Source organism: Paroedura picta, chromosome 3 (genome assembly GCF_049243985.1).
Source record: "Paroedura picta isolate Pp20150507F chromosome 3, Ppicta_v3.0, whole genome shotgun sequence".
Lineage (NCBI taxonomy): Eukaryota > Metazoa > Chordata > Lepidosauria > Squamata > Gekkonidae > Paroedura > Paroedura picta.
This window is the reverse complement of record NC_135371.1, coordinates 68,239,677-68,306,423: the sequence shown is the minus strand read 5'-3', so window position 1 is coordinate 68,306,423 and position 66,747 is coordinate 68,239,677. Positions and strand designations below refer to the sequence as shown.

Sequence of the window (66,747 nt, the reverse complement as noted above, 5' to 3'; positions counted from 1 at the left end):
TCTCACTATTCATGCTAACCTTGTTCAACTCTTGTATCCATATTCCTCACAATTTATTTTAATTGGGATAATGTGACTGTAAGGTAATGGTAATGGAATGGAATTTTAAGTTTAACCCCCTGTTCTTGGGATGAGATAATTGCCAGCAATTCCCTTACAGGAATGTTTCACACTTGTATGGTGACAGATGGGGCAAACAGCAAATGGTGAGGTGGGAGCCTTTGATCACTGACAGAGTTTTATTTCTCCCATGTTTTTGTGAACTAAAACTGAACTCCAGCGGATTGATTGGCTGTCTTGGCAAATAATTATCATATGGCTGTATTTGGATGTGTGACACAGTTTACTAATTTAACAGAATTAATTTTTTGCTATATATTCCCTCTGTCATGTAGGGTGGGGGTCATCAACCCCCGGCCCGCAGCCCGGTAGCGGTCTGCGAAGGCCACAGTACAAGGCCGCCGGCAGCCGTGCCTCCCCCCCCCCCAGCGAGAAGCTCAGGGAAGAGGCAGGCCCGGCATGCCGGTGACGCAAACGCACACACGCAGTTGCCGTGCATGCGCGTTGCGCCCCCTGGTGGCAAAAATGCACACGTGCAGTTACCATATGTGCGCGTTAGCAAAAACGTGCATGCGCAGCAACTACGCATGCACATTTACGCGCATCTGCCGTGCGCCGTCTGGGGTGTTGTCTCTCCCCTCGCCCCGGAGGCGGTCCCTGACCAAAGAAAGGTTGGGGACCGCTAATGCAGGGAGTTCTCAGTCTGAGGAAGAGTGCTTGCACTCGAAAGCTCACACCTTGAATAAATCTTTGTTGGTCTTAAAGGTGCTACTGGACTCTGATTTTATAGTAATAAATAGCAATAAGCTCTGTTAATAAAAAGCTGCCAACTGCAATTTTATGCATGCTTATTTGAGAACAAAACCTACTGGACTGAATGTACTTCCAAGTGAATAAGCATATGACTAGCTTGACAAGTCAAAAAGAGTCCAGGGCAGGAGGAACGCTTTCTAAAAGTGAAACCCAAGCAGAAGTACTATAGTCTAAGCATATTAACAGCAACTCTGCATTGGAATGTGCTGTAAAGAATCTCCACCAGCCTCTGTCAATATACCATTCAAAGAAATATGCTTCCTTTAAAAAACATCTTTGTAGGTTGTGTACTTTTGTTTATACTTTGCCTACTTTTATAATTTTTAAAGAAGCCCACCATCCCATAGAGCACTGACATACTAATATTACTACTGTACCATAAATACTCATGGTGCTAAGCAGCACAAAAAAATGAAAAAATCAAGCCTGTGCCCTGGGGTGGAGAGGAGGAGTACATGGAAAACAGTTCGGATTTCAGTGTGTGCATTAAAGCCATTTTATGCCTGGTACAAGTCATAATAAAATTTCTATTCTATTCTATTCTATTCTATTCAAGCCATTTAAAATAATGTATTTTTTAAAATGTGAAAGCCAAAGCTGTACCTTGTTTTAATACCAACCAAATAACCCTTGATAGTATGCAAACTTTCAAGCACTTTAGAATTCTTCAACAGGATGCAAGCAGAAAGTGAAGTGTCCAATGGAGAACAGTCAGTCCAATGGCAAAAGAGATTTGCGTGGCAGTCCTAAACATGTTCACTCAGAAATCGAATGAATGTGTGTGTGTGTGGGGGGGTTTACTCACTAGTAAGTGTGCTTAGGATTGCAGCCTTTGTGTACTACATCCGGAAGGAAAGAAATTACTTAATGGGTGACACACAAGATCCTTGATTGCAAAAAACAGCCAACCCTTGATTCCCCACATTTCTAGATAAAATGTTTTTGCTTTTAAAAGTAATAGATCTACATGGATTGTCATGGGTACTCCTTCTCAAAACCAGCATCATTTCAGTGTTCCTTATCTTTAATGTGAAAGTCCCACTACAACTGTTTCTCTTCCTCAGCAGGCCCAAAAGAGCTAGAAAATAATCGATGCCACAGATCAACAAAGATCTTCCTCATTTCCCCCTTATTCTAACAGACAGCCCAGCCCAGTCTCAGGCCCTTTCAGAGCAGCACATCGAAGGACCCCCAGAAAAGCGCAACCACGCAAACTCACACCCACTCACACTGGTTTCAGTTGCTTTCCAGTTCTCAAATTGGACAAGGGGCAGCTGGTTCTTGTATATTGTGAGCCACTTGTGACTTTCATGATTGGTCAATACATTCCATAAGAATCTATTGACCAAGCTTGTCAATCTTTCCCTATTTCCGTCTGTTTTCCCCTTGTTTTGCATTGGGCAAGCAGTCTTTGCCCCAGAAAAGAGCCTGTGCCCTTTATAAAGGAGCGGGTTAAGCCTTCTAACCTGAGTGTAGTGAGGACTTCAGCCAAGGCCCAGAAAGTCAAAAACTGGCTGAAGAGGATGCTGACAGCCTTGCAAACCCTGGATCAATTTCAGGAGAGGCTTTTACTTTAAAGAAGGCAAGGAACTGGGCTTGATGGGGTAGTGACCCTTTTGCCGTAACAGGCCAACCATCCCTAGCTGGCTGATTCAATTTGAGTTTATACAAACATATCCTTTTCTGAGTGGCATGGCTGGGATAGTAAATGTGGATTTTACTCACTCACCCCTTAGCTTTGTGCACCCAGGTGAAGTGTTTCATTTATTTATTTATTTTATTTATTTATCATACTTTTATACCGCCCTCCCCGGAGGCTCAGGGCGGTTTACATTATAACAGAGAACCATACATAAAACAGTCTGTAGAACATGTACACCAATAACCAACAATTGCAACCAAACACAACACAGTATAACAATAAACAATCATAACACAAACAGGTCCAGGGCTTGTTGATGGGATTCTGAGGGGGGTGGCTTATTGATTGAATTCTGAGGGGGGGGTGGGGGGGAGCAGGGGCCCTTGGTCGCTGTAGATTACATCTGGTCTCGGCCAAATGCCTGGTGGAGGAGCTCCTTTTTGCAGGCCCTGCGGAACTGTTTAAGCTCCGTCAGGGCCCTGATCTCCTCTGGGAGCTCGTTCCACCAGGTAGGGGCCAGAACAGAGAATGCTCTGGCCCTGGTCGAGACCAGACGGACTTCTTTAGGGCCAGGGATCCTTAGCTGATTGGAGGCAGTAGAGCGCAGAGCCCTTTGGGGGGCATAGGCGGGGAGGCGGTCCCTCAGGTACACTGGGCCCTGACCGCGTATGGCCTTGAAGGTAATTACCAGAACCTTTAGTCTGATCCGGAATTCAACTGGTAACCATTGCAGCTGATGGAGAATAGGCCGGATATGGGACCTCCACGGTGTTGCCGTGAGGATCCTGGCTGCTGCATTTTGAACTAGTTGTAGTTTCCGGGTCAGGGCTAAGGGCAGGCCTGCGTAGAGCGAGTTACAAAAGTCCAGTCTAGAGGTGACCGTCGCATGGATCACTGTGGCTAGGTGTTCCGGGGCCAGGTAGGGCGCTAGTAGTTTGGCTTGGCGGAGATGGTAGAATGCCAGCCGCGCTACCTTTGTGATCTGGGCCTCCATTGTCAGGGAGGCGTCCAGAATCACACCTAGGTTCCTGGCAGAGTGAGCCGTAGAGAGCTGCACGCCAGCCAGGGTAGGCAGGCGCGCTTCCTCGCATGGGCCCTTCCTACCTAGCCACAGGACCTCCGTCTTTGAAGGATTGAGCTTCAGACGACTCTGCTTGAGCCATCTCGTCACTGCTTCCAGGCAGCTGGCTAATGCTTCTGGGGGAGAGTCAGGGCGGCCATCCATCAGGAGGAAGAGCTGGGTGTCATCTGCATATTGATGGCAACCCAGCCCAAACATCCGTACCAGCTGTGCGAGAGGGCGCATGAAGATGTTGAATAGGATAGGAGAGAGGACCGCTCCTTGTGGGACTCCACAAGTAAGTTGCCGGCGGCCTGATGTTTTCTCTCCTATTGCAACCCTCTGTCCACGATCCTGGAGGAAGGAGATCAGCCATTGAAGGGCTGTCCCTTGTATTCCAGCATCGATGAGGCGGCGAGCTAGAAGCTCGTGATCGACTGTGTCGAACGCTGCTGAGAGGTCTAATAATATCAGCAGTGCCGACCCGCCTCGATCCAACTGGCGACGGAGGTCGTCCGTCAGGGCGACTAGCGCTGTCTCTACCCCATGGCCAGGCCGGAAGCCAGACTGGGATGGGTCTAGGACCGAAGCTTCTTCCAGGTATTCTGTCAGTTGGTTTGCGACTGCCCTTTCTATCATCTTGCCCAGAAACGCTAAGTGAGACACGGGCCTGTAGTTGTTAGGCTCTTGTGGGTTTAGAGATGTTTTTTTCAACAGTGGACGTACCACAGCCTCTTTCAAACCCTCCGGGAATTCTCCTGTTGTTAGAGATAGGTTTATTATCTCCTGGAGGGGGCCCATTATCTTTATGCCAGCTGTTTTCAAGAGCCAGGATGGGCAAGGATCTAGTGGGCATGTAGTTGGTCTTGTTGTCGCTAGAATCCTGTCCACTTCGGTCAGCGTGAGTTGTCTGAAGTTACTCATAGTTTTCTCCAAAGATGGCCAAGGGGCCTCTAGTTCACTTTTTGTATCTAAGGTTGGAGGGAGGTCGTGGCGGAGTGTCGAGATTTTGTCCGCAAAATGACTCGCAAATGCCTCGCAGCTGATGTCCAATTGGCTACTGTTTTGTTGCCCTTCAATCAGGGCAGTGAGGGATCGAACTACCTTAAACAATTGAGCTGGGCGTGAGTCTGCAGATGCGATAGTAGCCGAGTAAAAATTGCGTTTTACTGACTTCACCGCCATCTCATAGGCTTTCATCTGCATTCTATAAGATGTTCTCGAGGCTTCGTCACGAGTCTTCCTCCAAACTCGCTCTAGCCGTCTCAGTTCCCGTTTCTTGTCGCGAAGCTCCTCGGTGTACCAGGGAGCTCGCTTGAGACGGGGCCGGAGAGGGCGTCGGGGAGCTATCTCATCAATGGCAGTCAGCAGTCTGTTATGCCAGTCACTGACCAGGCCATTGAGAGAAGTGCCAGGAGGCATTGGTTCCCGCAGAGCATTCCGGAATCCTATTGGATCCATAAGTCTCCGTGGGCGAGCTAAAATTTGCTCGGCGCCCAACTGAGGAGGTGGTGGGAGCCTTAGCCGAGCCTTTAGAGCATAGTGGTCTGACCATGGCACGGCTGTTGTTGTGACCAGATCCACATCCAAACCTGCGCCGAAAATAAGATCCAGGGTGTGACCTGCTTGATGGGTGGGGCCAACAACAAATTGCGAGAGCCCTAGTGTTGCCATGGATGACACTAGGTCCTGTCCAGTTCTAGAGGACAGTAGCTCAGCATGGACGTTAAAGTCCCCCAGGACTAGTAGACTGGAGAACTGTAGCGTCCAGGCCGCCACCGCCTCTAGCAGGGCAGGCAGGGCATCTGGTGGTGCATTGGGCGCGCGGTACACTAGCCAGATGGCCACGCTCTCGGTTGATCCCCATCCGAGGCCAACACATTCAATGCCTGGTATTGACGGCGCAGGAAGGGTTCTAAAGGAGAAAGCCTCTCGGGTTAGGATTGCCACCCCTCCTCCCCGCCCCGCTGTCCGGGACTGGTGGAGGACAGAAAACCCAGCAGGGGCTAGATCTTTGAGGGCAACCGTTTCCCCGTCCCTGGTCCAGGTTTCTGTCACGCACGCCAGGTCCGCTCTTTGCTCTACAAAGTGGTTTTGCAGCGTAGAGGTTTTGTTGTTTATTGACCTGGCGTTGCACAGCACCAGTGTCAGAGGCGGGTTGTTTACCTTTGCCTCCACCCTAGTGTCACGAGGGATGGGGCGGAGTCTGGAGGGGGCTCGAGTATGGTTGATTTTCGGCCCCCTTGGTTTGATGTATCTCCGCCATCCGCTGTCCCTGCCTTTGCCCCTTATTATTGGGATCCCTGACCCTATCAAGGCCCCTGCTTTTTCTCCTTCCTCAGTTTTGCTAGGCATTATGAGCTCTATGGACACTGTTGGTTCAATTCTTAGTTCTATGGTTTGGCTGGGGTTGATTGTTGAACCCCGGTTCTGTCTTTGTGTGTGTGAGTTGTGTATCTGTGGGAGGTTGGCCCTGATCGCTAATTACAGCCTCTCAGGGCTTTCCGGTTCCACTTGTGTGCAGTTATGTGCTGGGTGTAGGGTGTGTGTCGTTGTGGGTGCCTGGAGGGGTGGTCCCGATCGCCTGTTGTGGCACCTCAGGGTTGCCCAGTCCAGGGGTGTATGGTGTATGAGTGGCCTGAGTGTTATTTCATGTTGGATTGTGGTTGGAAGTTGTGGATTGGGTGGTGGCTAGTTGGCAGTTAGGGTTGTTTGGTGAGTGGAGGGTAGTTGATAGGTTGGTTGGATTAATTGCTTTGGCTGGGTTCAAGTAACTTGATTTTTTGGAATTTAATTGTTTTGGGTAGGTTGGGGTAGAGTTTAGATTGTTGGGGTGGGGGTTGGTTTTTGGGGGGGTTCGGTATTGGGTTAGAATAGATTAATTGATAGTAGTTGATTGTATATGGTGGGTGGGTGGGCAGGTGTTAATTTAGTGTGAAATCAATCAGGATTAGTTGATTGTATTGGTTTGGGTAGATCTGTTGGTGTCAATTTGTTGTTTTGGCTGGGTGGGGGTGTTGGTTAATTTGGTTTGGTTGGGTAGATGGGTGGGATGGGAGGAGAAGTTAATTTAATTTGGAGTCTGTTCAGTGTGGGTTGGTAGTTTGTGAAGGGAACTCTTCTTATTTCTCTCCTGTCTCTCTCTTCCCTCTTTTTCCTTTTTTCCCTTCCCCCTTGTTTTTCTTTTCTTTCTCCCCCTCTCTCCTTGTTTTCTCCTTCTTTCCCCCCTCCCCTCTTTTTTTGGTCCTTCTTTCCCCTCTTCCCTTCCTTTTCCCTTCTTCCCCTCCCCTCCCCTCTCCCCCCTTTTTCCTTTCTTCCCCCCCCTCCCCTCTTTCCTGTGCATAACACAATGTTCCTGTCTAATTCTTTGCCGTTGCTGGTAGTTTGGCCGGTGTCTTCTTTTTCGCTCTCTCTGTCCTCTCCCCTTCTTTCCCCCCCCTCCGTTTTCTGTTTGCAGTTTCTTTTCTTTTCTTTTTTCCCCCCGCTTGATTATCTTCCCGCCCTACTTGTTCCCGCTCAATTTCTGACAGATTGTTTAATGCACCTTCCCCCTTCTTGGGTGGGGTTTTCGCTGTTTAAGATCCTCTCCCTCCCCCAACTAATTTGCTTCCCGCTCAATTATTCCCGCTCAATTTTCTTGACGTTTGTTTGGTATCCCTTCCCCCCTCTGGTGTGAGTAGCGTCCGTCTGTATCCCTCTCCCTCCCCCACGTAATTGAGACGCTATTCCTTCCCAAGACCCCCAGTCGTTCGTGGGCAGTCTGCCCCCCCCCTCTGGGCACAAATCAATTTAAATCATTTATAATTAAATAGTTAATCAGTTGAATTAATTAAGTTGTTGTCCGTTTGAGTCTTTTTCTTTCCACTTCACGAACCCCCCCCCCCCCGCCCTCCCAAGGTTCGGCACCTCTCTTTCCTTCTTTGTTCTGGCTATGCGGGTGTTCCTTTTCTTCTTTCCCTTTCCCTTCTCCTTACTTCAATATACCGGCCGGCTGCAGCGGGGCCCCACGGCGCTGTGCTCCCAGCGGGCTGCAGCAAGGTTCTGCGAAGGTGGGGAGGCTTTGGACGAAGGACGGTTTTTCTTGGCCGCGGCTGGGCGCGCAGGTGGATGGCAGCCGGGGCCGTGGGCGGCGGTTCAGCGTGATGGTGGTGAATCAAACAGCGCACGGGTGGTGGGCTCGGCGCAGCGGTGGTCAGCGCGGCAATGGTGGAGCGGTCGGAGCACGGGTGGTGGGCTTGGCGCAGCGGCAGTGGGGTGGCCCTGGCAGGAGTCGGCTCAGTGGATGTAGCGGTCGCAGCCGACCGGCCTGTTGTCGTAGGATGGGTCGGTGGCGGTCCCGCAGCGCTGGCCAGTTGTCCAGCTTTGTTCGGATGGTGCACGCAGGACCAGGTAGTGACGGTTGCTGTCTGGCTCTGTCTTGGGGGGCTGCAGAGGGACTCTTGCAATGGCAGCCTCCGTTTACCTTGCCCTTGAACAAAGCATGAGTTCAGTGGCACCTTTCAGGCCAACTAAGTTTCATTCAAGATTGATGCTTTCCTGAGGTTCTGTCCCCGCTCAGGAAAGCTTGCACATTGAATGGAACCACGTTGGTCTGAAAGGTGCCCCTGGACCCAACCTTTGTCCTATGGCTTCAGTCCAGGACAGCTAGCCCTTGGAAGTGACTTTGCACTTGCTAGCGCGGCTGATGCTTTTATCTGCATCAGGACACAAACGCCAATCCTTCCCTGCTTACGATGCAAAGTGGCATTAAAGAACCCGCCAGAGAGGGCAGGGCAAAGGCTGACGACCCTGTAGGCATCCCACTGAGGCCGACCCGCTCCCCAAAGAGCCTTCGAGCCTCATCCCTCCAACCCCATCTTTTCCACAGCTCTGCTCCACGCACTTTCCCACGGGACAGATTCTTTTGTGTGTGTGCCACTCAGAGGCGGCGCCCTGCCTTCGGCTCCAAGCCTCGAGGGCGCTGGTAGTAATTCAGTCAATTGCTTCGGGTCGTCAGTCGGGAAGCGGTGAGGTGTGGTGGCGGCGCCGGAGAGACACCCGGACCGTCGCGTTTCCATGGCAACAAGCCGGCGGTAGCAGCAAGGCGCTCGTGCCGCGCAGGTGGCCGCGCGGAGGCCCGCTAACTCCCTCCCTCCCTCCCCGGCGAGCAGCGGCTGGTACCGGTGTTGTGCTCTCCCGAGGCCGCGCAAAGCGGCAGCAGAGGGCTCGCGGCGGCATCCTGGGCACCACCCGGCATTGCAGCCGCGTCTTGGTAGCGGCCTTTCCCGTTCGCAGGCGCTGTGGCCACCAGGGAGGGCATGAGGCTACCGGGCCCAGCACAGCCAACGCCGCTTGCCTGCGAAGGGAATGCGACCGTGCCGCCCTTCCCAGCCGCGGAGTCGGTAGGAAGAATCATAGAATGATAGAATCACAGAATCATAGAGTTGGAAGGGGCCATACAGGCCATCTAGTCCAACCCCCTGCTCAACGCAGGATTAGCCCTAAACATCCTAAAGCATCTCCTTCACCTCATCCACCAACTCTTGCCTGTTGGTCAGTATTAAATCCAGTATGGCTGAACCTCTTGTGGGCTCATCTACCATTTGATAAATGAAATTGTCAGCCAGGCATGCACCCAACCATGAGACATGTGGTCAACCCCATCTGCAGGGATGAGGGTGGTGGTGGGGTTGCCTTTCTGAAAAAAATGTCCCCCTTGTAATAGAAACACAGCTCCCAGGTACAGAGATTGTCTGTGCCTTGGAATCCACCACCATGGGTGATGACCAGGATAGTGACTCTGGGACTTCTACACAAATAGATGGGCATTTCCATGGTTCTTGTGGGAGGGAAAACAGTTGGGTGTGTGTGATTTTTTCCCTTTATGCAGGAACTGAACCCCATGGAAGCAGGCTTTCCTTGCGGGGTGAGAAGTTTTAAAGAACATATTCTCCTGCCTCAAAAAACATTTCTTCTCCCCACAGAATACATTCCTGGAACTCGCCCTGAACAGCCACGTGCACCCTCTCATGCCTTTGAGCAGGCCATGCTGCGTTTTGAAGAAGACCGCAGCCAGATGGAGAGGGAGGGGACAAGGCTGAGGAGGGAGGAGGCTACTCAGGGAGGTGTTCATGTCATGCGGTGATTCCCTCAGGGGTACTGTGGACGCCATGAACAGACTCGGGGACATTTTGACTGGTTGGGGTTATGGAGGCCAGAGAGGCAAGGGAGAGCGCAAACGCACCACAAATCAATGTCAACCTGACCCCCCCTCTACCACACACCCCATCCACTCCTTCCTACAGCATGGCAACCCAAACCAGGCGGAGACCAGCCATGGGCAAGAGGAAAGGGACCCATATTCACCATCGTAGGTTCTTACACGTGACCATGCCCCTCACCCCCAATATATCGAAAAATACAGTTTGATGTTGTTTTGGAAGTTTACTCTTGTGTGCCTCATTTCAGTGTTTGTTTGGGGAGGGCATGCGATTTTGTGGTGTGCTATCAAGGTGTCATGGTGATGCCTGTGGTTGCGGGGGAGGGGGGGCAGGACCAGTGAAATGATAGTCCCTGCAGCATCCTCATAGATCATTGGGGGGGATTAAAAAAGGCAGGGAGAAGTTACAAAAACACATAGACAGGAGACTTCTTAGCGTAACCAATAACTGTTGAAATTTATTTTGCAATATGAATAATAACAAACAGTGGAATAGCCAACCCCCCTCTCACCCAAACAAACCATCAAGAGTAAGAACAAAATCAAGTCCCCTTCCCTTCACCTCCCTCCTCTTTACCTCGCTTCACTTTGCCCCCCCTTCACTTTGGCTGCCTTCCCTCCCTTCCGTTTAACCCCCTTCCCTTGAGCCTTACCCCCCTCCTGCTACCCCCCCGCAGTTCTTGTAGCTGCCTATCCATCCTCTTCATAATTCTAAGGGCCTTCCTCTGCCAAACAGCTCCCGCCTCCAGCTTCTCTTCAATCTGGTTGATGGCTGAGAGAAACAAAGGAATACAGGGTCAAAATCAGAAACTGCAAAAGAGTATGGTCACCACAATGGGGTTTTTAATTATGTAGTTGTTGGGCCACAGCAACGGTGGCAGCAAGCTTACATGATGTCTCACCCATCTCCTTGTGCCTCTCCAGGGCCCCCTCCAGCTTAGTTATCCTGGCCTGCAAGGTCTGTGCTGTATAGGGGTTTACAAAACAGAAAGGAGAAGTTAGTACAAGCTTCCTTTCTAACATTGGATTTCAATTCAACATGTCAATTGTCATAAATCACATGATGTCCCCTTACATGTTGCCACGGCTGAGGTGGATGGCTGCTCCTGCATCTCTGCTCCTTCCTTTGCGCTGGGCTGGGACAACATTTTAACTGGAGACAGCGTTGCTGGGGAGGGTGACAGAAGTGGGGGCATTTAGAGCGTTATTACCATTAAGGCAGCCTCTTAATACTCTTGGACTCTGTAGTCATGTATGCTGCTTCAGTTTTTTGCTCTTAAATTTCATAGAATCATAGAATCATAGAGTTGGAAGGGACCTCATGGGTCATCTAGTCCAACCCCCTGCACTATGCAGGATACTCACATCCCAATTGCTCATCTACTGTAACCTGCCACCCCTTTGCCTTCACAGAATCAGCCTCTCCGTCAGATGGCTATGCAGCCTCTATTAAAAATTTTTCCAAAGATGGAGAACCCACCACTTCCTGAGGAAGCTTGTTCCACTGAGAAACCGCTCTAACTGTCAGGAACTTCTTCCGGATGTTTAGATGGAATTTCTGTTGAATTAATTTCATCCCATTGGTGCTGGTCTGTCCCTCCAGGGCAAGAGAGAACAATTCTGCTCCATCCTCCATATGGTACCCTTTTAAATACTTGAAGATGGTTATCAGATCCCCTCTCAGTCGTTTCCTTTCTAGGCTAAACAGACCAAGCTCCCCCAACCATTCTTCATATGTCTTGGTCTCCATACCCTTCACCATCTTTGTTGCCCTCCTCTGGATACATTCCAGTTTGTCAACATCCCTCTTCAAGTGGGGTGACCAAAACTGAACACAATACTCCAAGTGAGGCCGAACCAGAGCAGATACATACATACAGTTTTATTACGGTCATAGACCAGCACAAGAAACATCCATTAAAACCAGGAATTAAAACATCTTAAAATATAACAATAGAAAATACAAAAGGTAGATAAACACAGCTGTCCAGATTCATTTAAAACAGACCATTCTATTACGAATTTTGATCGCTGCTGCGATCACCCCTATTTGAAATGACAGACCTGTTCAATTCTGTGCCCATCAATGATCCAGGAATGTCTCTTAGGTTTTTTTGCAAATGACATAATTTTGGTTTTCTGGTAATTTAGTTCTAAATGGTCCATTTTACAGTATAATATTAAGGCTTTCAGGGCTCTTTTGAGTCCAACAGCTGTTTGGGATAAAATTACTGCATCGTCTGCATAGAGCAGGGTTGAAAGATGTCTTCCAGCAATTTTTTGGGGGTGGAAATTAATGTTACAGAGGTGGCTTACCATATCATTAATATAGAAGTTAAAAAGAAGTGGGGCCAAGATGCATCCTTGTTTAACACCTTTTTGGGTTTTAATATCTCTGGAGAGATGACCTTCGGGGTTGCATCGTACTTTAAGGGAGGTTTCCTTATGCAGTGTGCGTATTAAGTAAAGGAGACGGCGATCAAGTGAGGAGTTCTCCATTTTTCCCCAAAGTTTGGTTCATGAGATGGAGTCAAAAGCAGCTTTAAAGTCTATAAAAGCAGCATAAAGGGGAGAAATATTGCAGGAGAGATGTTTTTCGATAAGATGGTGCAATACCAGGCATTGGTCGATAGTAGATCTGCCCTCTCTGAAACCCGCTTGCTCCTCTGCAAGGATGTTTTCCTGTTCTAGCCAGTCTCGAAGTTTGGATTGCAAAGGTCTTGCATATAATTTGCTGATAATATTGTGAAGGCTAATGGGTCTGTAATTTGCAGGATCATTTTTCTTCCCTTTTTTATATATTGGGACAATAATTGCAAGTCCCCAGTCCTTAGGAATAAGTCCGTAGGTATCAATGCAAGTAAAAAGCGAGGCCAAAATAGGAACCCAAAAGTCCAGGTTGTTTTTTATAGCCTCTGCAGGAATTAGGTATTCCCCTGGAGCTTTCCCTGATCTTAGCTGTGCTATTAGGCTCTTTATCTCTGCCTCAGTCACTGGTGCCCATGCTGGTAGATTTTCTATAGATTGATTAGGGCATCCTCTATCACCTGGAGAATCCATATAGAGTTCCTGAAAATGAGTCTCCCAGGCTTCAGGGGAGATGTGACACTCCATTATAGATGATCCCTTTCTTTGGGAGCATGATGTCAAACGCCAAAATGAGGCTGAATCTTTGGATTTAACAGCTTGAATAAGACGTGACCAGTTATTTTTCATGGCTTCCTTTTTCTTATAAGCTAGCAATTGCTTATACAGTCTTTTTTGATGGAGAAGATCCATTGCAGTTGTTGAAGTAGTATTAGATATGAATGCCTGGTAAGTAGAAACAAGAGCTTTCTTAGCAGTGACACAGTCCTTATCAAACCATGATCTCAAATAATAATGCTTCTGTCTTACAAATATACTGTCTTTGTAGGATAAATGCTGGTAGATTTCTTGGGTAAGAGCACTATAATTTTCCAGGAAAGCAGCTGGAGTTTTAGCTGTCATTAGAGTAGTTCGAAGGCATTGTAGACGATCTGTGTCCAGTAAGTCAGTTGTTGATTGATTTAGTTGAGGAGTCCACTTAGCACGAAAGTAGGATCTACCTGTTGGCATTAAGGTGGGCTGATAACAGGCCTTAATGTGAAGCCTTTGAGTAGGAACATTTATATTAAGCATGACTGGAAAATGGTCACTGACAAATTTAGGAATAACTTTTAAGTTCTTAACATATGGAAGAAGATCCCTAGATACAATCATGTAGTCTATAGTGCTCATTCTAGCCCCGGATAAATAGGTAAATTCAGCAGGATGGTCTCCCACTATGGCACCATTTAGTATATGGAGATTTAGTCTATGGGCCATTTGGGCTAAACAGAAACCTGAAAAGTTTGGAGTCTTATCATTGGAGCATCGTATGAGAAGAGTTCCGGTGTCGTCATGTGAAGGAGGTAAACATTTATTTTGTTTATAAAGAGTATAGTCATCTAGGCCCAGTCTGGCATTAAAATCCCCTCCCAAGATTATAGATGCATCTGAGTTTGATAGGATAAGATCAGCAATATACATTTCTAATTCTGCCCACATAGCTCTAATCAAGAGTTTCTGTTTCAAGGGGGTCAGATACACATTTATTATCAGGAGACTGTGGTTTTTAAATTTAATTTTCATTGCCATAGCATTATTCTTAAAGGAGGGAAGAGCCTTCAATTCAATATTAAGCTTGGTGGATGTTAAAATTCCCAGGCCTCCTTTTGCTCTTCCATATTTCCCCCCTGGTTCTGCTGCAACAGAGTGACTGAAATCCATTTATAATCAGGTCTTTTACAGTCCATGTTTCCTGCATCAATATGACATCATAGTTTGAAAGAAAGTTATTAAAACATGGATCCTTAATAGCTACTTTCCACCCTGCAATGTTCCAAGTTAGAAAAGTAATCCTATGCTGGTCTATTGATTGTCATTGGGCTGTGTTAAAATTTGGAGGCTGGGAGGGTATTTTTGATAGTTCTTCCTTCTCTTGTATGTCTGGTGATTTAGACTGAGTCTCTTGTGGTTCTAGCAGATTAACTTGAGCAAGCAAGGCAGCATAATCTGCAAAATGTGGGTCATTGGCAAGCAGAGAGCCCATCTCTTCAGCTGGGGTGGTATTCATTCTCTTGTTGGGAGAAGGAGTGTGTGGTAGTAATTTATTTTCTAGCTGATGAATCTCACTCAGAGTCAATAAAGGGTCTTGAGGGTTGGTAGCATCTGAAAGGGGTGTGTTTTGTTTGGTTGCCAAATTCATTTGAGAATTGGATTTTGGGGTTTTCACTTGCTCTTTGATGTTAATGCACACTCAAGGTCGGCTTCAGAGTCACTTTCGCTGTCGGTATTATGGAGTTCAAGGTGCTGTGCCACTGGCCCTCTTTGTGCTGTAATTGACTGGGGGGCTGATTGTCAGGAATCAGGCTGAGCCCAGCCTGTGGAGTCCCAGGTAAAAGCGCATCAAGAATCCAACAGTCGGTTGCAAATTCCAAAGCAGAGCTTTATTAGGCAAAGTCCACAGTTAGCTAAGCATGCCAAGATCTTCCTAAGCAAAGATCTTGATAATAACAAAGTACATGGGGAACAGGTAGGGCAGATATAGGGCCCACCAAATAAGGGAGGGGTGCCCAGAAGGTTTCGGCGGGAGAGCGGATAGAAATGACAAAAGGGGTCCTGTTCCCAGGCTGCCAGATGGCCAGGTGCCTTATCGGGAGGTTGGCACATTGTTGAGACTTAGCTGTCTCCGCAAGGACACTTACAGTAAGATTGATACAGTTGTTGGGGCTCCTCACCCGCTGGGAAAGGAAGGGAGGGAAGTTCTCAGAGGACAGGTTTATTGCTTTATGGCCTTGGGTTGCCCCGGCCGGATAAGGCATGAGAGTGTGAGAATATGCAGGCTCCGTGGAGGACAGGATGGCATGAACCAGGGGGGTCATGACACTGATAAGTTAGGACTTAAATAAGGTTGAATTTTGGCAACTTCTTCTGAAGTTGGGGTGTCTACCAGAAGTCTGGTTTTAAAATCTTCTAGTTTTTCCTTCAAGTTGGAGTACTCCATTATTTTGATATCCATGTTCTCCTTAGAGTAGTGTTTCATGTCATCGTTCGCAGGGCAGCTAGTAGGCTTAGTGCAATCAAGGGTTAAATTATTGCAGCTCTTGTCTGCAAGGCATTGTTTGCTTAACTCTTTCCCAGTAATAAGATCATGAATAGTCTGTTCAGAGTAAAGTGGTACCATCACCTCCCGTGATCTGGACACGATACTCTGTTTGATACAGCCCAAAATCCCATTTGCCTTTTTAGCCATTGAGTCACACTGCTGACTCATGTTCAATGTGTGGTCTACTAAGACTCCTAGATCCTTTTCGCACATGCTACTGCCAAGACAAGTCTCCCCCATCTTATTTTATGTTGGTATATTTGGTTTTTCCTGCCTAAATGCAGAATTTTACATTTGTCCTTATTGAACTTCATTTTATTCAGTTTAGCCCACTTCTCAAGATCATCCTGTATTCTGTTGCTGTCTTCAGTTGTGTTTGCTACCCCTCCCAGTTTAGTATCATCTGCAAATTTAATAAGTATCCCCTCTAATCCCTCATCCAAATCATTTATAAGTATGTTGAACAACACAGGCCCCAGGACAGGTCCTTGGGGTACTCCACTTGTCACTCTTTTCCAAGAAGATGCTGAATGATTAACAAGTACCCTCTGGGTACGATTTGTCAACCAGTTATTGATCCACCTGACAGAATTAGGACCCATACCGCATTTTACCAACTTGTCAACAAGAATATCATGTGGAACCTTATCAAAAGCTTTACTGAAATCCAGATAAACTATGTCCACAGCATTCCCCTGATCCAGCAAGGTAGTCACTCTCTCGAAAAAGAAATACGGTTGGTCTGACATGACTTGTTCTTGCAAAACCCATGCTGAGTCTTAGAAATCACAGCTCTCAGTTCCAGCTGCTCAAGTACCGAGTGTTTGATTATTTGTTCCAAAATTTTGCCAGCTACAGATGTCAAGCTGATGGGTCGATAATTACCCGGATCCTCCTTTTTCCCTTTCTTGAAGATGGGGACAACATTGGCCCGCCTCCAATCATCTGGCACCTCACCTGTTCTCCAAGAAGTGTCAGAAATAATGGATGACATCTGCAAGTTCTTTTAGTACCCTCGGATGCAATTCATCTGCCCAGAAGAATTTGTTTCATTTAAAGAAACTAGATGTTTGTGGACTGCTCCAACAGTGATCCTAGGCCACCATTCCCGTCCCCCATGTTGTGTTACATTTTTGCCACATTGATCACAAGAGAAGACTGAGGAGAAATAAGAGTTAAGCAGTTCAGCCCTCTCTTCATCATCTATTATAATTTCACTTTCTTCTCCTCATAGTGGTCCTACGGTTTCCCTATTCTTTTTCTTGCTTGAAATATAACTAACGAAGCCTTTTTTTTTGTTTAGCATTTCTTGCTAGCCTAAGCTCATATTGAGCTTTAGCTTTTCTAACACTCCCCCTAGAATTATTGGTTATTTGTTTATTCTCATCCTTGGTAATTAGGCCTTCCTTCCATTTCCTAAATGACTCTTTTTTATTCCTCAAATCTTTTGACAACTGCTTATGGAGCCAACTTGGCTTCCTTAGTCTCTTTCCATCTTTTCTTCTCAAGGGAATTGTTTGTTATTGAACCTTCAGTATTTCACTTTTAAGAAACTCCCAAACCTCTTGGACTCTCATCTCTTTAAGTCTTTCTGGCCATGGGACTCTATGCAACATACCTTTAAGTCTGTGAAAATCAGCTTTCCTGAAGTCCAGTCTATACGTACGACTACGTAAAGGTTTTCTCTTTCCCACAATTGAAAATTCCAAAAGCACATGGTCACTGCTACCAAATGTGCCCACTACTTCCACCTCATCTACCAGTTCTTCCCTACTGATGAGAATCAAGTCTAAAATAGCAGAGCCCCTGGTTCCCCTCTCTACTTTCTGGGAAATGAAGCTGTTGGCAAGACAAGTGAAGAATTTAACGGAGCTTGCGTTTTTGGCAGAGTTGGTCTTCCAACGGATATCTGGGTAATTGAAGTCACCCATGACCACTGTTTCCCCCTTTTTTGAAAATTGTGTACTTTGTTGTAGCAGTATCTCATTCAAGTCCTCTGACTGGCTTGGTGGTCTATAGCAGACCCCCAGAATAATACCACTCTCATTTCCTACTCCTTTTATATTTACCCTAATAAACTCAACTGAACTTTCATTCTCGGGTACCTGTATTTCTTCACAAGTATAAAGATTCCTACCATATATTGCTACACCTCCCCCCTTCTTTACTTGTTTGTCCCTTCTGAATAGATTGTACCCCTCAAGTTTAGTATTCCAATTGTGAGTATTATCCCACCAAGTTTCTGTGATTCCTATTAGGTCATAGCCCCCTTCCTCTATTATGACTACTAGTTCTTCCTGCTTGTTTCCCATATTCTGTGCATTAGTGTAGAGACATTGTAGTCCATCCTTTGTGTGCCTCATGGTTTTGGTTTTTGAACTTCCTTGTAAGCTAGTATTTCCCTGCTTATGTAACATTCCCTGTAGATTTGAGATCTTCTCATGTTCAGATCTTGCCATCACACCAAGTTCTGAATTTACGTCTCGCTCCCCCTTTGTCCATAGAGTTTTCATGGCAGAGAAACTGGAGTGGTTTGCCATTTCCTTCTCCAGCGGACCGCCTTCTGTCAGAGCTCTCTGCTATGATCTGTCCGTCTTGGGTGGCCCTGCATGGCATAACTCATAGCTTCACTGAGCTACGCAAGCCCCCTTGCCACGACAAGGCAGTGATCCTTGAAGGGTCGCCTTGCCTATTTAACTTGTATGCGGAGCACATCATGAGAAAGACGGGGTTAGATGAGTCACAAATTGGTATCAAGAGTTCAGGGAGAACTATCAACAACCTCAGATATTCAGATGATACCACTCCAATGGCAGAAAGTGAAGAGGAACTAAAGAGCCTGTTGATGCGGGTGAAGGAGGAGAGTGCAAAAGTTGGCTTGAAACTCAGCATTAAGAAAACGAAGATCATGGCATCCAGCCCTCTCAATTCCTGGCAAATAGATGGGGAAGAAATGGAGGTAGTGACAGATTTTATTTTCCTGGGCTCCAAGATCATTGCAGATGGGGACTGCAGCAAAGAAATTAAAAGACGCTTGCTCCTGGGGAGGAAAGCTATGGCAAATCTAGACAGCATCCTAAAAAGCAGAGACATCACCCTGCCAAAAGTGCGTTTAGTCAAGGCTATGGTCTTCCCAGTTGCAATGTATGGCTGCGAAAGTTGGACCATAAGGAAGGCCGAGTGTCAAAGAACTGAGGCTTTTGAACTCTGGTGCTGGAGAAGACTCTTGCGAGTCCCTTGGACTGCAAGGCGAACAAGCCAGTCAGTCCTAGAGGAGATCAGCCCTGCCTGCTCCTTAGAAGGCCAGATCCTGAAGATGAAACTCAAATACTTTGGCCACCTCATGAGAAGGAAGGACTCCCTGGAGAAGAGCCTAATGCTGGGAGCGATTGAGGGCAAAAGAAGAAGGGGACAACAGAGAATGAGGTGGCTGGATGGAGTAACTGAAGCAGTAGGTGCAAACTTAATTGGACTCCGGGGAATGGTAGAGGACAGGGAGGCCTGGAGGATCATTGTCCATGGGGTCGCGATGGGTCAGACACGACTTCGCACCTAACAACAACAACCCCCTTTGTGTCTAGTTAAAAGCCCTGTTCACCAGGTGTGCAAGGGTTCTCCCAAAAATACTTTTTCCATCCTTTGTGAGGTGCACACCATCTCCTGATAATAGCCCCTCATATTGACATTGTTGACCATAATCCAGAAATCCAAATTGTTCCCGTCGACACCATTGACGTAGCCAGTCATTTACTTGCATAATTTTTCTCTCTCTTCCTATGCCTCAGCCGCTTACAGGAAGGACTGACGAAAACACCACCTGTGCTCCCAGGTCCTTTGTCTTTTTCCCCAGATCCACAAAGTCATTTTTAATATTTTCCATGCTCTGCTGGGCAGTATTATTTGTTTTGATATAGATGCGAAGGAAGGGGTAATGATCTGTAGCAGGGGTCCTCAACCCCCGGTCCGCGGCCCGGTACTGGGCCGTGAAGGCCATAGTATCGGGCCGCCAGCGGCCGCACCTGCCTCCCCCCCCCCGCAGTGAGAGGGGGGAAAAGAGGCAGGCGCGGCCGCCGGCATGCCAGCGACGCAAACGCGCACGCATGGAGCTGCCGCACATGTGTGTTTGCGCCCCCTCCTGGCGAAAACACGCACGTGCGGCAGCTCTGCGCATGTGCGTTAGCGCCACCTAGTGGCGAAAACACGCATGCGCGACAACTGCGTGTGCGCGTTTACGTGCAGCTGTGGCGGCCGGGCTGCGGCTCTCTCCTACCCTTGGAGGCGGTCCCCAACTACAAGAAGTTTGGGGACCGCTAATCTGTAGGATTGATGAGCCTGTCTAGCTGTTCTGTCACATCCTTGATCCGTGCCCCAGGTAGGCAGCAGACCTCTCGAGACAACAAGTCTGGTCTACACACTTGGGCCTCTACGCCTCTTAGCAAGGAATCCCCAATAACCAGTACCTGTTTCTTCGTACCCTTGGGAGCAGAACTAAAACTCTTTCTTGTGGGGGACTGTGAAGTGTTTCCTGAGCTTTGTGGGGTCGGCGGGGGAGAAGACCTAGAACTCTCACCATGTTTTTTTATATTTCCTTTCATTATATTTAACTGTACAGATATTTGTATTATGTATTTTGGAGGCCTCTGGCTTTATAACAATCAATGTATAAATCTGTCACTGTATCTGTGGGTACTGTTTCTGAAGCATAAGACTTACAGACAGAAACAATGATGTGGCTTTGGTTTTTTTGCCATGGAGTCCTGCACTCATGGATTTGCAAGCAGCATCCATGTAGGGACACATACCTGGAGAAGGGGCTTTTAAATTAAAACAGGCTAAAGTCTGAAATGGGGTCATTATATCCTACTGGCAGAATGACCATTTCCTTTGTGGTATTACATTGCTTATAAAGTTCAATTGTGAAATCAAAGGGTGGCAACAACACCCAAGCTACCCAACAACAAATAAGGTATGCCAGCAGTACTGATCTCCCAATCCACCTCCTGTATTGAAGCAGGATCACTTAACCTTGCTTGCCTAGGGATCTTAAATTTGTTTGGCTCAAAATATAAGGAAGCAAACACTTACCCATATGTTTGTGGATCTCAAGGGGGGGCTTTTCAGATTTCTCCCAGATCTTCATCATCTGGGAGTGGAAGACTTTTCTCCCACTCTCTCTTGACATGCCACCTCACTGTTCCAGATTGTTAAGGAAGTCTAGCTTGATCCTTTTAAATTTCGTGTGCACCTGGTCCCAGGTGTGCATATACCCCCTTGCCTGCATTTTTCTCGCAAGGACCATGTAGGCCCCTTTTGTGTGGCCATGAGTGCTGGCCATCAGCTCCTCCGTGCTCTTGGAAGCAAAGACCAGCTCCATCTCTGCCTCTGCCTCTGCCTCTGCTTGCTGCCAGAAGGCACACTTCCTCAGCAGAGGCACCTTGCAGAATGACGATTGCCCAACGAAAAAATATTACTTTGTGTCCCCTCCCAAATTTTAAAAGTATCTAAGTAACTCTCCAATGGGATGAGCCATGAACGGGGGCTTCTTTCAGCCAGCAACATAGGGGGCACTATCCTTTCCCACCAGGTTTGAAGCTAATCAAGGAGCCCTAGGTGTAAACTGCACGGGGCTTTTATTCCAACCCCTGATCGATTCAGTCCCTGCCCTCTACACAGAATGCGATTTCCGTTTGGATTTGGGGCAATTTAAATTTTCCTTCTGCAGCAAGAAGGATTGATCCGGAGTGACCCTACCTTTATTGTGCTTTATCTTGGAGTGCTGAAAATCCTGAATATATTCAGAAAATCGCATTGTTTTGAATCTGGGCTCTCCTCCATGGTAGAGGACCCGTGATTGGCTACAGGTGGTCATGTGACAAGCCTGCCTTAAAGGAGAAGCCCCTAAGTTCTCTCAACTTCTGTCGGCCTTGGATTTTTTTGTGTGCCTTCTTCATTCCCACCCCCCCCCCCTTCAAGAAAAGAAAAGATTTTTTTCCTCCCTCCTCTGACTTCTTGGATCCTCTCCCCCCTTCAAGAAAACAAAGAAAGAGTCTCCATTTGTTCCCCCCCTCTTCTGAGCCTCCCTAGCCACGTGCAGAAGACTTTCCTGTTTCAATGGGGAGGGGTGGAAGAGGAAGACCCGAGTTCAAAGCGATCTGAATTCAACAGGATTGACAATGGAATAAAAAAAGTAAGCGCAGACTCTGCCCTAGTGTTTTTCCCCCACCACAAGCTGTCTCTTTTTAGGTACAAAATGCAGTTCTGGCCAAGACCATTTCCCCTCTTCGATATTTTATCAGTTTCCAAAGAGTACATCTCCCCCGTTTAAGCCCATACGATGAATGCTGCTGGAGGAAGATGAGCCCCCTTTAAATCTCACCATTTCGGCTGCGAGTGGCAGCCCATCATGCCTTGAGTCCAGAGAATCTTTAATTTAAAAGAGGCCTTGCAGTCAGCCAAAATATATGAGACAAAGGACGCGGCATTCCAGCATGTAAGAACGAGGAGAAATGTCATTTGAGAAACCAGTAGATTTTATTGAGGTTAAATGAACAACAGGAAGTAACAGGACTCAAAACTGTCCCCTATTCCTATACAGAAAAGTGGCGATTGCATCCCTCACTCTGCAGCCCTCTTCATAAATCCATTTTACCCTTGTTTTGGAGATGGATGCATCCTCCTGCAACAACACAGGTTCTGGCTCCTCCATGGGAAAGGGAATATGGTGACCCTTCTCTTCACAGATATTATGCAGAATCACACACGCAATTATGAGTGGGGTGACATTATCAGTGTGCACATGCAGCCTGGACATCAAACAATGAAAATGTTCTTTTACAACGTTTCATGCATGGGAGGGCCTCAAGTTGTAATAACTTTGCACATTGGTCCTGGGGCGCTTATAAGGGGTCACAAGCCATTTGCGCAGGGGGTATGTGCCATCCCCTAGAATCAGAGTGGGGACCCAAACACCCTCTATGGTCACTGTGGGGTTTCCTGGAACATATATCCCTTCATCCATCGCAAACCTTAGGTTGGATTCATAGAAGACAAGGGCATCATGCCTCCTTCCTTTCCAGCCCACCTCGGCATCAATAAACCTCCCAGAGTAGTCTACTGTACCCTGGAGAAGAACCAAGCAAAAATCCTTTCTGTTGCCATATTCCTTTATGCTGCCCTCTGGTGCTCTGATGGGTATGTGGGTCCCATCCACAGCAGAAAAGCAGTGCGGGAATCCAAGGCTCCCAAAACCATCCATGCTGTGTGTTGAAGAAGTGGAAGAGAAAGTGAATATAGAGAAGGGGGGAGAAATGAATATTCATTGCTGTAGTAATAAAAATGGAAAGAAAAATGGGGTTATCATTTTGAAGGGGTTGCGGTGCTACCTACCTCTCCAAGCCGGTCCACACCACCTTGCTGCAGAGCTCTGCCTCCATGGCAAAGCAGAACTCCTTCACTATCTCACCAACAGTGGAATCTCCCTAGCCAAACTGTTGGGGTACATTTCTGAAGTAGAGAGGGGTGGCAAGGTACCACAGGGCAGCCGCTTCATGCTTCTCCACAGGAATGGGGCTCCTCATGCCACTCCGCTGCTGCTCCATGTGAACCCGGAGAGTGTCCACGATTTCCATGAAGGTTGCCCTGGACATCCTGAATTTCATTATCCATTGGTCTTCACTCCAGTGGGGAAAAACAAAATTGTCCCACCAGTCCATGGTTCTTTCTTCCACCCAGAACTGCCTTGGAAAATGCAGGTCTGCAAGAGCTTGCTACCTCACCCTGGCTGTAAGGCAAGCCCTTTGTGATTTCTTGTGCATCAGTGCCCTTTTGGTTTGCGCATTTCTCCTGATGCTGATCATCCTTTCTCTGTATGCCAAAGTATGAGCCATCATCCTCAAAATGGTGGCATGAACACGTCCAGCAAGGATGAGCATCCATGTCACTGAGGAAACAATCAAGTTCTCCATTGCCACATTGCGCTGTAGACAAAGGCCAACAAAGCAGGCAAAGGATAATAAAGCATCAGGCGAAGGCTAACAAAGAGCCGATGGCATCCAGGTGTGCGTGTGGGTGCCTATAAGCAGGTAATATGTGGCCGTCACTGTCTTGGGCACGTTTTATCCAAAAAATGAATTTTTTAACTTCTACCTTTACTTTCTGAGGAGTTCCGGCAGTACTTTTCTCAGTACAAGAGGGCCTCAAGATGTACATGAGCAAAACATGGCAGTCAGTGTTGGAGCACTGATAGGTTTCTCATAGGCTAATCACATAACTAACTTTTCATATTATGATTGTTGTTAGGTGTGAAGTCGTGTCCGACCCACCGCGATCCCATGGACAATGATCCTCCAGGCCTTCCTGTCCTCTACCATTCCCCGGAGTCCATTTAAGTTTGCACCTACTACTTCAGTGAGTCCATCCAGCCACCTCATTCTCTGTCGTCCCCTTCTTCTTTTGCCCTCGATCGCTCCCAGCATTAGGCTCTTCTCCAGGGAGTCCTTCCTTCTCATGAGGTGGCCAAAGTATTTCAGTTTCATCTTCAGGATCTGGCCTTCTAAGGAGCAGTCAGGGCTGATCTCCTCTAGGACTGACCGGTTTGTTCGCCTTGCAGTCCAAGGGACTCACAAGAGTCTTCTCCAGCACCAGAGTTCAAAAGCCTCAATTCTTTGACGCTCAGCCTTCCTTATGGTCCAACTTTCACAGCCATACATTGCAACTGGGAATACCATAGCCTTGACTAAACGCACTTTTGTTGGCAGGGTGATGTCTCTGCTTTTTAGGATGCTGTCTAGATTTGCCATAGCTTTCCTACCCTGGAGCAAGCGTCTTTTAATTTCTTTGCTGCAGTCCCCATCTGCAGTGATCTTGGAGACCAGGAAATGTATGGATCCCAGGAAATTTATGAAAAATTAGTGTATTGATGATAATGAAACAGGATGAAGGAGAAACTGAGGGCCGTTCCGCATTCGTCCAAAATAGCACAATGGTTACAAATTGAAATCGCTACAGTTTTGCCATTATGCACAACGTCGTTGACAATCTGCAACACTCCTGAAACCGATCCACAAAAAGCGCTTCGTTGTAGCGCTTTCAGGAAAATCCCAAAAAGTGGATTCATCCTCCGGAAAGCGCTACACTCCTGCAACCAATCTGCAACACTAGCGGAAAAGTTCTGTGCGTTACCATTGTTGCGGTTTCTGCAAAGTCCATCCCCCTGGCTCTCTCCTCTGATCTTCCGGCGAAGCAATCGCCATTTTTTGTTCTCCGAGCGAGCGGAGATCAACGCACCGGCAAGCCTTCGTTTACCCAGCGAGGCTTCCCCGGCTGCAGTCCCTCTGTTTAAAGTCACCAAGCACAAGCAACACAGATGCCCATTTGCTGGTTTATTTTCCCTTTATTTTTCACACTATTTTCGGCCGAAAATCACGCCCGTGAGGGGGGGGGGTATTTTTTTTTTCACTCGGGGGAGCGTGGCAACAATGAAACGGCAGCTCAAACACCACCTGCTAGCTGGATGGGTCTCTCCGTTGCAACGAATCAACGCAGATTCGTTGCAACATTTGTGTGTGTTTTCTTTAAACCCCCTTAAAGGGAAAGGGGCTGTTTGGGAGCATGATAACGGCCGCCCATTAGCTGCTTGACAGGGGCAGGGCCACAGCTCAGCAATATCGCTTCCTGACTAGCGATTTTTGCCAAGACCAGAAACCTGTGGGAAACGATAGAAATGCAACTGGATTCCACTACAAAGGAAGGTATGCATAATGACGAATTCCACTATTTAAAATGGCGATTTTTCATTCCGCAAACAATTTGCAACATGGATCCCCGTGCGGAATGGCCCTGACTTAGTTGCAAAGCAAAACAAAATATGTGTTATAGCCTGCAATTGATTTTTCACTAAGGATGTCCTGGTTATCTTCCAGGGAGATAGGGTTGTTCTGCTGAGATGGATATGGAATAGTGCTAGTAAGTTTGTCTATATAGCACCTAATGAGCTACCTGATAAGAGAATCTTGGTGCCTCTTACCGATTTCATTGACCCCTATTCCTCGATTCTGTGGGCCATTCCGCACAAATTCAAAGTTGCACAAGGGTTGCAAATTGTAATCGCTATTAATATGCAATTACGCACAACGTCGCACACGATCTGCCACACTTCTGAAACAGTCCCGCAAAAAGCGATTCGTTGAAGCGCTTCTACGGAAATCGGCAAAAGTGGATTCACCCTCTGAAAAGCGCTACATTCTTGCAAGCAATCTGCAACAGTAGCAAAAACGACCTGTGCGTTAACATTGTTGCGGTTCCAACAAAGTCCCTCCCCCTGGCTCTCTTCTCCAAACTTCCGGCGAACTGTTCGCCTTTTTTTTTTTTCTCGGAGCGAGCGGAGAGCAACGAATAAGCGAGTAAGCGCCTGGCTTTTCAGCACGATCGCTTTCGGGAATTGTACCCAAAAAGCACAATAGTATTTGAAAAGCACAGTAGCACACACCGTCACGGCCCCAAAATATGCCCACAGCTTAAAACCCCATCCACCATCTGCCAGACCTTCGGTTATCGGAGTCACCATTCACAGAGCATTTTAAAAAAAATTTCTCTTTGCGTAGCAATGAATAATCGCTGACCGCAGTCTACAATCTTGTTCTGCCTTATGTTTTGCTTTGGGGGGTGCAATATATATAATGCCATATGATATAATGAGGGGCCGTTTCTGTGCATGTGGTTGTGCGTGTGGTTGTGCATGTGGTTGTGGTTGTGTGGTTGTGCGGACAACTTAGAACCCCTTCCACCATCGGCTAGACCTCCGTCCGGTAGAGTCACCGTTCACAGAGCATCTTTAAAAAATTATATCGCTGCGTATCAACACGTTATCGCCGATCGCATGTCATTTTCTTGTTTTGTAGAGTTTTGCTTTGGCAGGCCAATATGATTGGGGAACTGTTGTGTATTGTGGTAGTGGTTGCTCTGGGTGGACCACCGGCATGCACAGTTCAGTAAAATGGCTGCTGCCGCATGTCCATGCTGCTCTTCTCGCGTGTAAACGAATTTGCGCATGCGGGAAGTCAAACAATAAGACCAGCAAGCTGGCCACTAGAGACGGCTCCGGTTCCCATGCGAGAAGTTTTGTACGTGACATGTGACCTCATGTAGCCAATGTACGTTTCCCCGACTGCCCCCCCTCCAATCAGGAGCCAACTAGTCCTTTTGTCTTTGTGTGCGGGAAGGTATATGACCAGTGGCACCCTGCACCTCGCACCTCCATTTTGCTTAGCAACTTGCAAAGGCAGTATGGACTCTGCTTCCCAGGCGTCGTCCGTCCAGGCAATATGCAGGGGACCTACATGGAAGGATGCTGAGATACGGGACCTGATGGCAATCTTCGCCGAAGAAAAAATTCAGGACGCCTTTTGATCCTCGCATCGGGATCGGGAGGTGTTCGAACAGGTGGCCATCGGGAGGTGTTCGAACAGGTGGCCCAGAACCCTGGGCCACCACAGGACCGGCCTTGAGTGCCTGTCCAAAACAAAGACCATGAGGGCTGAATATATGAGGACCGTGGCCCACAACAAACAATCTGGCAATGCACGAGTGACCTGCCCCTATTTCAAGGTGCAGTGAGAAATCTATGGAGAAGGGGACGGAGATGGCTGGCCTAAACACGTGGGAAGGAGCCTCAAGGTCGTCCAGAGGCCGGCTGCTCTGGTGGAGGGACCAGCCGTTGCAGAAGACCCAGGAGAGGGCACCTCGTCGGGGAAGACCGTTCGGCCTCCTCCTCAGATCCAGCAACGTGGGGCGGACCTCATCACATTGGACCTGCTTGCCATCGTCCGTGGCGAGGAAACCAATGTGCTGCAGCAGACACCCCTTGCCTCCAGTAAGCACTTTTAGCTTTGTACAAATGTGAGTTCTTAGTGATCTAACGTTTAGGAATCGTTTTCGCATGTATTCGTTGCAATGCTTAATATGCTAGGCCGTATGTAGACTTTTTTGTTTGCTATGGTAGCTTTGATTTTAAAAGGTAATGTTTAACTAATCCCCCTGGAAGATTTGCAGCTTGCCTCAACTATAGGCCTTCTGCACTTCTTCTGGGTACTACTTTGGGAGCATGCTGTGTAGTTCAGGTTGTGTGCTTGCTCCTTTTTCACTATTGTCTGCTGTTGTCCACAGAAACTCAGCTGCCAGGCACAAAGCCCTGCGAGTCAACCGCTATTGGCGACCATGATAGCAATTCGGGGGCATCAACAAACCTTGGTTAGTATTTCTGAGAATAATTGGGTGCTGTGTAAACTGCTTTGTGCTTTTCTGTTTGTGCAGGAGGCAGTTTGTCTGCTAGGAGAAAGAAGAAGGTACCTCTATGTTGCTCATGGTGAGTGTGGAAGCTACCTGTACTACCCTTTGTTCTTAAAACCATTTTTCTTTTTGGTTTTACAGATTTCATCCCGGGAACACAGGAGGAGGAGTGTAGGGTGCCTGGATCTCCTGCCCATCGCAGGCTCCTAGAGATTTGAGAGGGTGAGCATGCATGAACTGTTCCTTTCTAGCCATAACAGCAGGACAATTATACAAACCACTAACTATGTGCTCACTAAGCATTGTTGGGAGTAATGCTGTAAAAAATAGGCAAAAAACACTAACCATGTGCTCACTAGGCAGTGTTGGGAGTATTGCTGTAAAAAATAGGCAAAAAACACTAACCATGTGCTCACTAGGCAGTGTTGGGAGTATTGCTGTAAAAAATAGGCAAAAAACACTAACCATGTGCTCACTAGGCAGTGTTGGGAGTATTGCTGTAAAAAATAGGCAAAAAACACTAACCATGTGCTCACTAGGCAGTGTTGGGAGTATTGCTGTAAAAAATAGGCAAAAAACACTAACCATGTGCTCACTAGGCAGTGTTGGGAGTATTGCTGTAAAAATAGGCAAAAAACACTAACCATGTGCTCACTAGGCAGTGTTGGGAGTATTGCTGTAAAAAATAGGCAAAAAACACTAACCATGTGCTCACTAGGCAGTGTTGGGAGTATTGCTGTAAAAAATAGGCAAAAAACACTAACCATGTGCTCACTAGGCAGTGTTGGGAGTATTGCTGTAAAAATAGGCAAAAAACACTAACCATGTGCTCACTAGGCAGTGTTGGGAGTATTGCTGTAAAAATAGACAAAAAACACTAACCATGTGCTCACTAGGCAGTGTTGGTTGTATCATTGACACTAATGGTTCAAATTCTCATTTTTTTCCACAGAGGCTCTTTCAGAGGAGGAGGAAGCCCCCTGAGTCCTGCCAGCCCACCCCCTGATGTCCCTAGAGGGGCACTCCCAGCAGAGGAGAGGCTGCAGAGGGAACGCACGAGGCTGAGGCGCATCTCCCTTTTGACCAATGTTGGCCAGGAGGGCACGTGGCGTGCTGCCACCTTTGAGCAGTCTATGTATGATCTCCAGCTCCAGGAGGGAAGACAAATGAGGGAGATCTTCAGGGAGTCCAACGAATCCCTCTGCGAAAGTTTCCAGGAGATGCGCCTCATCAGGGGACTTCTGGAGAGGGTGGCCATGGTCATGGAGGCGAAAGAGGACAGACAAACTGCAAACCCTCCTCAAATAAATGTGACCATGATCCCCCCCCCACTCCACCAACCCCCTCTCAAAACGCTAGTACCCAGACTTGCAGGAGGACAGTTCTGGGAAAGAGGAAAATAAAACCAGCGGACAAGTTCTCCCCCTCTTAGTTTAGACAAGTTTTGGTTTTGAATGTGTTCTCTGTTGGGTTCTGTTTAAAAAATAAAGTTTATATTTTTGCCTATGTCTCTGTGTACCTTACTTTAGAATTAGGCAGGCCAAAAGTGGCCTTTCTAGTGAATGTGTTTAAACTGGTTGTGTTCTGTGGGTTGGAGGTGAAAGGGGAGTGAATTCAAGGAGTCACGCAGGACTTGTATTTTAAAACAGAATAACAAAGTTTATTTTTACAACAAAAACATTAACAATCAGGGAGGGAATGCAACTTGGAGCCCCCCACCCCACCCCCACCCCAACCCCTACCCAAACCACAAAACTAAACAGCGCTTGTACCGTCTCCTGCACCACCTTCTTCATCCTTGGGGCCCCCTCCCCGTTTCCCCTTACATTTCTTGCCCTCTGTTTTTTGGATTGGCAGCGAGGGCCTTTTGCCTCCCTTCTCCTTAATTTCCCTTAGCAGCTGCCCTTGCCGGGATATCGAGCCCCGAATTTTTCTCCTCCAGGTTTCTTCCTCCTCCTTCTCCTCTGCCCTCCTTTTCACTGTTAAGGAAAAAAAACCCACACATTAATGCCTCAGTTTTTTTTTTAGATTTCATTTTACATGGGTTCAGTTTTTAGGAAATTTAGCAGAGGTTTGGGGGTGGGTTTCAGAACCTACATTCATTCTCCTCCTTCTGCCTCATCCGCTCCAATTCCTGGCCCTGCCTCTCCATCTCCCCTCTCATTTCTGCCATGGCTGCCTGCCCTGCAAATGGATGGGAAAGAGATGATAAGCCATATACATCTAGATAGGCATTAGGAGCCCAACCCACACCACAGCACTGGTACAGTACTCACACTCTGTCCTCTGCCTCTCTAATAGGCCCTCTAGGGATGCAAGCCTGGCTTCCAGCCTCTGTATCCTTGCCTTAGTTGTGTCTTCTAGAAAGTACAGGTAAAAGGAACACATAAGGCTCCATTATGGGATCTTTGGGTGTACACTAAGGATGGGCGATTCGGATTCATAAATGCCCGAATCGGGGCCGATTCGGGCGTTTCCGAGCCAGAAACGGTCCGAATCGGACCTCTGGCTCCCCCTAGCGGTCCGAATCGCCGAGATTCGGCGATTCGGCATGAGTCGGAGGCTTCAGGCAGGCGGTGCCTGAAGCCTCTCTGCTGTCTGGCTTTTATTTTTTTTAAATGTATTTTTTTGCCGCCTAAAATGGCGGCGGGGGGAGGGGGGAGTGAGTGGCCAATCAGAATGCCTGTAGCTTTTCAGCTCAGGCATTCTGGCCACTCACAGAAGACTTTTTATTTTTAAATCCCCTTGCTTTGTAGCCTGCCCGGGAGGAGGCTACTTAAAGCAAGGGGCTGCTTGCTGGAGCTCACTTTGAGCTCTGGCTGGCTGGCTGGCTGTGTGCTGCTCCTAAGCTCCTGCTTGGTTGAGCAGCCTGCCTGCCTGCCTGCCTCCTCTCCTGGGTGGACTTCTGGACCTGGCTGTGGACTCTGCGCTGGAGAAGACAGCAATAGTTTGTTTTAGGGGTTTTTTTCTTCTGCTTTTCTATTTTTCTCTATTTTCCCCCCTCTCTCTCTCCCTCTCTCTCTCTCCTCTTTTCAAAAGTTTTTTGCCTTTGGGTTTCTGTGGGTGGGGGCCTGGGGGGGGGGTTGGGGAATTGTGTTTGCTGTTTTCTGTTGATAACTGTTTGCTGTTTTGTTTTTTGTAAAAGTATTTTTGGGGTGGGGGTTGGGGCTTGTATTTTAAAGTTGCCTTGTTTCTGGTTGTTTTTTTTTGGGGGGGGGTTGGTTGTTTTGGGTTTTTTTCTACAGGTTTCCTCAGTTGCCACCTTTGGGCTTCGTGCCCTGGGTGGCAGCTGGTTGTTTGATAGGTGTGTAGGTGTTTTTTTGGTGGGGGGCTAGTTTTAGTTTAGTTTGTTCTTTAGTTTAGTTTAGTTTAGTTTGTTAGGTTGTGTTTGTTAGGTTGGTTTAGCTTAGGGCCTTGCAGGGCCAGTTTTTGCCAGCCACCTTTGGGGGAGTGCCCTGGGTGGCTGCTGCTTGTTTGTTGGGAGCTGTTTCTTTGGTAGAGTTAGCTTGTTTGGTTAGGGCCCTGCGGGGCAAGTTTTTCTTGGTGGCCACCCTTGGGGGAGTGCCCTGGGTGGCTGCTGGTTGTTTGCAGAAGCTGTTTGGTTGGCCTAGGCTAGGCTTGGTTTGATTTGGCAGTTTGGGCCTTGCAGGGCCACTTTTGCTTGGTTGCCACCTTTGGGAGAGTGCCCTAGGTGGCTGGCAGCTGGTTGGTGTTTTGGGGATTGTTTGTTTCCTTCCTGGGGGGAATTGCTGCATTCTTCTTGGGGTGTCCAATTAGTGACCCTTTAAATAGGCAGTAAAATCCATAGTGTTAGGAGAAATTATAAAGTGCAAATAATTTTTTAGAATAGATAGTTTCTTTCCTAAGTAGCCAGATAGGATTTTTATAAGAGAACAGTGATTTGGGTTTTAGGTTAAAATTGTATTTTCTTAATAGTTAAAAAAACATTTAAACCAGCAGGGGCTGTGCCTTATTGAAGGCCAGCTTTCCTGGTAGAGACAGGAATTGATTTAGAGGCCAACAGGTTTAGGGGTTCTTCTTAGCAGATCAGGTGGGGGCTTGGTGCACAAATCTGCTCCAGCCTTCCTTCTAGCTAGTAACACTCAGGTAGTTTAAAACACTTTAAAAGTCTAAAAAGGTTTTTTTTTCCTAATTTTTCCCTGCTGTAGGTTAGGTAGGGCCAGTTATACTTAGCTAGGACCAGACAGGTTCCTTTAGTTTAACAAAAAAGAGAGAGAGAGAGAGAGAGAGAGAGAGAGAGAGAGAGAGAGAGCAGGAAAACTCCATAGAAGTTAGGTCAGCGTAGGGTCTAAAAAAACTAAACAGGTAGCTGGTGGGAGGGTTTTATAAGTGTCAAGGTTTCCTTAGAAACAAGTGTTAGGGCAGTTAGTGGTAGGGCCTCAAATTTCCCTGTGTCTTAGATTACAGACAGTTAGTAGGAAAAGTTTGTCCAAGGGAACATGAGTGGGAAGAAGGAAGGTCAGGCTAGGCCCTACAGAAAACCAGAGGGGTGGAGGGGAGTGAGAGGGGGAAGGAAGCGTCCTTCCCCCCACCTAAGAAGAGGCCTGTCTTGGGTCGACCTTCCACCACTCCGACCTCTGGCTGGAGTGGTACAATAAAGGGTCTCTTTATTGAGGCGGCTGCCGGGGCACCCCCTTCTAAGGTGCGGCAGGCAGGGGTCTTTGCTGGCACTTCTGCAGAGCCTGCTGATCAGGCAGCCCCTCGTGCCGCTCCTTTTGCTAGTGAGGCATGGGGGTGTCAGGAGGAGTTGCCTGATCTCTCCCTCGGGGTGAGCCTTGGGGACATGAGTGGCTTGTCCTTCATGTCCCCAGGCATCACCTCGGGGGTGCAGGGAGCCCTGGAGGAGATGGGTGAGGGACTGGCCCGCCAGTCTACTCCCCTTTCTCCTCCAGGATCCAGCAGGCTTCAGTTGGGGGGGGGGGACAGGAGCAGATGGTAGAGGTGGTGCAAGAGGGAGAGATGGAGGTGGCACCCCCTGCCCCGCCATCTCGACCCCTTCCCCCTCTCTCACCTCCTTCTGTCCCCACCTCAGGACACGGTGTGTCCGGCCCGAGCTCCTCACAGGAGGCAGCTCAGAGGACTTCGCAGGCTGCAAGCCAGCCTGCGTCGTCCAAAGGCTCCAAAGTCTGGAATTACTTCCAGACAGTGGAGGGAACCCACCTAGCAGAGTGCCAGCTCTGTAGGCAGAGGGTTAGTCGTGGAAGGCAGGAGCGCCACTACACGACTAGCGGCCTCATGAACCACCTGAAGAGGCACCACCAGGCTGTCCTGCTTCAGGGGGAGAGACAGGCTGGCAGTGGGGTGCCTGCGCAGGCACAACCTACCAGCACGGGGCTGGAGAGTCTCCCTGGGACCTCCACCTCGAGAGCTCTCCCTAAGAGTTCTTCTCAGGGGGCGGGTGGAGTTAGAGGCAGGCAAGCGACCATGGTGGAGATGCTTGTCCGGGCTGGCAGTGGCATGCCAAAAGGGGGGGTTTGAGGTAGGGTGTAGGGCCATGAACCATGACATAGCTGCGCTAATGGCCGTGGGTGGGTACCCCTTTCGTCTGGCCGACGACATGTACTTCCACCGACTATGCCGTCGCATATCCACCTCTGGTACACGCCTCCTAGTCGTACCACGATTAGCAGGACAGTGTTGCCCTCTCTTTATAGGGCAGCCAGGTGCCGGGTAGAGGTAGAGATGTCCCGAGCTTCAGGGACCGTACACTTCACCTCGGACATATGGACGTCATGTCATGCGCAAGATGCATACATCTCGCTGACTGCGCATTGGTGGGACGTACGGGAGGTGCTGGGTGGGGTTGAGCCTGTTAGGCAGGATGAGGGCTGCCGGGCAGGCTATCGCCATGCCTTGCTGCACATCGAACCCTTCGATGTGTGGCACACGGCAGACAACATCGAGGGCACCATTTGTAGAATGGTAGATGGCTGGGTAGGCAGTGGGACGGGGATCACCAAGGGCTTCTTGGTGACAGATGGTGCCCTCAACATGACCAAGGCGGTCAAGGGCATGGGCCTGAAGCACATCTCCTGTGCGGCCCACCTTCTCCACCTCGTGGTTAAGGATGCCCTTGGGATCGGCTCCAAGGGAACCGGTTCATCCGCCGAAGCCATTGACTTCAGGCATCTCATCGAGAAGTGCCGGAAGATCGTGGCGCATTTCTCTCACAGCTCGTACGACGTCTCAAGGCTGGAGAGAAAGCAGGTCCTGATGGGCGTGCTGCAGCACTGCCTTATCAGAGATGTCAGCATGCGCTGGAACTCCACCCGCGCCATGCTTGAGCGCTTGGTGGAGCAGAGGAGAGCCTTAGATGCCCTTGGCCAGGAGACGAGGATGTTTATGCCTGGGGAGTGGCTCACCCACCGAGAGTGGGAGATCATTTCTCAGACCGTGGAAGTGCTTGGGCCCTTCAAGACTTCCACGGAGATGCTCTCGTCTGACACAGCGAGTTTGGGTCTGGTCGTGCCCATGGTCCACAAGGCCCGTGTGGTGCTGGCCCCCTTCCTGGACCCGGCTCGAGGACGTGCAGACATTGTTCCAGCCGTGCGCGCGCTTGCGAGGAGGCTTCTGAGAGGGCTTGAGAGCCGCTTCGAACCCCTCTGCAAGTCTGTGACATACAGGCTCGCTGCCGTGTGTGATCCGCGCATCAAGGGCAGCTTAGCAGAGAGGGAGAGGAGCCTTCCTGAATGGCGCGAGCTGCTCATTCAGAGGCTTGCCTGGTGGAAGTCCAAGGAGGCTGAGGTGTCAGGCCAGGCAGGGGAGGAAGGAGCCAGCACGTCCGCTGCTCCTTCCCCCCCAGCCTCTGCTGGCACATCAGCCACTGCGGGCCACCCTAGCGAGAAGGCTGAGCAGGGCAACTTCTTGCTGGGGTTCCTCCAGCCCACTCCTTCTCTTGAGGGCAGCGGGTGCCCGAGGGAGGACAGTGCGTCTGGGATGGTGAGGGCTTACCTCGGTGAGCCCCAGGAGTCCGAGAACGCCTGTCCCTTGAGATACTGGGCCAGGATGGAGGCGGTCTGGCCGGCCCTCTCCCGCCTGGCCCGTGTCTACCTTTCGTGCCCGCCAACGAGCGTCCAGAGCGAGCGGGCATTTTCTCATGCTAGCAGCACCGTCTGCGAGTATCGCTCCCGCCTGGCGCCCGAAAGAGTCCAGCAATTGGTCTTCCTCAAGGTCAACTTGCCGGCTCTTGGCCATCCAGAACTATTCTTGGAGGAGGACTGAGGTGAGCACAGAATTGCTGTGACTGCATCCCCTCTGAGTCTGTTCTGGGTGGCGGGGATGAAAAACGCTCGCCCAAGGTAAAAATTCAGACAGGACCAGTGCCCTGGCCAATCTAAATTGCCCCCCCCCCAACCACACAAACAGAAATTCTGCAATCACCAGAGGGCCAGAGATTAAATCTGGGTCCCTCAGTCATGCCACCCATTTGGAAAACTTTTCCCAGCCCCAAAGTGAGCCTTAGAGCTCAAGGTAAACCCAAGACGTAACTGAGCATTTCTCAGTGGGTGCCCAGGAGGAGTTTGTTGTTGTGCGTGCGCCAATTTGTCTTTTTGCTGCTGCCAGGGCTGTTCTCCCAGAACAGCTCTGCCAGGGCTCTCTCAGGATGTGGCCTGAGTAGAGCAGTTGGGTTAGAGGTGGTTTAAGGCGGTGGCCTGTTAGGTTGTTGGATTCCCCACCAGTGTCCACTGCGCCGTGTGTGGACTTCTGGGGGGGGGAATGTGTCTTTTTGCTGCTGCCAGGGCTGTTGCCAGGAAGACCCCCCCCAAGAGATCCCCTGCAAGTTTCATGAAGATTGGACCAAGGGGTCCCCATCCTATGAGCTCCCAAAAGCGTGAGAAAAAAATGATTTCAGCAGGTAAATTGCCAATTTCCTTGTTCTGTAATCATTTTTTTCTCACGCTTTTGGGAGCCCATAGGATGGGGACCCCTTGGTCCAATCTTCATGAAACTTGCAGGGGATATCTGGGGGCTCTTCCCTCCATCCCCTGCAAGTTTCAGGAAGATTGCACCAGGGGGTCCCATCCTGGGGGCTCCCAAGGAACATCCCCCATAGAAGTCTATGGAGAAACATGTTCAGCCTAGAGAACCTGATGCTCCATTGTAACCAATGGAGCGGATAGGGGCACCTTCTTTGGGAGCCCGTAGCATTGGACCCCATGGTCCAATCTTCTTGAAACTTTCAGGGGACTCAGGGAAGACCCTCCCTGAGATCCCCAAGAAGTTTCAGGGGTGCAACTTGCACCCCCTCCCTCCCAGCCCCCGGGGAAGGCAGGGGAAGGCTTTCCAATGCAAGTCAATTGAGACATTGACTTGCATTGGCCCCGAAACGTCCGAAACGATTTGGGAGGCTCTAATGCAAGTCAATGGCCTCCATTGACTTGCATTGGCCCCGAATCGGCTCGGACAGCTCCGAATCGATTAGGAGCCTTTCAATGCAAGTCAATGGCCTCCATTGACCTGCATTGGGCCCCGAATCGATTCGGACCGGTCCGAATCGGGCCGAATCGGGCCGTTTCACATCCGAAACGGTCCGAATCGGGCCGATTCGGATCCGAAATGGTTCGAATCGGGGCCTCGATGCACAACCCTAGTGTACACACACATGGGTCTCCCTCAAAGAATTATATATTTCTCACCTGTTGCCTTAGCAGAGGTGGAAGGCTCCTCGTCATCTTCCTCCTCCTCCTCCTGGCTGGCTCTGGCCTGGGAAAGTTTGGCAGGGGACTGTGTGGCTATGTAGAGGAAACAAGATATCATAACATTAAGCACGCAGACACAAAACAACACACACTAGAAGACCACATGGCACTCAGAGCATTAAGGATAATCGCATCAGCCCTATGGTAAAGTCTAGTAGCAGTGCATTTACAAAATGATTTTACATTGCTGGCTGGCCTTCTCAGCTGTAAATGACAGCATCTTAATGCTGTCTCAAAGCAGGCAGTACAATTTGGGAAAAGAGGCCAGAAACAGTCAACTAATGCTTAAGGCTAAAAGTATAATGCTTAAGGATAAAAGTATATATAAGGGAGGCAGTACTCACACATATGTCTCCTCATTTCCGGGGGTGGCTTCCCAGCCTTCTCCCAGATCACCATCATCTGGTTGTGGAAGACTGTTCAGCCACTGGGCTCTGGACCCCCCCCCCCCACTGCTCCAGGCTGTTTAAAAAGTCAAGCTTGAATTTTGTCTGGACCTCCTCCCAGGTCCGGACATAGCCCCTCTTCCTCATCCGGCTTGCCAGCACCTCGTATGCACCCTTGGTGTGGCAATGGGTGCTGGACATCAGACAGCCAACGCTTTTAGACTGCTGCACCAGTTCTAAAAGTGCCTCAGCCTCAGCGCACTGCCAAAAACATCCCTTCCGTGCCTTCGACATTTTGGGAATGATGGTTAGGCAATGAATATGCGTTGCTCCCATCAGCCTCCAAAAGTTCAAATGTATCAATGTTGTCCACCAATGAAATTATTCCCTGGAACATGTGGTTCGATCCTCCAGTTTGACAGGGGTCGCCAAAACTTCCTGGCTACCGGCTTCCCCAACCCTGTACAGCGCTTCCGTATTGTGTTTGTCAATTTCAGTGGGGAGTTACTACAGTGAGGCATTGAGGTCTGTCAAAGTGCTTTTGGACCAGAGGGATGCAATCAAACCACACAAGACAAGGTCAAACAAAGAACATGACTACAGGTTCTGGTTCAGCCCCAGGGAAGGGGATGTGATGTCCCTTGTCCTCGCAGATGTTGTGCAAAATGACACATGCGATGACCAACGGAGTCACATTGTCTATATGCACATGTAGTCTGGACATCAAGCAACAGAACCGAGCCTTCAAACGGCCAAAGGCACGCTCCACGACATTCCTTGCCCAGGAGTGCCGGAGGTTGTAGTAGCTCTGCACATTTGTCCTTGGCCGCTTATAGGGAGTCATGAGCCAGAGGCATACAGGGTAGGCTCCATCTCCGAGCACCAAGGCCGGGACACGCACTCCCTCTATGGTGGCGGTGGGGTTGCCGGGTACAAAGACCCCTTCGTCCATAGTTTTCCTGAGGTTTGACTCACGGAACACAAGGGCATCATGCCTCCTCCCACTCCACCCCATCTCGGCATCTATAAACCATCTGGAGAAGTCCACGGTTCCTTGCAGGAGAACAGAACAAAAGTCCTTCCTGTTCCCGTACTCCTTTATGCTTCCCTCGGGTGCACGGATAGGGATGTGGCTTCCATCGACAGCAGCAAAACAATGCGGGAATCCCAGCCTGGCCAACCCATCCATACTCTGAAGAAAGCAAAAGAAAAGAATAGAAATCAGGGTTCAAAGTTAACGTGGGGCGCATCGTGTATTCGTTGCTCATCTGTCAAACAAGAAAAAAAATTATAGGGCAAAGGGATTAAAAGGACACCCACCGCTTCAAGCCGGTCTCCGAGGCACACCACTTTGCTGTACAATTCAGCCTCCATGGCGAAGCAGAACTCCAGCAGGATCTCGCCAACCGTGGAGACTCCTAATCCGAATTTCTGGGCAACTGTCCAGAAGTACTATGGGGTGGCCAAGTACCACAAGGCGGCTGCCACCCTTTTTTCCACTGGAATAGGGCGCCGCATGCCAGTTACTTGCCTTTCCATGCGCCCACGGAGAGCTTCCACGATTTCAAAAAATGTTCCCCCTGACATTCTGAAGTTAGCAATCCAGTGGTCATCATCCCAGCGAGACCAGACAAAATTTTCCCACCAGTCGGTGGATCTTTCGTCCACCCAGAACTGTCTGGGGAACCGGACCTCTGATAGAGCTTGCCAGCATTAACTAGCCGCCACGCATGCCCGTAGAGATTGGCTTCTAGTGATGACCCTCCTGTCCACACGTAGTCTGTAGTCCTCGTAAGCAGATCTCCTCCGCGACATGGTGGCACAGACACGCAGGGCTATTGCAAGCATCTGACCCAGCAACTCAAGAATAATCCTCTCCATTGCAACGTTTAGCTGTGCGGTGACCAGGAGGCTAGGAGAACAAAGAGTGAGGCCGACCACGTGTTTGCCTAGGTGCACATAAGCAGGTAATCTGTGGGCGTGTACTGTGGGCGGTGCCATGATTGTTAGAAAACCCTGCCATGAATTAGCCTGAGTTTCTCCATGACAGTAAGATTGATCTTTGTAGCTCTGTGCCTAGAGGCCTCAGGCCCATATATTATGCATGCTTGCTTGAAACCGAATATGTTGATGTAGCTGTTATCTCTAGAAGCTGTGAATGTTCTTTCTTTTGAAGCTGGGGTTGGCTGCCATGACGCGCAGTCAAACAAAGGGGGGAAGCCCGGTCCCCGGAGGGTGGGTACAGAAGGAAGTCCTACATGACGCTGAATTTGTTTCGCTTCGTCCAGCCCTGGTCGACAAGGGGGGCTTGTTTTTCAAAGACGAGCGCCTCTACGTTCCAGCAGCGGCACGAGGAGAGGTTTTGAAATTGTGCCACGACTCAAAGGCTGCAGGGCATTTTGGTTTTGTGAAAACACTGCACCTTGTCAGAAGACACTACTGATGGCCAACTTTGAGGGGGGATGTGGAGAAATATGTGCAAGGATGTCCCACCTGCCTTGTGTCCAAACCTCCAGGGGGAAGGAAACAGGGGTTGCTGCAGCCCCTGCCCACCCCTTCTTGCCCCTGGTCCGATGTGACAATGGACTTTATCACAGACTTGCCTCCAAGCCAGGGTAAAACAGTGATCTGGGTAGTAGTGGATGCGTTTTCAAAGCAAGCTCACTTCATTCCCTGCGTAGGTCTGCCCTCGGCGGCCAAATTGGCCTCTCTGTTCGTGACCCACGTATTCCGACTACATGGTATCCCTAGGAGACTGCTCTCGGATCGTGGCCCCCAGTTCGTTGCCAAGTTCTGGAGGGAGTTTTTAAAGCTCCTAGGGGTGGAACAAGCCCTGACCTTGGGCTATCACCCTGAGTCCAATGGACAAACGGAATGGGTGAACCAAATTTTAGAACAATATCTGCGTTGTTTCATCAACCACCAACAGAATGATTGGGTCACCCTCCTGCCTCTGGCCGAGTTTGCTTACAACAATGGGGTTCATGCCTCCACGGGTGTTTCTCCATTCAAGGTGGTGTATGGGACTGACCTCATTGCTGCACCCACCTGAAAGCTAGTTTCTGCTGAAGCTCCTGATGTTACTAAATGGGCCAAAGACATTAGTGCGGCCTGGCCAGCCATTGTCTCCAGCCTTGAGGGAGCGAAACAAGCGTACAAATCACAAGCAGACAAAAAACGTGCGCCTGCACCTACATGGAAGTTGGGAGACTTAGCCTATCTCTCAACAAAAAATCTTCGTTGTCAGCAGAAGTCTAAAAAATTGGGTCCCAAATTTGTGGGTCCTTTCCCCATCGTAAAGGTCATCAATGATGTGACTGTTGAATTGGGTTTGCCTAAAACTTACAGGAATGTGCATCCGGTTTTTCATTCCAGCTTGCTGCGGTGTGCCCCCCTGCCAGATGTGTGGCACCCTCCGCTCTCAACGCCAGTGCCAGTCTTTATTGACAAAGACACCCACTACGAAGTCAACCAAATCTTGGACTCTCGTATGCACAAAGGCTGGCTCCAGTACCTGGTGGATTGGAAAGACTTTCCTTCAGGGGAGAGGGAGTGGGTAGAGGCGGGGGATGTAAAAGCCCCTCGCCTTCTCCATGCGTTCCATCGAGCTTTCCCATTGTGCCCACGGCCGGTGGATGCGGGGTGAGGGAGGGAAGTTTGTTTTAATGCGGAGGAATGTCAGGATTGTTAGAAAACCCTGCCATGAATTAGCCTGAGTTTCTCCATGACAGTAAGATTGATCTTTGTAGCTCTGTGCCTAGAGGCCTCAGGCCCATATATTATGCATGCTTGCTTGAAACCGAAACTATGTTGATGTAGCTGTTATCTCTAGAAGCTGTGAATGTTCTTTCTTTTGAAGCCCTTTGCTTGGGCCTGCATTTTGTAACCATAACATCTTATCTGGGTCCGGAGACAGCCAAGGACATGTGAAAAGTAACACTGTGTTTTATGGTACCTGTCTCCTCTTACTTCCTCCCCTCCCTTGGGAACTTTCAAGTTTTGGGCGGGAGAATTGTATTGATAAGGAGAAGCAAATCTGTCCTCAGGCAGATTTGACTTTTCTAGTCTAGGTGTATGAAGTTTCTCTCAATAAATGCTTTCTATTCAAAGAAGCTTGTTGTGAGTCCTTGCAACGTCTGACAGGCGGGGCATCCCTAATCAAAATGTTCTTATAGGAAGCAATGCATCAACCTTTATTTCATAGGAAACATTGGAAAACCAGTCCAAATGCGCCAATGATTCAACGATGATTTGTTGCTATGGGGTTTTCGGTTTTTTTTTTTAAGGGACCCCCCCCCCTGATTTCGGCTTCTGGGTGGAGGTCAAAGGTGTCCCTGCAGTTTGATTGACGGCCACAGGAAGCCAGAAGCGCTAAAAAGGGACCTCCTTTGTGGCGAGAAGACGGAGACTGGAAATCTGTGGGTAACAAAAGTGCCGCAAAGTGAAAGTGACAAATTCCACAAAAACTGCAGCTGTGCGTTACGGCCAATTTTCACTACTTTAAGTAGCGATTTCTCAAATGGCAACCAAATAGCCACTTTCAACTTTGTGCGGAATGGCTCTGTCTCTAGCCTTTGGCAACATAGGTCTGCATGCCATGTGATACCTGCACTGCTATGGAGTATGTGGTGTGTATATTGGCAAGAGGGATGTCCCAGTTACAATGCTGAAGGGATCTACCCCAAGGAACTAGAAGACACAGGATGGTATGTAGAATGCCACATGAACATATTCCATGCAAAGGCATTATTGAGTTTTATCTCCATGAAGAACTACAGCGTTAGTAGCTCAAAAAGAGCAATGTAATTTCCTCTATGAAATAATGCTTTATAAATTGTAAGACCTAGCAGTAACTGCAGCTCTGTGGCCAATGGCTTTAGCCACAGAAAGAGTCTTTGGGAACTGTAATGTAGCAAAATGCTTATACATTTCTTTCCATAAGAAGTCAGGCATAGTTGCAGTGTGTGTCTCTTTCTAGGAACATTACAGCATAGCTGGCTCTCCAAAAGCAAAGGCCCTTGAAACCAGCATTCTTGAGGTACCTTGTGATATCTTAATCCCAGCTGTTATCGAAAAACAGATGACAAAGGAGAATGCTCATTGTATCAAAACAAAACAGCACCTTAGAGGAGGAGCTGCATTTTCTAAATATCATTTTGTCTGTCTTCCAGGAAAAAGTAAAGCCTGTGGAACTGTATTCATTTGTCTGGGAACAGAATATGCTTGCAGTAACTTCTTTATATGGCATAGCTTTGCCCAATTTGGGGTTAGTAGGGAATGATACCCCCTTCAAGGATCGCTGCCTTGTTGTGGCAAGGGGGCTTGCGTAGTTCAGTGAAGCTATGAGCTATACCGTGCAGGGTCACCCAAGACGGACAGGTCATAGCTGAGAGCTCTGACAAAAGGTGATCCACTGGAGAAGGAAATGGCAAACCACTCCAGTATCTTTGCCATGAAAACTCTATGGACAGTTCCAATAGGCATAACGATATGACGCCGGAAGATGAGCCCCTCAGGTCGGAAGGTGTCCAATATGCTACTGGGGATGAGCAGACAGCTAGTACGAGTAGCGCCAGAATGAATGAAGCGACTGGGCCAAAGCCGAAAGGACGCTCAGTTGTGGAAGTAACTGGTGACGAAAAGACAGTCTGATGCTGTAAAGATTTTTATTCCATAGGAACCTGGAACGTCAGATTCATGAATCAAGGCAAGCTGGACGTGGTCAAACAAGAAATGACAAGACTGAACATCGACATTTTAGGAATCAGTGAACTAAAATGGACAGGAATGGGTGAATTTAATTCAGATGACCATCAGGTATACTACTGTGGACAAGAATCTCGCAGAAGAAATGGAGTAGCCTTCATAATCAATAAGAGAGTAGGAAAAGCAGTCTTGGGATACAATCCCCAAAATGATAGAATGACATCACAGTGATCCAGGTCTATGCCCCAACCACTGCTGCTGAAGAGGATGAAGTTGATCAGTTCTATGAAGCCCTACAACACCTTCTAGAAGCAACGCCAAAAAATGATGTGCTTATCATCATGGGGGATTGGAATGCTAAAGTAGGAAGCCAAAAGATAACTGGGATAACAGGCAAGTTTGGCCTTGGACTACAAAATGAAGCAGGGCACAGGCTGGTAGAATTTTGTCAAGAGAATACAATGGTCATAGCAAACACTCTTTTCCAACAACCCAAGAGACGACTCTACACATGGACATCACCAGACGGTCAACACAGAAATCAGATTGACTATGTGCTCTGCAGCCAAAGATGGAAAAGTTCTATCCAGTCAATAAAAACAAGACCAGGAGCTGATTGTGGTTCAGATCATGAGCTTCTTGTTGCAAAATTTAGGCTTAAATTGAAGAAAGTAGGGAAAAGCACTAGGCCACTCAGGTATGAACTAAATCATATCCCCGACGAATACACAGTAGAGGTGACAAATAGATTTAAGGAATTAGATCTGATAGACAGAGTGCCTGAAGAACTATGGACGGAGGTTCGCAACATTGTACAAGAGGTAGCAACTAAAACCATCCCAAAGAAAAAGAAATGCAAGAAATCAAAATGGCTGTCTGAGGAAGCTTTACAAATAGCTAAGGAGAGAAGGGAAGTAAAAGGCAAGGGAGTAAGAGAAAGATACACCCAATTGAATGCAGAGTTCCAGAGAAAAGCTAGAAGAGATAAGAATGTCTTCTTAAATGAACAGTGCAAACAAATAGAAGAAAACAATAGAATGGGGAGGACCAGAGATCTTTTCAAGAAAATTGGAGATATGAAGAGAATGTTTCATGCAAAGTTGGGTATGATAAGGGACCAAAATGGTAGGGACCTCACAGAAGCAGAAGAGATTAAACAAAGGTGGCAAAATTATACAGAACAACTATACAAGAGCGAGCTTAACATCCCTGATGACCACGGTGGGGTAGTTACTGACCTGGAGCCAGACATCCTGGAATGTGAAGTCAAATGGGCCTTAGGAAGTCTAAGCAACAATAAAGCTAGTGGTGGTGATAACATTCCAGTTGAACTATTCAAAATCTTAAAGGACGATGCAGTAAAAGTGCTACACTCAATATGCCAGCAAATTTGGAAAACTCAACAATGGCCACAGGATTGGAAAAGGTCAGTTTACATTCCAATCCCAAAGAAGGGCAATGCCAAAGAATGTTCAAACTACCGCACCATTGCAATAATTTCTCATGCTAGCAAAGTTATGCTCAAAATCCTACAAGCTAGGCTCCAGCAATATGTGGACCGAGAACTTCCAGAAGTACAGGCAGGATTTCGAAGAGGCAGAGGAACTAGAGATCAAATTGCCAACATACGCTGGATCATGGAGAAAGCTAGGGAATACCAGAAGAACGTCTACTTCTGCTTCATTGACTATGCTAAAGCCTTTGATTGTGTGGAGCACAACAAATTGTGGCAAGTTCTTAAAGAGATGGGAATACCAGAGCACCTTATTTGTCTCTTGAGAAATTTATATGCAGGTCAAGAAGCAACAGTGAGAACTGAACATGGAATCACTGACTGGTTCAAAATTGAGAAAGGAGTTCGGCAAGGCTGTATACTGTCGCCTTGCCTATTTAACTTGTATGCAGAGCACATCATGAGAAATGCGGGATTAGAGGAGTCACAAATTGGGATCAAGATTGCAGGGAGAAATATCAACAACCTCAGATATGCAGATGATACCACTCTAATGGCAGAAAGTGAAGAGGAACAAAAGAGCCTGTTGATGCGGGTGAAGGAGGAGAGTGCAAAGGTTGGCTTGAAACTCAACATCAAGAAAACAAAGATCATGGCATCCGGCCCTCTCAATTCCTGGCAAATAGATGGGGAAGAAATGGAGATAGTGACAGATTTTATTTTCCTGGGCTCCAAGATCACTGCAGATGGGGACTGCAGCAAAGAAATTAAAAGACGCTTGCTCCTGGGGAGGAAAGCTATGGCAAATCTAGACAACATCCTAAAAAGCAGAGACATCAGCCTGCCAACAAAAGTGCGTGTAGTCAAGGCTATGGTATTCCCAGTGGCAATGTATGGCTGTGAAAGTTGGACCATAAGGAAGGCCGAGCGTCAAAGAATTGAGGCTTTTGAACTCTGGTGCTGGAGAAGACTCTTGCGAGTCCCTTGGACTGCAAGGCGAACAAACCGGTCAGTCCTAGAGGAGATCAACCCTGACTGCTCTTTAGAAGGCCAGATCCTGAAGATGAAACTCAAATACTTTGGCCACCTCATGAGAAGGAAGGACTCCCTGGAGAAGAGCCTAATGCTGGGAGCGATCGAGGGCAAAAGAAGAAGGGGACGACAGAGAATAAGGTGGCTGGATGGAGTCACTTAAGCAGTAGGTGCAAACTTAAATGGACTCCAGGGAATGGTAGAGGACAGGAAGGCCTGGAGGATCATTGTCCATGGGGTCGCGATGGGTCGGACACGACTTCGCACATAACAACAACAAGGGAATGATACACACTATGGATTCAGTAAACATTTAACAAATGCATACCTTAAGGCAGGGGTAGTCAAACTCCGGCCCTCCAGATGTCTATGGACTACAATTCCCATGAGCCCCTTCCAGCGTTCGCTGACAGGGGCTCATGGGAATTGTTGTCCATGGACATCTGGAGGGCTGCAGTTTGACTACCCCTGCCTTAAGGATTGTCAGCTTGCCTATACTACCTGAAGAGCAAGACACTCCATTCATTCCAACAGGCTGGTGATCCCTGACCCCAAAGAAGTTGGCCTGGCCTTGATTGTAGCCCCAACCTAGTGGAATGAACTCCCCAACAAAATCAAGGCCCTACCAGAGCTCAAGCAGTCCTGTAGGGCCTGCAAAATGGAGCTCTTCTGCCAGGCTTTTGGTTGAGGCCAGCATCAGGGCCTCCCTACAACCTGGTCCCATCCCTTCCAGGCAACTCACTGATGTTCCCTATGTTTTGAAATTTTGCTCTTTTGACTGTTATGATTTTTCCTTATTGTAGCAAATACCTTCAATGTAGTTTTCGTCTTTTACTATGTGCTATGTACACTGCCCTGAGAAAGAGTGCTTGCACTCAAAAGCTCACACCTTGAATAAATCTTTGTTGGTCTTAAAGGTGCTACTGGACTCTGATTTTGTCTTGTTGTGCTAAGACATCATAGTAAGAGGTGGTATATAAATTAAATTAATAAATGAATAAACTGTATGGCTAAGTGGCAGCTAGATTATGGGTGGCTGATTACATTTGCTATTTATCACTGTGGAAATTCACTAGTAGGACAACACTGTCCTCAGAAGTAAAATTGCCATGTTCTGAGTTTAAAAGTGAGCTGTTTTCCTTGCATGAAAGCTGTTTCCTTGCATGAAAGCTGGGGGAAGGGAGCTCTAGTATAGAAATATAAACAAACAAACAAATAAATAAAAGATCGTTGTGGCACTCCTTTTATCAGTAGACTTAGACCAAGTATAAGTAGGAGAACAGGTAGGAGACCCAGCTTGGTGTAGTGGTTAACAGCTGCACCCTCTTGCCTGGAGAACTGGGTTTGATTCCTCACTCCTCCTCGACATACAGACAGCTGGGTGACCTTGGGCCAGTGACCGTCCTGATAGTGCTGTTCTCACAAAGCAGTCACATCAGACCTCTCTCAGCCCCATGTCCCTCACAGGGTGTCTGTTGTGGGGAAAGGAAGGGAAGGTGATAAGCCACTTAGATACTTCTTCTGGTAGTGAAAAGCAGGGGTAAAAATTCTATGGACACACAGAGAAATTAAGGACTTCCCAATCTGTGGATGAAAAGAAATCCCAAAATGACATCTGAAAGCATGGCTCTATAGTCACAGGGGACATGTGGGTCATACAGGATTTCCATCAGTTGAGATGGTATTGAAATCATGAAGGAGCTGAGCAGAATTCTCCATGGGACTGGAGATGGAGTTGAGTGCAGTCTTCGCTGCTTGATATAAGTTTTGCACATTACTTAGAGGCAGGATGTTGAGCTGCAGAGCATTGGAAAAGGCTTAGACAGCTCACTGCTCACTGAACACACATGAATTGGTGCTAAGTGTGATAGCTTCTTGAAATAATTTGTAACAGCCTCATTTCTGTGCTCAGCACTAAAATACTTTACTGAAGAAGCTGTTCAAGGCTTGGCTGTCTTCCCAATTCAACATGTAAACTCAGGGATTGTAATCAAATTCTCCTCTGCTCATTAGAAAAATCATTTATGCTCAGCATGGTCAGTGGCAAATGGAAATGTGGTCGCAAAGGATCTGCTGGCTCGACACAATCAAAGCCAACACAGGGATCATAGAATCACAGAATCATAGAATCATAGAATTGGAAGGGGCCATACAGGCCATCTAGTCCAACCCCCTGCTCAACGCAGGATTAGCCCTAAGGATCCTAAAGCATCCAAGAAAAGTGTGTATCCAACCTTTGCTTGAAGACTTCCAGTGAGGGGGAGTTCACCACCTCCTTAGGCAGCCTATTCCACTGCTGAACTACTCTGACTGTGAAAAACTTTTTCCTGATATCTAGCCTATATCTTTTGTTTGTTTGTAACTTTTTATTTTTGTTTTTTAGGAATTGTACAAATAAGATATTTGTTATTTCCTCAAATTACAAATTTTGTAATACCCCCGCCATTAGAGAGCCTCTTGTGGCGCAGAGTGGTAAGGCAGCTGTCTGAAAGCTTTGCCCATAAGGCTGGGAGTTCAATCCCAGCAGCCGGCTCAAGGTCGACTCAGCCTTCCATCCTTCCGAGGTCGGTAAAATGAGTACCCAGCTTGCTGGGGGGTAAACGGTAATGACTGGGGAAGGCACTGAAAATGGTAATGACTGGGGGTAAACGGTAATGACTGGGGAAGGCACTGCCATGAAAACGCTAGAGGGCGTCACCCCAAGGGTCAGACATGACTCGGTGCTTTGCACAGGGGATACCTTTACCTTTACCTTTTACCGCCATTATAATGCTATTGTACAAATATGTTTCTTTCTGATCTTCTTACATAGGGATTTTTCCAGGTCTAGTCTTCTCTGATCTGGATGCAGATATTGATCAATCTTCTCTCCGCTCTGTGGAGAAGGTGGTTGGAAGACCTTTTCTTCCTCCCGAATCACGAATTATAATCTTGTCTGATCCGTATGCCTTCTTGTTCCATCTTTATCCTGGGAAATAGTCTCCAATATTCTGAAAGAGAAAAGAGAGAGAGAAGCAAGGCAGGACTGAATCATTCAGAGGTCAGGCTGACCGTCCCTTCAGCCAGTGCTAAGCCCGTTTCTATAGAAGAAGCAAATTTGATAAATAAATTTTAACCACCGCGAAGGGAATAAACGATTCTTTTTATTTATCCTTTTATTATGTTCATTTTGTTTTATTTTGTTTTTTATAAATGGCTTTATTTATTAATTAGTTATACATGAAGATTAAAAATAAAAATATTTATGAATGTTTTTGATTATATTCCTTTTGGCCTGAGCTTGGTTTTTCATTGCACCAAAATATGATTATTTCTCTCTGAAGGCCAAGAAGCCTTTCCAACATTGAAGAAAGTTATTTGGGGATTCTCTGTGGAGCAGGTTTTTTAATTTGGCTGTTGAAACAAGATCTTCTAGCTTGCTTATCCATATCTCTATTTCAGGCATCAGTGGTTGTTTCCATCTCTGTGCTATTACCAACCTAGCCACCGCTGCTGCGTAAAAGAACAGTTCTCTTAAACATTTTGGCGTATTTGGTGGTATAAAGCATCTGCATCTTGGTGTGGACTTTGATCCAGAATTTTTGAATGACTTCACAGGTCCGCCACATGTGATAATAGGATCCAATAGCTTTTTTGCATCTCCAAAATTTGCCGTCTGTTTTTTGGGAGATTTTGCTTATATTTTTTGGGGTGATATACCATCTATATAACATTTTATACCAGCTCTCTTTTAGGTATTGGGATTTGGTTAACTTTAGAGTCTTAGACCATAATTGTTCCCATTCCTCATGTTGGATTGTGTGCCTAAAGTTCAGCATCCATTTGATTATGCAGTTCTTCACCTGTTCGTCTTCTGTATCCATCCTCAATAGACACTTGTATATTCGGCTTAGAAGATGTGGCTTATTTATTTTTATTTGAGTTTCAAATTCAGTGTAGGAATGTAGGTGTTTATCTTCTTGGTTTAAGTCTGCCTTCATTCTTGAAACTAGCTGCCAATGCATTAGCCAATATAGGTTGGATTTGTCTCCAACAGGTCCTGCCAGACCAACCTAGTTTCCTTTTTTGACCAAGTAACAGGTTTGCTGGATCAGGGAAATTCGGTTGATGTCATTTACTTGGATTTTAGTAAAGCTTTTGATAAGGTTCCCCATGATGTTCTGCTGGATAAATTGAAGGACTGCAATCTGGATTTTCAAGTAGTTAGGTGGATAGGGAATTGGTTAGAGAACCGCACTCAAAGAGTTTTTGTCAATGATGTTTCATCAGATTAGAGGGAGGTGAGTAGCGGGGTACCTCAGGGCTTGGTGCTTGGTCTAGATCTAGATGAGGGGGTGGAGGGACTACTCATCAATTTGCAGATGACACTAAATTGGGAGGACTGGCAAATACCCCAGAAGATAGAGACAAAGTTCAATGAGATCTGAACACAATGGAAACAAGGGCAAATGAGAACAAGATGCAATTTAATAAAGATAAGTGTAAAGTTCTGCATCTGGGTCAGAAAAATGAAAAGCATGCCTACTGGATGGGGGATATGCTTCTAGGTAACACTGTGTGTGAACGAGACCTTGGGGTACTTGTGGTTTGTAAACTAAACATGAGCAGGCAGTGTGATGCAGCGGTAAAAAAGGCAAATGTCATTTTGGGCTGTATCAACAGAGGCATCACATCAAAATCACAAGATCTCATAGTCCCATTGTATACGGCACTGGTCAGACCACACCTGGAGTACTGTGTGCAGTTCTGGAGGCCTCACTTCAAGAAGGATCTAGATAAAATTGAAAGGGTACAGAGGAGAGCGACGAGGATGATCTGGGGCCAAGGGACCAAACCGTATGAAGATAGGTTGAGGGATTTGGGAATGATCAGCCTGGAGAAAAGGAGGTTGAGAGGGGACATGATAGCCCTCTTTAAGTATTTGCAAGGTTGTCATTTGGAGGAGGGCAGGATGCTGTTTCCGTTGGCTGCAGAGGAAAGGACGCACAGTAATGGGTTTAAACTACAAGTACAACGATATAGGCTAGATATCAGTAAAGATTTTCACATTCAGAGTAGTTCAGCAGTGGAATAGGGTACCTAAGGAGGTGGTGAGCTCTCCCTCACTGGCAGTCTTCAAGCAAAGGTTGGATCCATACTTTTCTTGGATGATTTAGGATGCTTTGGGCTGATCCTGCATTGAGCGGGGGGTTGGACTAAATGGCCTGTATGGCCCCTTCCAACTCTATGGGCCATTCCGCACAGATTCTTTGTAGCAGGAGTGTGGCAAATTGAAATCGCTTCTAATTTGCAGTTATGCACAACGTCATAGACAATCTGCCGCACTCCTGAAACCAATCCGCAAAAAGCGCTTCGTTGTAGTGCTTTCAGGGAAATCCCAAAAAGTGGATTCACCCTCCGGAAAACGCTACACTCTTGCAACCAATCTGCAACACTAGTGGAAAAGTTCTGTGCATTACCATTGTTGCAGTTTCTGCAAAGTCCCTCCCCCCGGCTCTCTCCTCTGATCTTCCAGCAAAGCAATCACCATTTTTTTTCTCGGAGCGAGCGGAGATCAATGCACCGGCGAGCCTTCATTTACCCAGTGAGGCTTCCCCGGCTGCAGTCCCTCCCCAGAGCTGTTTTAAGTCACCAAGCACCACACAGCCCCGTTTGCTGGTTTATTTTCCCTTTATTTTTCCCTTTATTTTCAGCCAAAAATTGCACCCGTGCGGGGGGGGGGTATTTTTTTTTCACTCGGGGGGAGCATGGCAACGATGAAACGGCAGCTCAAATGCCACCCGCTAGCTAGATTGGTCTCTCCGTTGCAACGAATCAACGCAGATTCGTTGCAACGTATTTTTTTTTTAAACTGCCTTAAAGGGAAATGGGCTTTTCGGGAGCATGATAATGACCGCCTATTGGCTGCTCGTTTGATTGACGGCCGGGGGCAGGACAAAGCTCTGCAATATTGCTTCCTGGCTAGAGATTTTTGCCGAGACCGGAAACCTGTGGGAAACGATAGAAACACAACTGGATTCCACTACAAAGGCAGGTATGCATAACAACGAATTCCACTATTTAAAATGGCGTGTTTTCATTCCGCAACCAATTTACAACATAGATCCTGGTGCGGAATGGCCCTATGATTCTATGCTTCTTAATGCCTAAGTATTTAATCTTGTCTGGGTTGACCACACAGCCTGTAGATGATTCCAATTGTTTTATTTATAGAATTATAGAATTATAGAATCATAGAGTTGGAAGGGACCATACAGGCCATCTAGTCCAACCCCCTGCTCAATGCAGGATTAGCCCTAAGCATCCTAAAGCATCCAAGAAAAGTGTATATCCAACCTTTGCTTGAAGACTGCCAGTGCGGGGGAGCTCACCACCTCCTTAGGCAGCCTATTCCACTGCTGAACTACTCTGACTGTGAATTTTTTTTTCCTGTTATATAGCCTATATCATTGTACTTGAAGTTTAAACCCATTACTGCGTGTCTTCTCCTCTGCAGCCAACAGAAACAGCATCCTGCCCTCCTCCAAGTGACAACCTTTCAAATACTTAAAGAGGGCTATCATGTCCCCTCTCCTTTTCTCCAGGCTGAACATTCCCAAGTCGCTCGACCTATCTTCATAGGGCTTGGTCCCTTGGCCCCAGATCATCTTCCTCGCTCTCCTCTGTACCCTTTCAATTTTATCTACGTCCTTCTTGAAGTGAGGCCTCCAGAACTGCACACAGTACTCCAGGTGTGGTCTGACCAGTGCCGTATACAATGGGACTATGAGATCTTGTGATTTTGATGTGATGCCTCTGTTGATACAGCCCAAAATGACATTTGCCTTTTTTACCGCTGCATCACATTGCCTGCTCATGTTTAGTTTACAAACCACAAGTACCCCAAGGTCTCGTTCACACACAGTGTTACCTAGAAGCATATCCCCCATCCAGTAGGCATGCTTTTCATTTTTCTGATCTAGATGCAGAACTTTACACTTATCTTTATTAAATTGCATCTTGTTCTCATTTGCCCATTTTTCCATTGTGTTCAGATCTCGTTGAACTCTGTCTCTATCTTCCGGAGTATTTGCAAGTCCTCCCAATTTGGTGTCATCTGCAAACTTGATGAGTAGTCCCTCCACCCCCTCATCTAGATCATTAATAAATATGTTAAAAAGTACCGGGCCGAGCACCGAGCCCTGAGGTACCCCGCTACTCACCACTCTCCAGTCTGATGAAACACCATTGACAACAACTCTTTGAGTGCGGTTCTCTAACCAATTCCCTATCCATCTAACTATCTGAAAATCCAGATTGCAGTCCTTCAACTTATCCATCAGACATCATGGGGAACCTTGTCAAAAGCTTTACTAAAATCCAAGTAAATGACATCAACCGAATTTCCCCGATCCAGCAAACCTGTTACTTGGTCAAAAAAGCAAACTAGGTTGGTCTGGCAGGACCTGTTGGAGACAAATCCATGCTGACTTCCTTGGATCACCAAATTGTCCTCCAGATGTTTGCAGATCGCTCCCTTTAATATCTGCTCCATTATCTTCCCCACAACAGAGGTCAGACTCACTGGTCTGTAGTTTCCTGGGTCATCCTTCCTCCCTTTTTTGAAGATTGGAATAATGTTTGCTCTCTTCCAGTCCTCTAGAACATCTCCAGTCCTTAAAGAGGTTATGAAGATGATGGACAAGGGCTGTGCAAGTTCTCTGGAAAGTTCTTTGAGTAATCTCGGGTGCATTTCATCCGGACCAGGGAATTTGAACTCATCCAGTGCAGCTAAATGCCTCTCGACAACCTCTCTATCCATGTTAACCTGCCACCCAGACACTATCCTTTGGTTACGGCCATCTCTAGATGTGCCTAAACATTTTTTGGTCTTCATTTGTTTTGGAATTTGTCCAAATTCTGATATACATTCCATGAGTTTGGGAATGGACTTGTCTGGTTCTTCCACTGATAGAACAACATCATCTGCATAACTTCTTATTTTATATTATTGATTTTCTGTTCCTATGCCTATTGTTCCTGAATCTCCTCTTATTTTGTTGGCTAATACTTCCAGCGTTATATTGAATAGATGTGGAGATAATGGGCAGCCTTGTCTGGTGCCTTTGTTAATTTGGATTAGTTCTTCTGTTGCCATCCCATTCACTAAGACTCTTGCTTTCTGTTTAGAATATATGTACTGTATCTATTGTATGAAGTTATTGCTATATTCCTTGTCTCCAATTCTAACTGAGGGAATGTTTTTTCCCCCAATCTCCTTTCTTAATCTTGACGCCAGCCACTTCCCTGGCCAGCTCAAAATTTTGTTGTCTCAGGATTAAAGGTTTCTTCTTCATTTCTTCGGTTTCCAGGATGTCCCTTCGTATTAACATTTTGATTGCCTTTAACAGGGTTTTGGATGGATTACTTTGATGATTGTCTTCTAAGGCCCTAGTTGATTGGTGATATTTTGGACTTCTTCAATGTTTTTCTTTTTTAGAATTATAACTCATTAACCTGCCCCTTATGAAAGCTTTGCTTGCTTTCCATATTGTTGTAGGTTTTACGTCTGCTATATTATTGAATTGAAAAAATTCTTTTAACTCAGCTTCACATTTTTCTGCTCTTGTGTTATCATCTAGGAAGTACTCATTAATTTGCCATCTTCTTATTCCTTTCCTCTCATATCTCATTTCATCTTTTAGAGGTGCATGATCGGCATATGTGCAATGCTATATTTCAGTATCCATCATTCCTGGCAGTAGACTGCTTGAGATCCAGCATTGGTCTACTCTTGAATACAAATTCTGCCATTCAGAAAAGAAAGTGTATCCTCATTTTGTTGGATTTCTTAGCCTCCAGAAATCTACTAATTCATGATATTCCATATTTTGCAAAGCTTTCTTTGGCATTTTGGTACGTGTTGTGTCGCTTGATTTGTCTATTAGTGGGTTAGGAACAATGTTGAAGTCCCCTATCATCATTACTTTGTTGTCTACTAAATTTTCATACTGTTGAAACAATGTTTCAAATAAAAGATCCTGTCTGTTGTTGGGGGCATATATATTAATTAGTGTCAGATTTTTTCCATTTGGTAAAGTTAATTTTATGAAGATGTAGCGGCCTTGTATGTCTTGTGCTAGGAGATTTGCTGAGATGTTCGGGTTTGTTATATAAACCACCACACCTTTCTTTTTTTCCTTGGTAGAGGCGTTGTAAGCTTGTCCGAGTTTCTTAACATCCAGAAGATGTACATGATCTATTTTGATATGTGTCTCTTGTAAGCAAATGATATCTGCAGCCTCTTTTTTTAATTGGTGAAAGAATTTTGATCGTTTAGCTGGAGCATTAAGGCCATTGACGTAACCTGCAACAACCTTTCTGCGTCTTTGGAAGCTGATTGCTGTCAGAGTCCTATGAGGAAAGTCTGTCAAAGAGTGTTTGGGCCTCCTGTATGGTGCGTATTGTCTTCCTTCCTTCAGGCAAGATCACTTCTAATGCAAACGGTATTTTCCAATAATATTCCCTTCTGGATTAACTTTTGCCTTAGAGAATGAAATTCTGACCTTTTCCAAAGGGTTTCCGATGGTAATCTTGAAATATTGCTACATCTTTACCTTGAACCTGGAGAGGTTCAGATCTGTTTTTCTGTGTTTCTTGTATGCCTGTTATCAAAGGTCACTAAGATATCCCTGGGAAAGCCTTTCCTTGTTGCTGTTCTGGAATTAATTCTATAGACGTTTTCTATTTTTACTTCCTCTTCTTGTAGGTATTTCTGGACCACTTCTTTAAATTCTTGTGCCAGGTCTTCCTTGCCAAAGCCTTCTGAAGCTCCCAAGAAATGAAGATTCTTTGCCCTTCCTTGTACTTCCAACAGTTCTAGTCTGCCCTCTGCTACACTTTTCCACTCTTGTAATTCTTCTATGTTATCTACTGACTCCCGAACTTTGCTCTGTACTTCTTCTATTTGTTTTGTGTTTTCTTCAACACTCTTTTGCAAGTCTGTTATTCTAGATGAGAGCTCCTTCTTTGAGTCCAGTACTTCCTTCTTGACATCTGATAGCTCCCTCCTAATTTCTGCTGCTTCCTTTTTGATTACAGAGAATTCCTTCTGTAGTTCTGCTTTTGTATCACGGATTTCCCCTGTAAGTTTGCCAAGACTTTCCAAGACCATCTTAAGTTGTGTTTGTATTGAATCTTCTACCTCCTCATCACTATCTGGCTTATTAATCTTCTTTTTCCCTCTTCCTGTGGCCATTTCTCTAAAGGAAGAAGGGTATCAGAGTTGATTCTTCCTTTAGGAGATTTTTTTGTAGTACCTTGTTTTAATTTGGACATGCAGGAAAGCCATTTTGGGCCTACATACGTTGTTAACTATTATTATTATTGTTGTTGTTGTTGTTGTTATTATTATTATTATTATTATATTTTGATTTATTTCCCGCCTCTTCCAGAAGGCTCGAGGCGAGTGACAATGATCTTAACCCCTTTAAAACCCATTAAAACCCCCATTAAAATATTAATACCAACATGGCGGCAAAGAGAAAATACCCCATCCCTCCCCATACTAATATCAGAGATAATGGAGGACTGCAATGTACACTTCCTAACTCCCGGGGGGGGGGGTGATGTCCTGAGTTCGCTGACCCCAGCCTCAACCATAGACCTGGTGGAAGAGCTCCATCTTGCAGGCCCTGCGGAAAGCTGACAAATCCCTATGAGTGATAGAGTTCCTGATTACTATTTAAAATGATTTTTTGAGCAACCCAAACTTGAAACTTACCTGTGTAAATTTCCAAGATATCAGATAGTTATCGATAGTTAACAATTATGTTGCAATATTTAATATCCAATATACCAGATATTTATAAAAACTGCCACCTGGATATCTGTGAATTGCTGGATATCAGAATTAGATACCTCTATGAATTTTTTGCTGCTTTTCTCTTTCCTTCCCCCCCTCCCCTTATTTAATTTTGGATATTGTATTTGTTTATTCCTAAAGGTATAATTGAAATAAATAAATAATTGAAAAACTTAGCTTGGATTCTTTGGTTTGGTCTCTGATGTCCTTTAAATGGCGTTGCCAAGTCCTTCAACTTGCTTTCTGACTTCACGCAATGCTATCTGAGCTTTTCCTTAACAGATACCGTGCTCTGAATATGTTTCTTTTGGTGATTCTGCCGCTCTAGTCAGAGCTTACAGGTTCTGTAGTTTTCTTTCATCTTTCGGTCTGAGTTAGAGCCATGCAGGCCTCAGACATATTGGAGATTAAAGAGACAGCGAAGATTAAATAGGGAGTAAATAGTTACAAAAGGGAGGAGGAAAAAAGAGAAATAACAAGGTAAGAAGAGAGGGCAGAGGAAAGAGGACACTGGAGTATGTCCATGGGGAACGGGAATGGAGGAAAGAGAGAACAAGAGAGAGAAAAAGCAAATGTGGCTTGGAGTGAAGCCCCAGAGACACTCGCTCACTCCAACACCCGGTCCCACAGCTGTTTGCTGCCTGCTTTTCCCATCTGCTGGATCCCGCAGCTAGTTCTAATCGGTGTGTTTGCTTGTTAGTGAGATAAGCGTCAGTAATGAGAGGGAGTATTAGCTTTAAATCAAAGCAGAAGAGGAAATGAAATAGTTAGAGGCTTTGTTGTTGGGAGAGCAGAGTCTGGGCCCAGCGCCAGGCTCCCGTGTTGTTCTGAGGGATTCTGTGGATCCTGCCGGTTTGGAATTGAACTCCCCTGTATCCAGAAGAGCCAGGGGGTTATTATGGGGAATGGTTTACGCACCACCCACCTGTTTGTAAAGCCCAGGGACCTGGGTTTCTCTTGCATGCTTGCAGAGAATGCAGTACATACTCATGCTACTCCGCCATGACTCCCGGAATTTCCCCATATCTAGCCTATATCATTGTACTTGTAGTTTAAACCCATTACTGCGTGTCCTTTCCTCAGCAGCCAATGGGAACAGCATCCTGCCCTCCTCCAAGTGACACCCTTTCAAATACTTAAAGAGGGCTATCATGTCCCCTCTCAAACTCCTTTTCTCCAGGCTGAACATTCCCAAGTCCCTCAACCTATCTTCATAGGGCTTGGTCCCTTGGCCCCAGATCATCTTCGTCGCTCTCCTCTGTACCCTTTCAATTTTATCTAGGTCCTTCTTGAAGTGAGGCCTTCAGAACTGCACACAGTACTCCAGGTGTGGTCTGACCAGTGCTGTATACAATGGGACTATGACATCTTGTGATTTTGCTGTGATGCCCCTGTTGATACAGCCCAAAATGGCATTTGCCTTTTTTACCGCTGCATCACACTGCCTGCTCATGTTTAGTTTACCATCCATAAGTACCCCAAGGTCTCATTCACACACAGTGTTACCTAGAAGGGTATCCCCCATCCAGTAGGCACGCTTTTCATTTTTCTGACCCAGATGCAGAATTTTACACTTATCTTTATTAAATTGCATCTTGTTCCCATGTGCCCATTTTTCCATTGTGTTCAGATCTCATTGAACTCTGTCTCTATCTTCTGGAGTATTTGCCAGTCCTCCCAATTTGGAGTCATCTGCAGTCCCTCCACTCCCTCATCTAGATCATTAATAAATATGTTAAAAAGTACCGGACCAAGCACCGAGCCATGAGGTACCCCACTACTCACCTCCTTCCAGACTTTTGAAACACCATTGACAACAACATTGATGACCATTAACCAACTAAAAGAAGCGGTCATTGACAGAGACGCATGGTAGAAGCTTTCCTACAGATTCGCCAAGGGTTGGACACAACTGAATGGATGACATCATCATTTTATGAACAAGTAAAGAATAAGACAATTAAAGAGAGAAAATGCCTTGCCCAAGCTGTGCCTCAAAGACCACCCTGAGCTTTGTCTTTGCTGTAGTATACTGGGTAAGTCTTCAGATGACCATGTTTGCTAAGATTTGTGTCTAGTTCAATTTGATTCAGCAAAACTGCAACCAGTAAGGAATGAAAGTCTGGCATGGGTCTCAATCTGGAAGGAGGGCATACTTACAAACCCAGAAACAGTTGGCAAAAGGGTTCCTAAGTGCTAGTGGCTAAAGTCTAGGGATGGGCAATTCGGATTCGGAAACATCCGAATCGCCCGAATCAGGCCCGATTCGGATGTTTCCGAATCGGAAACGGTCCGAATCGGGCCCCTAGAGGTCGAAAACAATCCAAATTTCTGAGATTCAGCGATTTGGGTCCGAATTGATTCGGCAGAGTCAGAGGCTAGGCAGCCATTGCCTGCTGCCTCTAGCTGCCTTTTTTTCTCTCTGTATTTTTGCCGCCTAAAATGGTGGAGGGTGGAGGGAGGCCGTGAGTGGCCAGTCAGAATCCCTGTAGCTTTTCAGCTCAGGCATTCTGACCACTCACTGAAGACTTTTGATTTTTAAATCCCCTTGCTTTGTAGCTGCCCAGGAGGAGTCTACTTAAAGCAAGGGGCTGCTTGCTGGAGCTCACTTGAGCTCTGGCTGGCTGGCTGGCTGTTCTGCTCCCAAGCTCCCTGCCTGGTTGAGCAGCCTGCCTGCCTGCCTGCTGGACCCTCCTGGATATCCTGGACCTGGCCTGGACATCGCTGGAGAAGACAGCAAACAGTTTGTTTTAGGGGTTTTTTCTCTCCTTTCCTATTTTTCTCTTTTCCCCCTCCGTCTTCTCCCTCTCTCTCCCTCCTCTTTTCAAAAGTTTAGTGTGCCTTTGGGTTTCTGTGGGGGGGGCTATGTGTGTGGGGGGGTTTGGGGAATTGTGTTTCCTAATACTGTTGTTGTTTGTTGTTTGATTTTATTTGAAAGTTTTTTGGGGGTGGGGGTTGGGGGCTTGTATTTGTAAGTTGTACTGTTTTTTTTTGGGGGGGGTTGTTTCATTGTTTTGGGTTTCCTCAGTTGCCACCTTTGGGCTTCGTGGCCTGGGTGGCTGCTGGTTGTTGGTAGTTGTAGGTGTTTTTTGGTGGGGGGCTAGTATCAGTTTGGGGGGGTTGTATTTGTTAGGTTGGTTTAGCAGGGCCTTGCAGGGCCAGTTTTTCTAGATTGCCAGCCACCTTTGGGGGAGTGCCCTGGGTGGCTGCTGCTTGTTTGTTGAAGCTGTTTCTTTGGTTAGCCTAGGTAGAGTTAGCTTGTTTGGTTAGCTGTTAGTGCCTTGCGGGGCAAGTTTTTCTTGGTAGCCACCATTGGGGGAGTGCCCTGGGTGGCTGCTGATTGTTTGTTTTCTTTCCTAAGTAGCCAAATAGGATTTTTATAAGAGAACAGTGAACAGTAAAATAGTACTTTCTTAAGAGTTTAAAAAACTTTAAACCAGCAGGGGCTGTGCCTTATTGAATGCCAGCTTTCCTGGTAGAGACAGGAATTGATTTAGAGGCCAACAGGTTCAGGGGTTCTTCTTAGCAGATCAGGTGGGGGCTTGATGCACAAATCTGCTCCAGCCTTCCTTCTAGCTAGTTACACTCAGGTAGCTTAAAACACTTTAAAAGTGTAAAAAGGTTTTTTCTAATTTTTCCCTGCTGTAGGTTAGATAGGGCCAATTAAATTTAGCTAGGCCCAGACAGGTTCCTTAAATTAAAAAAAAATCCAAGAGAGAGAAGGACAGGTTCCTTAAATTAAAAAAAAAATCCAAGAGAGAGAAGGACAGGAAAACTCCATAGAAGTCAGGTCAGCTTAGGGTCTATCTAAAAAAAATAAACAGGTAGCTGGTGGGAGGTTTTATAAGTTGCAAGGTTTCCTTAGAAACAGTTGTTAGGGCAGTTAGTGGTAGGGCCTCAAATTTCCCTGTTTCTTAGATTAGACCTAGTAGAAACAGTTTGTCCAAGGGAACATGAGTGGGAAGAAGGAAGGTCAGGCTAGGGGCCCTGGGGGAAAGGCCCTACAGAAAACTAGAGGGGTGGAGGGGAGTGAGAGGGGGAAGGAAGCGTCCTTCCCCCCACCTGAGAAGAGGCCTGTCTTGGGTCGACCTTCCACCACTCCGACCTCTGGCCGGAGTGGTGCAATAAAGAGTGTCCGCAAGGGTCTCTTTATTGAGGCGGCTGACGGGGCGCCCCCTTCTAAGGTGCGGCAGGCAGGGGTCTTTGCTGGCACTTCTGCGGGGCCTGCTGATCAGGCAGCCCCTCGTGCCGCTCCTTTAGCTAGCGAGGCATGGGGGCGTCAGGAGGAGTTGCCTGATCTCTCCCTCGGGGTGAGCCTTGGGGACATGAGTGGCTTTTCCTTCATGTCCCCAGGCATCACCTCGGGGGTGCAGAGAGCCCTGGAGGAGATGAGTGAGGGACTGGCCCGCCAGTCTACTCCCCTTTCTCCTCCAGGATCCATCAGGCTTCAGTTGGGGGGGGGGGACAGGAGCAGATGGTAGAGGTGGTGCAAGAGGGAGAGATGGAGGTGGCACCCCCTGCCCCGCCATCTCAACCCCTTCCCCCTCTCTCACCTCCTTCTGTCCCCACCTCAGGACACGGTGTGTCCGGCCCGAGCTCCTCACAGGAGGCAGCTCAGAGGACTTCACAGGCTGCAAGCCAGCCTGCGTCGTCCAAAGCCTCCAAAGTCTGGAATTACTTCCAGACAGTGGAGGGAACCCAACTAGCAGAGTGCCAGCTCTGTAGGCAGAGGGTTAGTCGTGGAAGGCAGGAGCGCCACTACACGACTAGCGGCCTCATGAAGAAGAAGAAGAAGAGTTGGTTCTTATATGCCGCTTTTCCCTACCCGAAGGAGGCTCAAAGCGGCTTACAGTCGCCTTCCCTTTCCTCTCCCCACAACAGACACCCTGTGAGGTGGGTGAGGCTGAGAGAGCCCTGATATCACTGCTCGGTCAGAACAATTTTATCAGTGCCGTGGCGAGCCCAGGGTCACCCAGCTGGCTGCATGTGGGGGAGTGAAGAATCGAACCCGGCTCGCCAGATTAGAAGTCCGCACTCCTAACCACTACACCAAACTGGCTCTCATGAACCACCTGAAGAGGCACCACCAGGCTGTCCTGCTTCAGGGGGAGAGACAGGCTGGCAGTGGGGTGCCTGCGCAGGCACAACCTACCAGCACGGGGCTGGAGAGTCTCCCTGGGACCTCCACCTCTAGAGCTCTCCCTAAGAGTTCTGCTCAGGGGGCGGGCCGTACACTTCACGTTGGACATATGGACGTCATGTCATGCGCAGGATGTGTACATCTCGCTGACTGCGCATTGGTGGGACGTACGGGAGGTGCTGGGTGGGGTTGAGCCTGTTAGGCAGGGTGAGGGCTGCCGGGCAGGCTATCGCCACGCCTTGCTGCACATCGAGCCCTTCGATGTGCGGCACATGGCAGACAACATCGAGGGCACCATTCGTAGAATGGTAGATGGGTGAGTAGGCAGTGGGACGGGGGTCACCAAGGGCTTCTTGGTGACAGATGGTGCCCTCAACATGACCAAGGCGGTCAAGGGCATGGGCCTGAAGCACATCTCCTGTGCGGCCCACCTTCTCCACCTCGTGGTTAAGGATGGGATCGGCTCCAAGGGAACCGGTTCATCCGCCGAAGCCATTGACTTCAGGCATCTCATCGAGAAGTGCCGGAAGATCGTGGCGCATTTCTCTCACAACTCGTACGACGTCTTGAGGCTGGAGAGAAAGCAGGTCCTGATGGGCGTGCCGCAGCACTGCCTTATCAGAGACGTCAGCAGAGGGCCAAGATGGCGGCAGCATGTTGCTTCTTCCGGCAAGCATCTTAAGATAAGCTGAATTTATCTTTTTATTCTACTTATTCTATTCCACAGACAGAGCTCAGCATAATATCTGTTTATAGCTGGCACAGGGTGGAATTTTGTAAATATTTTCAATTTCTCGAGCCAAGAAGGGAGTGCAAAGTGATAAGACAACTATATTGACAATGCGAGGCAAGAAACGCCAACGCTCTCCATCAGAGGAGACCAAGTCAGGGAAACAGCTGAAAATGGATTTATATTTGAAAAACAAGGACTCTGAAGACTTTCTAAGTTCGTTCCCCACATCCAGTAGATACTCAGCACTGAGCTCGGAACAAAGAATTGAAATAGAAGGGGTTTGGCATAGAGAGGGTGATGATAGAAGGCAGCCAGCTTCTCCAACACCAAGTGTGTCCGGTGGAGGAATTCCTGAGAGCTCAGAACTCAATAACAAGAGAAATGATTCAAGTAGCTGGGATTTGCTAGCTAAGCAAACTGCTGTGGTCACAGAGACAGTGATAAATTTGTATATGAAATTAGACCAAATAAATTTAAATTTGGAAAAGATAAAATCATCATTGAACTCTGTTACTAGCAAGATACTTTCTCACTCTCCCAAAAAACTGTGCAAGACTGCCAAGGTGAGGGGCAACACTGAAGAAGCAACTCCTGATAAAGCTCCAAGAACTTTAAAAGAAAATGCCATCCTGGGAAAACACTCCTCTGGCTCCAAACAACTTCCAGCCTCGCATTACCCAACATCTAGTAAAAACACTTGGCGTATTCAGCCTCGAATGGTTGCACTACTTATTGGCAATTTAAAAGCAAATGTAGGCAGATGGGGCTGCAGAGAAGAAGTGGCATGCTTCCTAAATCAGATTCTGGATAAAAATCATGCTGGTTTGGGGATTGAGAATATGCAATGGTTACCAAGCAAGCCTTTTCTTAAGAGAGTAATCATCACCTTTGCCTCTGACAATCTTTCCTCTCTACTCCTGAGTCGACGAAGGTATTTAAGGAACTTTCATATCTTCCCCACTAGAGTCTTCGTGGATAGTGAGTGTCCTCCTCTCTGCAAGCTAAAGAACCTCCGAACTAAGCCAAGAGGTATAATTAAAGGGCCAGCAGCACAAGGAAAAAGAGAGAAAGTGTCAACTGTTCATAAAATGCTACCTGGAAGTAGCAATTACAACAAGAAAGGGGCAGTAAACCCCCCCCCAGGAACAGAAGGTGATTAGACAAAGCTTAACTAACCAGTGGATCTCAACCTTAAACTCAAGGAAGTGCTCCAGCAACCTAAATACATCCCCTATTAAGATCCCAGAAACAAACAACGTTAATCATGGAGAGAACCTAATAAATCCAGACTCCTCCTATGCTTCCAAGGGAGAAAGATCAATTTCTTTTAGTTCAATGCCTCCCTTGGAATCAACCTCCTGCTCACTAATGAATGTGAGTTTGAAGAAACCAGAGACAGCCCAACATCTTGGAGAGGTGAAGGCAGGGGCAAACAAGATGGGAATGGAAGGAAAAGACTGTGAAATAAAAACTCAAGAAGTGAAAACTATGGAACCCCTAACTTCGCCACAGCAATTAGTTATTGGGGATGATTACGAACTGGACTCACAGGTCCTCCATAACATATTTCCCAGCCAAAAGCTCCAAAATCAACTCAATGCCAAATCTCTGGCCCAGGAATTATTAGAGATGGGAAATATGGATTATGATGTTTCAAAATCAGGAGAAATTCAAGACCCCGCAAATGGCACAGCTAGAGCTCCCACTTGTCCTCTATTTAAAAAACACCCCACGAGGGCAGAGGAATTTAATCCACCGACAGATATGTCTCTAGTCTCCACCACTTATCACACTTCAGATTGCCTTGGACCACATATTACCTTGGCAATCTCAGAGGGGATCACAGCACAGGTAGAAGACCCCAAAAATACAGATGATGGCAAGAACAATGGAATTGAGTAAGCACTGAACCTTCCCCCACCAGAAACAGCCTTCTCTGCATTAGTTGAGAGAAAACATACCATAACTACAAACAACACCTTAGATATCCTATCATGGAATGTTGCAGGGTGGTTCCGTTGCCTTGCTGAGGGCTCGAGTATTCCTTTTTTTAGGAGAAAGTATGACATTATTGCCTTACAGGAGACCTGGACTGATGTGCCCCTAATCCTGAATGGTTATCAGGCCTTCGAATTAGCAGCTCTGCCTGGCTTAGGGCCAGGTAGATTGAAGGGAGGGCTAGGTATTTTAATTTCAACACAATTAAACGTCAAATGCACAGAAGTCGCGCCGCTCAAGCCTTTTGCGATGGCAGTTCATCTTGGTTGGGAGAGAGGGTCTATTCTTTTTATAAATGTTTACTTGCCCCCGGGGAGGAAGAAGAAAGAAGTGAAGGAGGCCAAACTAGAGCGTTACGTATCCTATTTGTTATTGGAGCATCCCATGGCTAGAATAGTGCTGGCAGGAGACTTTAATGCACGCTTAGGACCTGATGATCCTTCTCTTGGAAAAAAGTTTCCAGTGTTGCTTGAAGATCCCGAAGATGCATTAGTCTGTTTTCCCCTACCAAGAATCTCTAGGGATCAATATGCGAATTTTGCAGGGTCTTGCCTTATGAGTTTTGCTTTAAAACAAAATCTATACATACTCAATGGTTCGGTACAAGCTGACCATCCAGGGGCCTATACGTACATGGCAGGCTCCAGATGTAGCACCATAGACTATATCCTAGTCTGTTCATCCCTATTAGTACAAGTTAAGAACTTTCACATTCTTTCCTATTTAGAAGGAGATCATTTCCCTCAATTTCTGCAGATTTCCAGCCCCTCAACACCATCTCACCTAGAAGCACGGTGGCCAGTAGAACTGGATGTGTTCTCTAGGACAAGGTGTAGAGTGAAGTGGTCCCCGCATCTACAGTCCTCGGTAAAGGAAGCTCTGGAAAACTATGATCTGCAGCCGTTTAGGTCGGCCTGTGCCAATCCTGCAGAAAGTCACAATCCAGTAACAGACCTTGAAGAGCTCATCTTAAAGTTGGGATCCATTTTGTTTAAACCAGCTCAGGAAAGGGATAACAGAAAAAAGGGCTCCAGGATCTCTAAACCTTGGTTCGATAGTGAATGTATGACTGCAAAAAAAAACCCCTTACTAAGGCTTATACAAACTTTGTTAAAGCTCTAGGGAACCCAAGTCAGGAAGTCCAGGACAGCTTGCTAAATCATTAAAAAAGCTATAAAAAATTAGTTATCCGAAAGAAAAAAGAGTTCACAGGGATGCAGTGGAGAGTCTTAATTCAGGCAACTAGAGACAAAAACCCATCCTTATTTTGGAAGATGATCACTAAACGTGATAGAACAGAGCCTACCCCACTTGACTCAATCATCCCAGCGGACAGATGGGTTACCTATTTTAAAAGTATGTATGGTGATGTTCCCCTCCATCCTATGCTAACTCCAGATCCTGCTGACCTACCCAAATGGCTTCCCGTTTCCCCGAGCGAGATAACTGCCCACATTGAGAGACTAAGGAAAGGGAAAGCCCCCGGGTGGGATGGCATCTCTTCAGAACTTCTTAAAGAATTCAAGGACTGGTGGGCTCCCTATCTAGCATCTGTTTTCACATTCATTGACTCCACTGGAAAGATACCTAGAGACTGGGAAATGGCCGTTGTAATCCCTTTCTTCAAAAAAGGGAAGAGAGATGACCCTGCCAATTATAGGCCAATTAGCTTACTAAGTGTTGTTAGCAAACTGTACACCAGACATCTGCTGGATAAATTTATCTTATGGCTGGAACAGGAAAGGATCATTGTACCCGCGCAAGCAGGGTTTAGGGAGGGCAGAGGTACTCTAGAGCACTGTCTAACAATACAACATCTGGTTGAAAAATATTCCTCCCAGAGTGTGACCTCATTATATGCAGCCTTTATAGATTTCAAGGCGGCATTTGATTCCATCTCAAGACCCAGACTATGGGAGAAACTAGAAGCTTCCACAATTGATAAAAGACTCAGTTTTTTGATACGCTCTCTGTACGAGCAGACCACACTCAGAGTCAGATGCAGTAGGAAAGGTCACCTAACAGAGCAGATTAAAACTCATAAAGAGGTCAGACAAGGCTGTTTATTGGCCCCTTTACTCTTTATTTTTTACATCAATGACTTAGAGAGCCACCTTGAGTCCACAGATTGTCACCCACCTAAATTAGCAGGGCAGCACATTCCTGCTCTCCTTTATGCTGATGATGTGGTCTTACTGTCCAGAACCCCTGTCGGTCTGAACAGAGCCCTGGCAGGGCTGGAGAAATACAGTGAGATAGAAGCCCTGGTAATAAATGATTTAAAAACTAAGGTAATGGCCTTCGGCAATCGCCCCAGAGTTAGGACCTGGCGCTTAGCTGGAAAGAGGTTAGAACAGGTGAAGTCCTACAAATACCTGGGAGTTACCTTTCAGGCTTCAGGATCAAGGCACGAACACTGTAGACAGCTTGCGAACATAGGGGAGAGAAGTGCCCTCAATATACTCAAATTCCATCGCTCCAATGGAGCCTATTTTGTTCCAGCAGCACTCAAACTCTTCCAAGCTAAGACAATTGCTCAAATGGCGTACGGGACCTTTTTAGGGCCACCAACCTCTTGCTTTGCCCCACTTGAGCGGGTTCAAACAAAATTTCTTAGAGCGTTACTTCAGGTTCCAAACTGTGTTTCGAACTCATGGATACGCCTAGAGACAGGGTTTCCAAAATTCAAAGCGAAAGCAGTAACTTCATCCATCTCCCTATGGTTAAAGGCACACTGGGCCACAGCTGGTTTACTTCCTTCAATCCTCTGTGACAATTTTAAATCCCAGTGGCTGTTGGCCACCGAGAGGGAAATTATAAAATTAGGCTTTTCCCCGCTTTCACTACTCGGGTTGGGGTACGAACAGGCGAAAATTGTAGTGAAACAAAGGATTGAGGACACAGAGCGTCAAACTGACCTTTCTCGCTCCCCTAGGTATGGTGCACCACCATGTTCCAGATATATTCAAGCCTCTGCAGACTATCTCTCCTATTTGGAAACAAAAAACT

At 47.1% G+C, this 66,747-nt stretch overlaps 1 long non-coding RNA gene across 2 annotated transcripts; it reads right to left on the bottom strand.

Moving 5' to 3' along the window:
- Positions 1 to 29,511: 29,511 nt before the first annotated feature.
- On the bottom strand, positions 29,512 to 62,731 carry LOC143831137 (uncharacterized). Of its 2 annotated transcripts, XR_013228744.1 has the most exons (6): positions 62,627 to 62,731; positions 47,833 to 48,014; positions 36,385 to 36,480; positions 30,004 to 30,087; positions 29,825 to 29,911; positions 29,512 to 29,706 (listed from the first exon to the last, which is right to left on the bottom strand). It is a non-coding gene; the product is annotated as an uncharacterized LOC143831137 (long non-coding RNA). The 2 variants fall into 2 exon arrangements; XR_013228745.1 differs by lacking the exon at positions 30,004 to 30,087.
- Positions 62,732 to 66,747: the final 4,016 nt, after the last annotated feature.